Genomic DNA, 68740 nt, shown 5'->3' with positions numbered 1-68740 from the left:
GCTAAGTCGACTCCATACAAAGATGACCCCCTGATCCCTGGGTCTCCACTGCCCCACCCGGAAAAGAGGGGCCTCACCTGCAGTTACAGTCTATTGAAGACAACAGTGCTTGCCTCTGGGGTTAGGCTTCGAGCTCCCTGAAGACAAGCTGGCTCATGTCTGAGTATCTGCTGAACGTGGGATGAGTGAAGTGAGAATTGAAATGAGATCTAGAGTCCGCCTCCCGGTAGGGGAGGGGCCTTCTCTTGACACCTTCTCCACCCCAAGGAGCTTAATGCCTCAGTTCTGTCCTAGCCAGGTCCAGTGGCGTCTCCATATCCCGCCACCTCCGTTGCAGAGCCTGCTTCACTCCTTTCCAAGGATCCCGGCAGAAGGACCCCCTTCCCAGGATGTGCTGGGTTGGAAAGCAAGAGGCCATGTGCCTTCCACTGGTCTCAGGCATGGGCCATGGCCGCAGGCTGGCTAGAGGCAGCCCTCTGCTAAACTGTGTTGCCTCTGTGGGCCTGTAGTAGGTAAATAATGGGCCCCGAAGATATTAGGTCCTAATTCTTGGAACCTGTGAATGTTCCCGTACATGGAAAGTCTTTGCAGATGCGATTAAAGGAAGGATTTTGAGACGGGGAGATTATCCTGGATTATCAGAGTGGGCTCTAAATGTAATCACCAGTGTCCTTTTAAGAGAGAGGCAGAGGAGAAGAGGAGGGGGCAATGTGGCCACAGAAACAGAAATTGGAGTGTGCGGCCACGAGACAAGGAATGCTGGCGGCCACTGGAAGCTGGGAGAAGCCAGGGACGGAGTGTCTCCTAGAGTCTCCAGAGGGAGCAAGGCCCTGCCAACACCTTGACTTTCGTCCAGTGATTTTGGTTTTGCACTTCTGGTCTTCTCAACTATGAGAGAATAAATCTCTGTTGTTTTAAGTCACCAAATCTGTGGTCATTTGTTACGGCAGGCACGGGAACGTAATTAGGGCCCCTGGGAAATTCCTGGTCTTGTTGTTCAAGGCTCCCAGGACTGTGTGAGGCGCCTCCCTCTGTCCTGACCATCCTCACTGATGGGACCTGTCAGACTTGTGCGATCACACACAGCTCTGTCTGCCCGTCTCCGCTGCCCCTGGCCTTTCTGCCATCTTCTCCCTGAGCCACGCTCTGCCCTTTCAGACTCGTCTCTCTGCCCGGCCACCATTCATTTGTTAGTGTTCTCCCAGCGCCCCTCCTCTCTTTTCACTGCTCTGTTATTGCTCCTCCTTTCTTCCGTCATCGTTTCATAAACAGTGGCAGGGCAGAGGTGGCCAGCTTTGCCCCAGCTGGAACAGGCTCTGGGTGGCTGACGGCGCAGCCGCTGCTGTGGGGCCGCACGATGGCTTCCTCTGTTGCCAGGCACTTTTGCCTCGGTGGCCCTTTCCTTCATAAAAAAAAATTTTTTAATTATATTTTACAACCACGTGGGTAGAAAGATGACTAATCTAGGCTTGATTCATGAGTAAGTATTCATTATTATCATGCTTAATTTTTCTTCCAGTTTTAAAAGAAATGAAATGAAAACATTTCCGTGGGCCCCTGAAGCATCCTGCGTCCTGGGCGCTGAGCCCGCTCTGCTTAATGGAGAGGTTGGCTCTGTGCTGGAGATGCCGAGGAACAGCTCAGTGAGAGGAGCCCATACTGGCTCCCGCCCCAGCCCCTGCCTGCCAGAGGCCAACCTGAGTGCTCTGGGGCTCTGGAACCTTCTTCCACTCCAGCCCAGAGGAGCAGCAGCCGTGGCAAGTCCCGCATCAGCCGAAAAGCAAGGGGGGGCCCGCGATCTGCAGCCCTGGGTCTAGGCCGGGTGCACCGCTTGCTTTCTCTGTGGCCTGCTCTGTGAGCCACTTCACCTCTCGTTCGTAAAATGCAAATAATAACTGTCCTGTCTGTTACACAACTGGCTGTGTGACCTGGGACAAGCCAGCGAGGCTCCCTGGCCTCTGTTTCCTCGGGTGTGAGGTCAGCTGGGCAGCGGCGCTGCTTCAGCACGAAGGGCTTTTGCCGCCGGGGTCTTTGAGAGACGAAGGGAGACGGGTTTGTCCTGGACTCAAAGTCAAGTCAGGTAGCTTCTCCGTGCTTCCAGAGACCGGGCTTCCCCGTTCCCCCCCCCACGTAGTGGCGGAATGAGCCGTGTCCCTGTCTGCCTCCCCCAGGATTCCCGACACTTGCAGCAGGACTGATCCTAGTAGGTGCTCAATACACTTGTGTCAGATGCACACGCGGGTGAGGGTAACGCCTCCAGCCACCAAGGCCCCTCCGTCTCCTCCTCCCTGCCGTCCTCACCCGCCAGCCTGTTGGCGTCTGTCATTTAACCATCACAGGCAGAGTAGCCTTGGTGGGGGCGGGGGTGGGGGGGACTTTAATGTCAGACTTCCTGGCTGCAGGAACACGTTTGACAGCCACCAAGAGGCGGAAACCTCAGAGCATTTTGGTGGCCCCTCAGCCCCCCAGGGGCTGTTTCTCTGCCTCCTGGGAGTCTGACGGGACCTCCCTACTCCACCCCGCCCAGAGCCCTGGCGACAGCGCTCTGTATTTACAGAATCTTTTATCCAGGGAGCCTCCGTCACCAGGTGGCAAGTGCAGTTAGGCCTGTTTTATGGAAGAAGTCCAGTCGAGGAGGGAAAGACGCCGGGGCCTGCCGGGGCGCCAGGGACAGATGTGGATCCCCACCGAGATGGACTTTCCCAGGCAGGTTCCAGTGGGTGACTGTGCCCTAGTCCTCTCTGTTCCCCCATGCCTATTACAGTGCCTGGCTCCTCATAAATGCTCGATACACGTGCACCAAGTGCCCGCCTGACTGCAGCTCCCCAATCTTCAAACATCCCCCTCCCTCGTACAGCCTCGGAAAGCCAGCAGTCCGATACTCCCTGCGGCCTCACTTGCAGTCCAGCGGCACCCCGGGGCCCCTTCCACTCCCACACCTTCGCTCAGGCTGTGCCCCGGCCTAGAATGCCCTCACCCTGTTTCTCTACCTAATGAAATCCTAATCGTTCATGGATGCACTCAAAGGTCTCTTGTCTCATGAAGGCTTGCTTCCCTGCCTCCAAGTTCCCAAGGTGGAAGGAATGGCTCCCGCATCCCTGTCTCTGCCCACTTCTCAGGCGGTGTTCTGGAATGGGAATAACAGTCACAGCCCCCAGGGGTACCATGAGGGTTGGACGGGCTGGTGCCTGGTACACAGAGAGTGTGGGCTACAATGATCACTCATCACGCCCCCAGCACAGCGCCTGGGCGCATGGAGGAACAGCCCGCACGGGCTGTGGCCTGGAGGAAGGTCAGGGCGGCACTGGGGCCTTCGAGGGCGCTGGCCCATGTGTCAGAACTCATAGGCTGACATCGGGGGACTTGCCTGATATCTATGTGAGGTTGTCCCTCCTGGAAATGACACATCCACCAGCTGCTCCACCTCCTGTGGGGACATTGCTGGCCAGTGGTGCAGGCTTGACACCTGGGCTTTCCTGGTGAACAACTCGTGCCAGTCATTTAGCCTTTCTCAGCCTCCATGTCCTTATCTGTAAAATGGGCATGTCTGTTTCTCAGGAGCTGAGCACAGTGCCTGGCACAGGGCAAGTGCTCAGTCAATGCAAACCACTTTTTAATTTACAAGCGTGTATTTATTCACCCATTGCCTACTGTGTGCCTGCTCTGACAGTAAGACGTGGCCCTTCTGGAGGAGGCCATCAAGTGAGCAGATCATCACCACACAGCAAGGCCCCGGGAGGCACACAGGCCTCCAAGGGTCCCCCGTGACCAGGGCCTCAGTATGACTTCTGTGGGCCCCTTCTTCCAAAAACGGATTAAAAATTCTATTTTGTGATTGTGCTGCTATAAAGAAGAATATAATCCAGGCTGGATTATATCCACTTTCCCCCCTTCTGGTTGATAAAAATAATTAAAACATCTCCGTGGGCCCTGTAAGTGTGGTGGGCCCTGACATCGTGCCTGCTGCGTGTAAGGTCTGGCTGTGACTCCTCACCCAGACCTGGGGAGTCACAGAGGCTGCCAGAGATGGTGACCTGAAGGGCGGGAGGAGTGGCCTGCATGACGGGGTGGGGTGGGGCGTGGGGGTCATTGCCGCCCTTCCCTGTTCTCCAAGGCCTGGGGAGAAGGGTCTGCACGAGTCCTCAAGAGGTGGCCCGTCTTTGCCACAGTGTTATTGTTGGTGTGGCCGGCATGCCTCGCCCAGGCAGGACAGACCTCGGAGGGGCACTCAGCACCCAGCCATCAGCACTGCAGCCTGCCTGGGGAGGCATGTCCCATCACGAGGCACTCAGTGTGGACCCCAGAGAGGGTGCAGGGCTGGCGGGCCCTGGGTCATGGCTGAGGGCGTTTCAGTCTGGGGACCCCAGTTCATTCAGTCCACCTTCTGTGCCCAGCATGGCGCCCACCGCCCGTTTCCGGAGGCCTCTACTTCCCGGGAGCCAGAGCCCTCCAGGTGAAGGGGAACCTGGGTGTCTGGCTTCGGTGGCACATGGGTGGAGCAAGGCAGGGCTGCAGAGATTAAATGTGGTCACCTACCTGGCTCAGGCCTATGGGCTGGCCTCCACTGACACCTCCCAGGGCCCCCAGTCTGTGCCCCTGGGCATCATAACCGGCATGGCCTGCAGCCACCGGCCCGGGCTGTTGGGCCTGGCGGTCCGGAGCCGTGGGCTCAGGAATGTTGACTCCTTGATTCCGAAGGGTGGGAGGGGAGGGCGGGTCCAGGGAGGGATGGCCTGGGGCTGCCCCTTCACCCCACTCGTCCAAGACGGGACTTGCCTTTAGCAGCTGGGGTGTGTGTGTGTGCAAACGTGCACACTCCTGAGGGTGTGGAAAACACGGATGGTAGACCGGGGCTGCTACTTGGGAGTGACGTGACCTGCGGCAAGCCTCAGCCTGCCCACCCAGGGGCTGAATGAACTGCCTCTGGGGTCCCTTCCAGAGCCCACCCCAGGCTCAGCCCTCCCCACTGCCGTAGCTGCCCCTGTCTTTGCTCCAATCACCCTCCCCGAACCTTTCCAGCCCCCAGGACGTGCTTGGGAGTGAGTTACGTGACTCCATGCCCAGGACAGTGCCTGCGGCACATGGACAGCTCAGTCACGGGGTGGGGTGGGGGGTGTTGGCAGGGGTGGGGTGTTGGGAGGGGTGGGGGGTGTGGGGAGGTGTTGGGGTTGGGAGGGGTTGGGGGTGCGGGGTGTTGGGAGGGGTGGGGGGTGTTGGGAGGGGTTGGGGGGTGTTGGGAGGGGTGGGGGGTGTTGGGAGGTGTTGGGGTGTCGGGAAGGGTGGGTGCTGTTGGGAGGTGTTGGGGTTGGGAGGGGTGGGGGGTGTTGGGAGGAGTTGGTGGTGTTGGGGGTGTTGGGAGGAGTGTGGGGTGTTGGGAGGGGTGCAGGGTGTTGGGAGGTGTTGGGGATGTTGGGCGGGGTGGGGCCTGAGCTGATGCCTGTTTTGCTTATTGTCTGACGTGCTTCAGATGCTCCTGTTTTCGCCTGCATCTCCCCGTCCTATCCCCTCCTTCTCAGTCACTCCATTCTCCTGTGTTTAATTCGGAGCAGTTTTGCTCTAGGGGCCGAGGAGGCTGAAACTATTCATAATTCGGGCAATTTCTCCGCCTTCCTCTTCCGGCCTCTGTAGCACCCAGCGCCCACCCCAGATCCTCTGTCTCACGCCCCAGCCCACCCCCACCCCTAACCAGCAGCCGCCCTCCCAGGACAGGCTCCTTGCATCCTGCACCACCTTCTGCCCCCCTGCCCCCCGGGACCCGTCAGCACAGGGCCACCTCCCGCTTCCCGCCCAACAGTCCCTCTGCCCCGCTGAGGCCTCTCGTGCTGTTGTCCTCTCCAGCGAACCCCAGTTCCAGAACTGGACTCTGGGTGATTTTTGCAGCTTCCCCTAGCTGTCCCCCCTCCCCTCCAGACACCATAAAGTTTCCAGAAGGATCTTCCTTAAGCAGACGTTAAGCACCTGTGACTCCACTGGGAGGGACCCCCGGAGGCCTGAGCCTGGTTTCCTCCAGACGTGGCCCTCACGCCCTTTCCCTTTGCTAATCAAGCTCTGTATCCTTTTGCGAAAATAGCCATGACTACGACTCGGCCAGGCCCTGTGAGTCCTCCTAGAGAATCATGGAACTGGGGTGTTCTGGGGCGCCCCAGCACACTGACCCTTCCTCAAATACTCCGTGAAGGGGGCTTCCCTGGTGGCTCAGTGGTTAAGAAGCCGCCTGCCAATGCAGGGGACACAGGTTCGAGCCCTGGTCCAGGAAGATCCCACATGCCGCGGAGCAACTAAGCCCTTGCACCACAACTACTGAGCCTGCGCTCTAGAGCCCGTGAGCCACAACTGCTGAGCCCACACGCCACAACTACTGAAGCCCGCGTGCCTAGAGCTCGTGCTCCGCAACAAGAGAAGCCACCGCAATGAGAAACCCGCACCCCACGACAAAGAGTAGCCCTTGCTTGCTGCAACCAGAGAAAGCCTGCTGAAGACCCAGTGCAGCCAAAAATAAATAAATTAACTAATTAATCTAAAAACAATACATAAGAGCTATTTACTTAAAAAACCCAAACCCCCAGGGCTGCTCGCGCCGCCCCGCCTTTGCTCCTCCTGCTTCGTGAGCTGACCTGCCCGCTTGCCTAGCGGGCCGGTCTGCACCTGCAAGATCAGGACACAGGCCGCCTCCTCCGAGTTCCCCCCGCCCTCTGCCATGGCATTGGTGACCCTGTGCTGTGGGCACAAGTGTGCCCGGGCCTGTGCTGGCTGATACGAGGATCCCTAAGTAGTTAGGAGGTGGTTATTCCTTTCTCAAAAGCTTCTTCACTTGACCAGGGGAGGTGAAGGAGGACCCCTTCCCTTCTCGAGCTCTTTGTCACTAACAAGCCTCTTGTGTGCGTTATAAATGAAAGACTGATTTTTGCACGTAGCTTTTTGGGGGGCCCTCTTGTCTGTGAAGTGCAGTGAGCCTGAGGTTCGGGCTGGTGACAGTTGGCAGGACACCTGACTTGATTCATGTCTTGGTAACAATACTCCTGGCTGGATAGGGGCTGGGGATGCCCTCTCCTACCACGGTCTGCAGCAGCTGGCAAAGACACCGGGCTGGCCAGCAGGGAAAGAACTCGAAAAGGACAGGAAAACAACCGGGGCTTTGGCTGTTAGAAGCCAAACCTCCTTAGTCCTTGGGGTTCCAGGGCCCATCCTGGGGTGGTCGCTGCTGTCCTGACCATCAGGAGGGAGGCCACATCACCAAGGGCCACAAGGCTCTCTGATGGAGCTACCCTGGCCACAGGCCCAGTGGCCCCCTGCCCTGGAGGGACTAGGAGGGGACTGATTGTCCCTGTAGCCCACTCAGCCATGGCCTCAAACAGGGTCGGGGTGGGGCGGGCGAGGCCACTGATGCAACTTCGCAGTGAGCCAGGAAGCAGCTGTCAGTGCCCGTGTAGCAGGGGCCGTGGAGCCCTCGAAGCTGCCTCTCTGGGGACATAACGCTTCATGGGGTTATTGTGAGGGTTACATGAAATGATCTTTATTTCAAATGATTTTTTTAAAAACTCATTTGAAATATTACGACTGCACATTTTAGGATAAAGAAGGGGTGGCGCCGTGTATCCTCTGGGTCTCCCCAGGCCTGAAACTCAGTGTCTGTATCTGAACCTCACCTGTGGTGGTTCGTGGATGTCTTCAGAGCGACAGTGGGCAAAACAGCCCCAGGGCAGCCCTCCCCTGCTCCCTTGGCACTTGGAGAGACAGAGGAAAGTTTGTGGTCACCTCCAAACACACACCGAGACACACCCACAGACACACAGACACACACGAACACAAAAAAAACACATCGAGAGGGACTTCCCCAGTGGTCCAGCGGGTAAGACTCCGCACTCCCAATGCAGGGGGCCTGGGATCGATCCCTGGTCAGGGAACTGGGTCCCGCGTGCTGCGGTGAAGAGTTCGATGCCGCAGCTAAGACTCGGCGCAGCCAAATAAATAAATATAAAAAAACCCATAGAGACAACACAAGAGACACATTCAGAGACACATACGAGACACACAGACTCTGTTCAGAGACAGAGTGGGCAGGGGCAGGCCTCAGGGGGTGGCTCAGCGCGAGGAGGGCTCTCGATTCGCCTGTCTCCCCAGGCCGGGGACTCTGGAGAGGTGGGCCCACTCACCTGGGGACGTGAAGAAGGTTTTGCAGAGCTCTCTTGCTAGTGGTGACGTCTCAGATCTCCTTGATAATATTCACCCTTTGGCCCACGGCCACGGGGACCTCCAGAAATCCAGGATTCTGCCCCAGAAGAAAGGAAAGGGAAAGAAACACGCTTTTCTTTAGTGCCTGTTAATCAGGTGCTAGGCAACTTTCCTACCCCCTATTAGCTCACTAAAGTCTCTGAGAAGTGAGATGTAAGGTGACCATCACCTTTACCGGAAGCTGGGCTTGGAGAAATTAAGGGGCTTGTCCAAGGAAAGCATCTGGTGAATGATGAGGCCAGAGGGTCTGACACGCCACGGATGCCAGCCCCCAGGTGGTCCCCAGGCTCGGGGCAAAGCATCAGGGGAAGAATCTGTCCCTGGAGAGTCGGGGTGGGGGCAGGGAACCCCAGGGCCGGGATGAGCTTGAGGAGGTCTGCCGATCTGTCTGTGCTCCCAAGGCGCAGGCCCGGAGCTGCCAGGAACCTGGCCGGGGGAGGCGCACCAGCCAGGAGGAAAGCCGCCATTTCTGAACTGTGCTGCTCCACGTCAGAGAAGTAGAAGCTGGCAGGGGTCTCCTGCTCCTGGGTCAGCCTGACATTAGATGGAAAGGCCCCCTGCCCACTCCCTACCTGGCTCTCCACCCCAGAGCCCAGCGGTCAGAGGCCAGAGGCCTGCTGTCCTGGTGGAGGGGGCATGTCAGCGACCTGCCCGCAGCGGCAGGGACAGAATCCGGCACCTGCGGGAGAGCTGTGTGACTGTGGGTGTGGCTTTGCCTCCCTGGGTCTTGGTTTCCTCATCTGTCGAAAGTGGAATAGTGTCATCTACCTTGAGAGACCGTGGTGAGGATGAAATGAGAACCAGCAGGGAGCCTCGCACTTACCTGCCGGCTCCCTGGCTTCCTTCCCAAACTGGTCTACAGGCAGGCCTTTCTGAAGGTGAGCCAGATGGTCCAGGAAAATGGGCCTGGGGTCTCTGCAGAACACTGCACTTGTAGTCTGCTCTGGATTCCCTTCTCTGTGAAGTTCCCATGGCTGTGTGACCCTGGGCAGGATACTAAACCTCTCTGTGCTTCAGTGTACTCACCCTGCGTCACCAGGTAAATTACAGATGTGTGAGTGGCTGTGAGGAATGTCCCTGGGTTTGTTTTGTTTTCTTTTCTTTTCTTTTTTGGGAAGGAGTGTGGAGCATGGCAAGAGTCCCTCCTCAGGGTGACTGTAGGCTTGGGGTTGGGGGCCCTGCTTTGGATAGGACACTCCCAGACACAGAATGAAGTACCAAGGGTCTGCCTTCTTGCTTTCTGGGAGGGCTCCCTGGGGGCTGAGAGGGACTGGCCCAGCCTGTGTTTTTCTCTGGGGCCTGGGGTGACAGTATTTAAGCCCAGATGCTCTGGCCTGGGTTGGCCATTGGAGGGGGAGGGGCTCAGAACTGCCCCGCTTTAAGCAAACCCACTGAGCAGAAAATCCAAAGGGGCCTGAAAGGCAAATTTTAGAGCACTCCCTCAGTCTATGAAAGGATCTTTATTTTATAAAGAGCTTCGCAGTCAAATTCTATTAACTTGACCCCTTCCTTGGGTGGGTGGGGGTAGCACCGAAATGATCTCCCAGAAGAGGCGGCCCAGCATGGGGGGAGGTGCTCAGGCATTGGGATTTCGGGGGGTCCCGCTGGAAGCCCTTGGAACAACCCTCTGGGAAAAGGGGCAGCAGAGTGTGGAAGTGGGGGGGTGGGGGAGGAGGGATTGGTGACCTACCGAGGGAGTCACTGGGTCCCGGGTGTCTGCCCTGGGCCAGGGCCCGAGCACCGGTACCTCTGTTGTCATGGCAGCCCTGCGAGGTGGGGCTGTCGAGCAGGCAAAGTTACAGGAGGGACGTGGGGCTCGGAGTGTGAAGTGGAGGCACAGGGGCCTGGCTGGACCACAACTTCAGTAACAGTGGGGACCTGCCTGCTCTTAGGTGGCTGTCTCAGTACCCACACAGGCGCGGCACACAGCAGGTGCTCAGTGTTTGCCAGTGAAGAGCGGAAGGAAGTCAGGTCCGACTGATTCAAAGCCACCACGCCTTTTCCCACTTGGGCCCAATGAACCCGAGGAGGTGGCCTGTGGCCCCCTGGGCCTGGGAGGAGAGCAGGGTGTGGGCAGAGCCGGGCCGGCCCTCCCAGCGCCCTCCTGCGGTCCCGGCCGGGGCAGTCAGGGACGAGCCATGTTATGCCCACATGTGTCCACGAGAGGTCGCCCCGCACCGCCAGCAGCGGTGAGACCAGCCTCCCAGAGGACCCCTAGTGGTGGAGGAAGGAACTCACCTTGGAGGAAGCAGGATGCGGCCCGAGCAGAGTTGGAAAATTGTACCATGGAAGCGTTGGCCGGAGGGCACTGCAAAAGCGGTACAGAGGAGGAAATGAGCCCAGAGCGGGGTGGCTGGTCCTGGGGACCCAGAGCTAGTCCACGGCAGAGCCTAGAGCTCCCCTCCCAGGTCCTCATCTCCTGGATCTGAAGAGGGCCTGCTGCTGGGGCTGCTTTGTCTGGGTTTCCCTAGACTTGTGGACTGCAAGGTGGAGATGGGGTCGGGGAGGGCAGGGCTGGTGGATGGGGAGCATGGGGTGGGGCCACGGGGTTTACTTGGCTGTACCCAAGGCCACGACCCTCTTGGTAGCCCCTCTTCCAACAGGACGGGCCCAGCTGGTCATGCTGGGGGTACAACTCGGCCTCCTTGATGTGGGAGCATTACCAGGTGAGGTAGGTACCCCAGGGGGTCGGGCGGCTCTGTCAACTTGGCCTGGCCCTCACTGACCCTGGAACCCCACACCCAAGGGGCAGGGCTGGCGCTGGATGCCCAGGCAGCTGGGCCCTGCTGAGAAGCAGTGAGGCCAGGCCATGCTGGGCCTTGCGGGCTGGGTGAGGAGCTGGGTTTTATCCTGGGGCAGTGGGGAATCTATTGGGTGGGGCTTAAACCAGGGAGCAGCGTGGTCCTTCTAGTCATGATGGGTGAGTGAGATGTGGGTAAGGGAGCTGGGTTAGGAGGCCGTGGTCTCCTGGGCCTACAGTATAACTCACAGCCCAGCTCACACTGACTAGCAGGGCAGGTGACTGGCCCACTGGCTGTCTCCTGTCAGCCCTCCGAGCTGGGAGAAGAGGCCGGGAGACCTTTTCTCCTGGCTCTCTGGCATCATGATCCTTCAAGAAGCCCTCCTTGGTTCGCTGCTGCCGGTTGGATGACAGGTGTATGCCTCACCCAGCTTCGGTTTCAGCTCTGTCCACTCCCACCCACAGTGACTTTAGCTGCAATGCCCTGACCCCTCCTCACCTCCCTGGGACCTGCAGGAACCCCTTCCAGGCCCAGCTCAAATGCTATTTCCTCTGAGACGCCCTCCTGGCCAGTCTGGGCAGCAAGGCCTCTCCCTGGCACCCGCATCCTGTGGGAGCTCAGCGCTCACCGTGTTAGCAGGGTTCTCAGCCATGGCCCGGGGTTAGAGCCACTGCTGAATGTAGGGACTGGCCCAGCATGCACAGCATCCAGTGAGAGGGATGTCGGAGAGAGGACAGAGGGAGTCTGGGACAGAGGGGCCCGGAGGCGAGGGAGAAACCAGCTGAGCCCCACCCTCGAGTCCCTGAATGTCCGTTCGGCACTCTCGCTGTTGGTCAGCGAACTTCTCCTTGGGTGACATGGAAGAGCTTGTCCTTCTCCCGCAGCGTGACGTGGCTGTGTAGACGGGGTGGGCAGAGAGCTCACCCCGTTCGCCCTGGCCCTCCTGCAGGACTGTGGCCCCAGGCTCTGTTGGGCAGCCCCTCTCTCCACAGAGCCCTTGCCACCCTTGAAGTCCTGCGGCTCCTGAAGCCCCCACGGCTTTGGGCTAAGTGCCTCCAGGGGCTCCCGAACTGGGGGCAGGGGGGATCAGGCAAGGGATGCCCTGGCTGTGACAAGGCCACCTAAAGGGGCCCAAGAGGAGGGGGAAGCCAAGTGTAGCAGCAGGGCCACCGAGATGAGTCCCAGGATCTGGAAGTGGTACCATGGCCGCTATGCAAACAGCTGGAAGGCCAGGCAGCTAGGTCGCCCAGGTAGCCTCAAAGGGGGTGCGGATACTGCGAGGATAGAGTGAGGTGGCATCTGCTGGAGCCAGCCACGGAGGGAGGGCCATCTCCTGCAGGGGTGCCCAGAGATGGAGTCCAGGGAGGGCCCAAGGCTCTGGGGATGCAGTGGAGGCGGGGCAAGGGAGGGAGCCCTAGCCAGGTAGGCTGGGGTGGGGTTAGGAGCACTGATAAGAGAAGGGGCCGCAGGTCAAGGGGCCAAGGGGAAGGCAGGGCTGGGCTCCGGGCTCCTCAATAACAGAATGCTTACCCTGCCCCACTCCTGGCCCTGGACAAACCTCCAAAGAAGCTGGTCCATCTCCAGGGTGGCACTGCCCCTCCCAGGTCCACAGGGGCTCTAAGCTGGGGGTGGGGGAAATGCAAGGACCACCCAGCCCAAGGAAGGATTGAGCGACCCCTCCCCATGCCTCCTCGAGGCCCTCCATCCAGCCCTGCGTTCCCAGCACTCAGTGGGTCCCTGCACACTGTTGCTTCCCCCAATTCAGCACCCTCTCCATCCCGGTGCAGGCCTCCCCCTGAACCCCCAGCCTGCCCGCTGTGTGGCAGCTAGACCCTGCCACGCGGATGCTGTCACCTCCTTCATTGCCCCCACTTCCATCCTTACTGCAGCGAATAAGGCCCACGAAGGCCTGGCCCCTGCCTGACTCTCCGGAGGCGTCTCTCAACTGTCGCCCCAACCTGCTCATCTCCCCCGCCCCCGCCCCACCAAATGGCCTTGTTTTCTGAAAATGTCACGCTCTGTCTTCAGGGCTTGTGTACACATCCCGAGTTCTGCCTCAATTCCTTCCCCTCGCATTGAACTCAGGTCCATTTCAGTTCAATGTCCCTCCTCTGTCTCAGCGCCCCTCCTGGGTGCACCCATGCCCACAATGGCACTTTGCACGTGGAGCTGTCCTGCCAGCTCCATGTCTGCGGAACTGCAAGCTCCTCCGGGTCGGCAAGCGTGTCCCACTGTCCCATGTCCCTGACCCCAGCAGAAGCAGCACAAAGAATGTGCTGAAAGGTTTTGCAAATGATAAGGGCATTCACTTAACATTTATTGAGCACCAGCTGTGTACAAAGCCCTGTGCTAAGCCCTGTAGGGGGTTATATAATGCAAAGCCCCTCGGCTCCAGGCTCCCGAAAAAGCTCCAGACTAGACAGTGTTCAAGGGAGAGTTTCTGCACCTGCCAGGGCCATCGGGGGCTTCCGCAGGGGACTCTGCCTGGAACACGCGTCTGCTGGACACCCACCAGCTTATCTCTGCTCGGGCTGCACAGCGTTCTCCAGGAAGCCTCTTTAGAGCTCGTCTGCCCTAGACTGTGTCCCCAACGGCAAGGGACCACAGTGGGTGCCTATTTCCTCTGCACAGGGCCTGGCACCTCCGGAGCTCATTAAATCATTGCTGGGTGATGGCTGGGAAGAGCACCAGGACAGCAGGCAGAAGGCGGTCGTCACAGGCCAACTGGGGGTGCAGGGTCCGCGTTGAAGGCTCCCCTGCCAATGACGACACTCTGGCAGAGGCTTTAATGGCAGTGGCTCACCCCTGACCCCCTTTCAACTGCTGTTCCATAGGCCTGACCCTCCCAGTGACCTCTGGGATAGGAGGACAAGGACTTCACCCCACTTTACCCGTGAAGAGAATGGGGCTCAGGGAAAGGGACTCACTCAAGGCTACACAGCCAGCAAGCGGTGGAGCTGGTGTTGGAACTCGGGTCTGAGCACAACCTCTTGCTCTTAGCAAGCCCTTCTAGCCTTGGGAACCCACGCACGCTGCTTCTGAGTCTTCAGTTTCCTTATGAACCAGATCAAAGGGGAGTGACTTTCTGAGTCCCAAATAAACCCGAGGCCTCCTGTGAGGGGCCAGGAAATTTGGCCGAGGGCATCAGAAGTCAAGGGACGCCCCTGACCCAGCTGTCACTCATGTGACTGCCTCGTGTGCCCTGGTGCTCTGAGCTTCCCGGAGAAGACTTTTCCTCTCATTTATCACCCATCCACCCACCCATCCATCCATCCATCCATCCCTCCCTCCCTCCAACCATCTTTATTCACTTGCTCGCTAGTCACAATGCATCTTTGATACGTATCAGGCCCCGTGATAGAGAGATAAGCCATAGTCTCCACCATCAAGTCAATAAAACGTAGCAAGTGTAGATACCAGGACAGAAGATGAGGCACCGTGGGGACACCGTGGGGACAAAGTGACCCTCTAGATGGAGTGCCCAGGGACCACAGGGGGGGAAGAGTCCTAGAGGAGCTGACACCACTCTTACCACGCCTCTGAGGCTATTGGTATGTGGAGGAGAAACCTCTGCCCCAGGCCAGCCCCCGCTTCGGGCACATCCCAAGTTCTCTAGGAAGCCATTTCCCTACTGTTAGGGCAGGGGCTCCTCAGGGAGTTTCCCCGGCCATTCTGAGGCTGGAAGGACAGACACAGACGGAAGGTCTGGTCCCCGCTGTTTGGGTTCCTTGGCCACTGGATGTGTGTGTGTGTGGTCACCCCGCCCCTCACGCTCTGACCCTGCAGGGCACCGGTGCCGACAGGGCCTTGGAGGTAATTACCTACCTGCCCTGCTGAGCCCCACCTTCCACACTCCCAAGTCTCCCAGTAGAAGTGGGGGCCCGAGGGCAGCAGATGGCTCCCCAGACTGGCCCTGACCCCAATCCCCAATCGGCACTTCTAACCTTAAAGCAATTCCACCTCCATGGCCACCATCTCCTTGGCGCCCCACAGTAACCCTGGGAAGGAGGCAGGGCAGAAGCTGGGAACCCTATTTTGCAGGTGAGAAAACTGAGATCTGAGAAGCACAGTGGCTGTCCCAGCTGGCGGGCAGACTCCCGGAGAGGTTTAAGAGCTGGGCTGGGGTGTCCTGTAGGCCTACGGTGAATCTTGGCTGTGAGACCCCGAGCCTGACCTCTCTGGGATGCCTCATCTGTAAAAGGGGGATGCTGGGAGAATCTCCTCACAGGGGGGACGCACGACTTAAATGAGATCGAGTTTGCAGAATGCTTAGTGCAGGGCCTGGCACGCCTGGGGCACCCGACAGTCTGGCAATATTATGAATACAGATCCAGGTCTGCTGCCTCCGCAGCTTGCCCTCTTTCTACCCCACCCGCCCTCTCCCGCCCCATCTTTCTAAGGATTGAAGACAGCAGCTGGCAGTGGGAGGTGGTTGCTTTAAATATGAGATGAGGAGAACAAAAGGAAAATAGAACAGGGTGGTGGCTCACGGCTAAAATTGAACAATTCCCCTCCCAGACTCGGGGGAGGGGCCTGCAGGACACCCTCCGGTTTCTGCTCCCTGTTCCCGAAAGGAGCTAAGCCTTGCTTCACAAGCTCCGTCGGTCCTGCTGCGGGGAGGGGGAGGCGCTGGCCGGGGAGCCCACAAGCCAGGGGACACCCCTGCCTGCCCGTAGGCTCTGTTCTCCGGAGGAGCAGCAAGTAGGCTAGGCGGGATCCTGGAGCTTCTCTGCATCGCTTCCAAGAACATTAAATATTCACCAGAAGATCTCTCCACAGGCCCCCCGCGAGCTTCAAGGGCAGCCCGTCCCCTTGGCAGCGTGCGCGCCGCCTTGGATGCCACGGGCCCCATTACCAAGCCCTTGCTCTTCACCTTCTCCCACCGACTGCCTCGGTGCCCCTGGCCCCCTCCCACCCCCACCCCCACCCCCACCCCCGCGGGCCCCGGTGCGGTGACCAGCGTTTCATTCTCCCTGGCCGGTGCGCACTGCTCTCCCAGGCAGAGGGCTGGGGCCTGTGACTCGGCCTCCTGACGTGTCCAGAGAAGGCTGCGATCTCCCCTACGCCTACTCTGGCTGGGCCCGGCAGAGGGGACTGAGGTGTCGGTGGGCGAGTCACCGCTGCCCACGCACAGACGGCTCCGGAGGGGCCGGGGCTGGCGGTGGCTGCAGGGCTGTGGTCGCTGCCACCATTAAGTGAATGCCGGGGGCTGCGGCAGGCCGAGCAGAGGGCAGGTGGAGGCCTGCTGCCGGCGGAAGGAAGCAGCTGGGAGCCCGATGGACGGAGGTGTGGACTGGCCGTGGGGACCCCAGCTGTCCACTGGGCGGGAGGTAAACAGCAGGCCTGTGGACACAGCTTGTGCCCTGACAAGCAGGGCCGCTGAGGCCGGCAGGCCGGGGTCTAGGTCCCGGCTGAAGTCGCTTCCTAACTGGACCTGGGCGAGATACCTCGCCCGCCCAGCCTCAGTTTCTCCATTTGTAAATGGGGACGGTGATCTCCACCTCGGAGGTCTGTTGAGGATACAGGACATCGCGGTCGTAAGGGAGGGAGCCCAGTGCCTGCCAAGTGGGGGACACTCAACAGCTGGAAGCTTCCTTGTCCTCAACCCCAGAAACCCCTCACCGGGCTTCCCTGGTGATGCAGTGGTCGCGAGTCCCTCTGCCGATGCAGGGGACATGGGTTCGTGCCCTGGTCCGGGAAGATCCCACATGACGCGGAGCGCCTGGGCCCGTGAGCCGTGGCCGCTGAGCCTGCGCGTCCGGAGCCTGTGCTCCGCAGCGGGAGAGGCCACAGCAGTGAGAGGCCCGCGTATCGCAAAAAAAAAAAAACCCTCGTCTTCATCCCGTTCCTCCTCCCTCCGCCCTCTTGGGAGCTGCACCCCCAAATCCTCCACTGCCCTCCACATCCATCTCACCAGCTTCCTCAGGCCCCCGTTGTTCTGCACATGCCCCTGCCCCCTCACCCGAGGGTGCCTTCCCCAGGCGTTCCCCCGTCTCATCCCTCCCCTGGAAATGCCACGGCCTAGTTCAATGCCACCTCCTCTGTGACACCTCCCCCAGTGCTCTGGGCAGTGAGAGCTTCTCCCTTCCCCGAACCCCGCATTCCCCTGAACCCCACCCTCCCTCCCCACTAGCAGATTACTTAAAGGCATCCTGCTTTTCTGCTCCTGGGTCTGCCTCCCTCAATGGACTGCCAGCCACTGCCAAGGCCAGTGTGTTCCGACGCGTTCCGCATCGTCACGACCCTCTCCTGTTGCAGCCCCTGTCAGCAAATGCTTGTTGAATCACTGGCCACGAGCGGGGAGGGGCCTGGGAGGAAGGTCAGGGTGACCACGGCTGGCACAGGTCTCAGGGAGCAGAGGGAAGGAAAGCCACTGAGGTCAAGAGAAGCAGTGTCTGGGAAACAGCGGCGACGGCCCCGGGTCACCCGGCCCAATCTCGACAGTGGGCGCACGGCCCTCTGCGAGGACGGGCCCGCCGCAGCAGACAGAAGGGGCACCACTGTACTGAGTGCCTGCTGGGGCCGGCACTCAGTACCGTGCCGGCTTGTAAAATCTTGCTGAATTTCCACCCCGTCCTGGGGGAGCTGGGTGTCAGCACCCCATCTCCAGCCGGGAAGAGAGCAGCACGCCCAAGCACACACAGTGTGCACCACAGGGCCAGGTGCAGGCCTGAGACTCCCAGCAACCTCAGGAGCTGGTTCCTTTTATCCCCATTTTATAGACAAAGCCACTGAGGCACAGAGAGGTTAGCAAGAGCAGGGCTGGGCCGGAGCCGGGTCTGTGGACCTCAGAGCCCGCATTCCCCACTGCCACCCCGCCGCCTGGGATGCGGGCTGAGCCTGTCTTACTTTTTGGCACCCACGTGTGGCAGATTAAAGGAGAGAACAGCCGCAAAGCCGGCAGTTACTAAACCACAGCTATTCCAGGCCTCGGCACCCCCTCTCCTTGCACTCCCATCTGCACGCCTCGCCAATCTCCCGGCAGCACCCAGCGCGGCACAGGGCTCGGGCCAGCGCAGGTCTGAGGTCAAGGAGCTGCCCCCCGCGCCCCCCAAGTCCCAGAGGGCCAGGACCCGCTCCACAGTTAGATCCAGGTGGTCAGCCTTGGGGCAGTGACCCTGACTTCTCCTTTTCTTCCCCATCGCACTGAGCTCAGGACCCCACCACACACAGCAGCAACCCAGCAAGCACTTGTGAGGCTCTCGGGTGGGCCGACGATGCTCTCCTCCCAGCTCAGCCGCTCGGGTCTCTGGGCAGAGCTTAGCTGACTGACAGGATGCCGTCCAGCAGAGCTGCTGACAGATCCCATTACAACTGGACTCTCAGCCTCAGGAGGCTGTGACCGGGCCAGGGGCCAGGACTGCCAGGTCTGAATGTCCTAGGTGGGCCATCTCAGGAGGCCCCGTGAGTGCAGGGACAGTGGGCTGGGGAGAACAGGCTGCCCCAGCTCTGCCCAGACCCGGCATTTTGGGGTGTGAGACTCAGATTCCGGAGCCAGCCCCTGAGCTGAAGGGGCTTCTCGGGCCTGCAGGGCAGCCCCTCCTCCTCAAGCCATTTCCGCCTCTGTGCGTTTATCCCCACCGTTCCTTGGCCTGGAGCATCTCCTCCCTGGGGAAAATCCCACTCTCCCTTCAAGAACTGGCTTTCAGGGCTCCCCCCCCGCCCGGAGGCTCCCCCTCACTCTCTGGGCTGGGCATGAAACCTCCTTCCACCCAACCACGTCCTGTCCTCTCTTATTACACCACTTTTCACATCCCGCTGAAACAATCGGGTTCAAGTGTTCTGCGACAGACTGTGAGCTCACTGAGGGCAGGGTCTGCGGCTTCTCCATCTTTGCGTCCCCACTCCCGGGGCCTGGCACTCAGTGCTGCTGAATAAACATCTTTGAACTGAACTACATTATGTGAGACCGAAAACGTCTTTATAGTGGCTCAGTCTGGCCACCAAGGGTGTCTCAGTCAGCGTCCACGGGGCCCCATCCAACTGCGCTCAGTCCGCACCCGTGACGGAACGGGGAGGGGGCAGGGCCCAGGCGCGCGGGGCCGTGCCTGAGCACAGGGTTTCCGGCAGCCTTGTGGTCCGGCCAGAAGCTTCCCCCGAGTTCCTGGGACCCAGCACAGCCTGAGGATACTGGGCCTGCCTTCACTCCAACCTCGAGAGACTGTAGATCAAGATCAGTTTTTGGTTATTTTAATTGTAAAAACCAAGACATTCATATAAATTAGACCGCTGTGTAAAATAGGATTCGCCCTTCTACTAAAACCCTTCTCCCCACACTCAAAAAGAATATAGAAAAGCCAGCAGAGATAAGAAGTACAAATCAGCATGCGGTCCCTGATGAGAAGTGGCAGGCCAGGTTTCCCTGCTGAAACGGGCCTCACGGCGAGGGCACTCCTGGCCCAGGCGTCTCACCGGAGGTCAGTGACACTTCGAGAAACTGCGCAGTCGCAGCTCCCACACCCTCAGCCACTGGTTACCAACTGCATGGGTGAGGCGGGGTAACAGGTTCACGCAGCCTGGCGGCTGGGGAGCGGGGAGGGGACGGAGGGCGACAGGCTGCTTGGTCCTCACGTCAAAGCCCGGGGCTGTGGAGCTGTCGGCCCAACGAGATGCAGTGCCTTGTTCAGCCCGGGGTCAGGCTGGGAAAGGGGCTTCTGGGGTGGGGTGGGGGTCACCACTTCTCCGGAGGACAAGGAGAGACGCCAGCGACCCCTGAGGACAGACTCCCTCTCGAGGCCGTCTGCATACGGCCCGTAAAGACGAGGACAGCGGACACCTGCCTGCAGTGCTGCGGGTGGGAGCGAGGGGCTCCCGGGCTGTGAGGGGTGAGCAGCCAGCCGGAAAGGCGGGGCTCGCATGTCCCTGTGAGAGCAATTCCACCTCCCCCGCTCCTTCTACCCTGTCGCATCTCCCCACCCCTCCCCTGCCGCCCCCTCACGCCCTGGGACTCAGCGTGAGACGGCTGCGAGCCCGGGGCAGAGATGTCAACGAATTCACACACTGGGCGCGGCTCAGGAAACGGTACCCAGGACAACAGAAGAGAGCTCGCTTTCCTTTGGAAAGTCAGGAGCTGCCTGGGGCTGCTCCCCATCCCAGAGGAACAGCAGGAAAAGGCCTGCGGGGGACGGGGGCAGGGGTGGGGGACAGTGTCAGGAGCACTTCCAGACACACACAGCCAGGGTCCCCCCGAAGTACAGGTACAGGAGGTTCTTCACCTCATGTGTGATCTCAAAGCCGAAGCCTTCGCCGATCACCACGTGCCAGGAGGAGCCGAACTTCTTGTCCATCGTCTCTTTGATCATCTTGGCGGCGCTCTGGAACCAAGAGGATGCTCATCAGAGAGGGAGGTTTCGGGGAGAGAGTGGGCATGAGTCAGCGCCTCTCCGGAAAGCACAAGTCTTGGCAAGAAGAAAGGCCTGTTGCCTGATATCGCTGTTCTGCTTACGGAACCTTCGGACAGGGTTTCCGCACGGGGACCCTCCTGCCAGGGGCTGTCGTTACACAGGGACAGGAAACCAGACACTACCTCATCAGTCAGAAGACACTGGTGAGGCGGTAGAGCGGGCCTCGGGCCTGACACAGGGCCCCGGGCTGGAGCTCTGGCTCTGCCCTTAGTGCCCGCGTCCAGTGCCAGGGCCACAAGGCTGTTCTCAGCACTCAGTGAACAAGCGCCCGGAGAGCACGCCGCAGACTGCACGGACTACCATCGTCACCACGAGGTGTCAGGCTTCCCCTCAGGGAACAGAAAGGCTTTTCCCCGACGGGCCTGGTGGGCTCTGGGACAGAAGCTGGCCTGGCTCCCTCCTTCCCGCACTCACTCTTTCGAGAAGAGGCCTGGGGGTGGGGCGGAGGCCCGGCCTTTGCGGGGTGAGCCCCGTGCTTAGGCACCTGCTGAGCACTGGCAGCCCCCTCACCCCTGGCCATAGACTAGGCCACTGGGTGATAAGAAATGGCCTGTGCAAGGTTCAAGAGCTAGGAGGGGCTGGAGATGGGATGTGCACGTGGGCCTCCCTGGCCCAAAGCCTGGGTTCTCACTAGCCAGGGTCGGCCTCATCACTCAAGCTGCCATGACACCGACTTCTTTCTTGCTCACCACCAGATTGATGAGTGGCATCCCTGTGCCGACGCTGATTGTCGCTATCGCCAGCAGCTAGCGCGGTCCTGGCACAGGGACGCGTCTAACATCTTTCTTGCATGGATGAATGGATGCATGAATGAGCACCTGGGTGGGCCTCTGTTCTCCGCAGGGACGGAGCCAAGGGGAAAGGTGCCCTATTCAGCAGCCCGCCTGAGACGGGGAACGCGGGCAGGGGCGTCACGGAAAGCCCTCTGGCTCTTCTCCCTCTAGGGCTGGTCGTGAGCATCGGATCAGTACCGGAGACAGCACCGGTCTCTCCCCTCACCGGCCTTCCCCACGGTGTGAATGCTTCCAAGGAAGGCTCTAGCCTGGTCCCAGCAGGACTCTCTGGGGCTCGCTGTGGGGACTGGGGCCACAGGGGTCACCAAAGACACGAGGGGCCACCTGCACTGATGGCAATACCTCGTTGTTGTTGGAGAATTTCTCACAGGCCGTGACACACAGCTCCATGGTCTCCACTCGCATCTCCTCTGGCATGTCCGAGTGCTGGAGACAAGGCAGGGGACAAACAGAGAGAGCCTCAGCCTGTGACCTGCCTCCTGGGCTGGCCTCCGTCCCAAGCGTAAGGCACGGACACCGGGGAGCTGCCCCGGCACAGCCCCGGGCACAGCCCAGAGAGATGACCCATCTCCTGACGGAATCATGCTAAGCCTCGCGGGCTCTTAGGCCCCGGGCCCCTGTGCGACCAGCGTGTTACAGCGACAGGCATGGGCTGAAGGCTGGCCCAGGCGGGAGCCTGCCGGCCACGGGAACGGTTTACCAGTAGCCTCAGAGCACAGCTGACGCGCCCAGAAGCCTGAAGAGACGGTGCGGCCCCTCTGGGCGCTCCTTCTCGGGCCGCTTTGCTGATGTGTCTCCTCTTCTGGGCTTCGTCTCCACCCAGCTACCTGCTCTCTAGGGACCCCCCCCGCTCCACGGATTCATGCATCTTCTATGCGGGGAGGGCTCCCACATGTTCATCCTTGGCTTTAACTTCTTTTTTGGGCTCCGGATTCCTATGTCCAACTGCCTACTTGACCACCTCAGATGTCTGAAAGATAACTCTTGATTTTTCCCACAAACCTATTCCTCCGTCTTCCCTCTCTTGGTAATCAACACAGTTTTCTCTCCCAGGCTCAGGACGAAATAAACCCTAGCAGCCACCCTTGGCCTGCTCTCCCCCGTACCCAGCATGCAATGCGCCAGTGAATTCTCTTGCTCTACCTTCAAGATCTGTCCAGAATCCTACCATGTCTTGCCACCTCTATCTACTCTGTGACCTGGACCCGGCCACCCACATCTCTCTGGGCCTCTGCAATAGCACCCTGACTGGTCTCCCCACTTCCACCCTGATTCCCTAAAATCCATTCTCCTTCCAACAGCTAGAGTGATCTTTTAGAAATACTAAACGTAAAACGGATCACAGCACTCCCACTCCTCTGCTTAAAGCTCTTTACTGTTCCCTTTTGAACTCAGGATAGAATCCACGTTTCTCACCGTGGCCCCCAGGTCTCTGGGGCCTGGCCCTGCTGTCACGCTGACACTCACGTCCTGCCACCCCCTCAGCACCTGTTCCAGCCACACTGGCCTTCTTGCTGTTCCTCCCAAACGCTGGGCTTACTCAGGCTTTCTGTGCCTGCTGCCTCCCCTGCTTGGGGAGTGTTCTCCCCCAGACTTTCACAAGGCTTGCTCCCTAATTTTATTCAGGTCTCTGATCAGAGAAACCTTTCTAGAAGACATCCTCTATTCTCCAGCCCCTTATACCTGCTTTATTCTTCTTCATAGCACTCATTACCTGAAATTATGTTCTTTAAACCTTTCTTTCATGTGGGCCAGGCCTTTGTCTTGTTCACTCCTACATCCATAGTGCCTAGAACAGTGCCCGATATATAGCAGGTGGCCTAAATAAATAATTGTCGAGTGAATGAATGAATGAAAGGATGAATCACTGTTGACCCCTCGGTCTCTAGATCTGGCCAACAGAGCCCTTCTTAACTTCCTCCCACTGCTGTTCTGCAGGGGACAAGCTCCCCCTGCCTCTCTCTAAGGCTCTGTGGGGCCTGCTGGCTACCTGGCTCCCTCCTCCAGGGCTTACCCTGACCAGAGGAAAGGTCTGCAGTCGTTTATAATCAGCCTCATCTTTCTTCCCTTCTGTTTCTCCCATGATCCTTCCTCTGTGACCAGGAGGAGAGAGTGGGGCTTTCAGGAGGTGCTGGGACTGGTAATTAAGACACACCCAGGAGATTCAGGAAGCAGGCCCAGCCAGCTTGGTGGGAGCAGAAAATGTCTTTCCCCAAGGGGTGCTGCAGAAAACAGGAAAAACCAGGAGAAACGAGTTGGCTTAAAAACCACACATCGCAAATTAGAAATGTCTCAGTAACAATCTGACACCTCCCCATCTCAACTCCTCTGCATCCTTTCCAAATGGCCAGCAAGTCTGCAGACGGGAGGATGAGTCAACACGAGATGCTGGGACCCAGCTAAGAACACGTCGGTACGAGGCTGCAAGCCCACACTGTCATTACCAAGACAAATACTGACTGCGGGCCAGGCTGAGGGTGGAGCCTTGAGCTCGCAATTAAGGAACGTAGCTTCTCTGCATGCCCACTATGTACGCAGTCCTTGCTCCCCAGCAGACATGGTTAGGAAGTGAGATGTCAGGTCACGTTCAACAGCCCTGGGTTTATGGGCAAACAAGTGCCTCCTTCCGCAGGTCCCTGCTCTGTGGGAGGAAGGGGACCAGCAATGCTCTGTGCCCTCCCTGGCACACCTGGCAGCCCAGCTCTTCTCATCCACTCCCTCAGGCCACCCGTCTGGCCGGCCCAGGAGTTGGGAGGCTGAGGCATTAGTACCGGTGCTACCGCACACTAGCTACATGGCCTGGACCTCAGATTCCTCATCAGTAACATGAAGGTAGTCCAATCTATCTCATGGGGCTGTTATGAGAATCAAATGAGACAATGTACGCCAGGCACATGGTAGGCATTCAGTAAATTGTGCTTCCCTCCCTCTGGCTCCTGGGGGGAGCATACAAGGATATGACTGAAAAGTTATAAAGCTAATACACATGTATAGATTTTTTTTTTTTCTTTCCAAATCTAGTTATGGAAAAACAGATGGGGCTTTTTCTAAAGAGATGGGCCTGGATCCTAAAAGACTGGAAGCAGTGCTGCAAATTCTGGTGTTTCTCTTTATCCTATAATTCAAAGAACTTTTAATCTCAGAAGTACTACTAACACAAATAAATACACACTGCCATGTCGTTAAGCCCTTTGTGACCATCCTTATTGGCCAAATACAGCCAAATAATGTTATTCCAGCGCTTCTCACATTTCCAAATACATCTGCTTTCAGTGCACGACCACCGAACCCTGAAGATGCCTAGCGTAGTAACTAACGGGCAACTAACGGGCAGGTAACGACGAGCGACGTCTCTTGGCTTTCCTTTGGGCCAGACACTGTTCTAAGCGCTCCACGTGTGTTTACTCAGCCCCATGCCACCAACGACCCCACCAGTTAGGGCCTGCATGAATGGAGGGTCGCTCAGCTACTGAGCGGCAAAGCTGGGGTTTGATCTGGGCACGGTCACCCTAACCCCTCCTCACAAGGCCTCTGCATGGCAACGACACACAGCGGGCGCCCGCACGCCTGACCTCTAGGGCGTGACCACTAGCACGGCTCCTGTGAGCCCAGCGGTGAGAGGAAGGTTTGATCTTCCCTTTCGGTGTCTGCTGTTCCGATGCTAACTTGACCCTTGTTTGGCCAAGCCTTGAGCTTTCTGTGCACTTTTTCTGGGCTGTGCTCTCGAGCTTATCCCACTCTCTGATGCTGCAGAAGTCCTCAGCGCCACTCCATGTGCTCGGCTCCCTCGAGCGAGGCTGGAAGCCTGGCACCGACCCCACGCCCCACAGCATGGGTATGTTCTGATTTCCCAGCGGACAGACAGCCCCTGTTACCTCATCGTTCTGGGCATTTGTACCATTCAGATATTAGCAGTTTCTGTTTGTCTCTATATATAAGCCTGCAAATTACCAAGTACAATCTCATTGTGCTCTCTGCTGAAGTGTCTTACTTCACAAAAGCCAGTGAATCATTTCGTCCTTTCTCGTTAATGTTAGGGTCCCATTGCGCCCTGTCCCCCTAGCTGTCTTCGGTAAAGGCCACTTTATTGCCTCCTCTTCCACATCACCAAGGGGTGACAGAAGGTGCGGGGCCACACTGATGATAAAAGAATAAGGGCTTTAAGCTTCCATTGCCTCCTGAGGTTTTCAAGCGGGAACAACTGACAATGCTGAAGCAGCTGCTTAGGGCCCTTCCACCTGAATATTTCAACTCAATCCAATTCATCCTCTGGGCTAAAAAGCGCTAGTGTGGAGGGGAGCTCGGTGGCAACTGTGCATACGTGTGCCCTCGGGGAGGTCAGGGTCTGTGACCGCTGCTTGGACTCTGCTTCAACACATAGAATCCTGATGAAACAAGACTTCAGAGGTATTACCAAAGCCCCTTCTTCAGGAACAAAGTGGAAAAGCCACTGGGACAGTTTTTTTTTAGAGGGGACATCACCTTGTAGAGAAGAGAAAGTACAGGATCACGAGGCGGAATATTAAGGCTGGAATACTAGCTCTGTAACTGAAATCAATTCTGCCCTCTTCCTTGCTCTGCAGCCTTGGGCAAGTAATTTAACCTCCTGAGTCTTGGTTTCCTCCGTGAAATGGGATAATCCCACCTTCTCATTCTCAGAGAGCTGTCGAGAGCACCAAGCAGATGCACGTGAGCGTTCTGAAATCACGGAGCTCCCCGCGCTCAGCATCACGCTGCCCCTACAGCCACCATGTTAGCAGCCAGCACTTCGTCAATCTCATTCAACCGCATTTATTCAGGACCACGACTGCAAATACTTTTCCTACCCACTGCACGTACTCCTGGGGATCCAAAAGGAATGAGACTCACAGAATGAAAAGGAACAGTTATAGATTATGTGTTTCCAAATCCAGAGAGGTAGGAGAATTTTTTATGATGCTGTATCATTATAGTACAGCTACAGTCATTCAGCCACGATTTTAAAACCCTGCCGATAGAATGCTACCGAAAATAGCAGAACTAGAGGTTTTAATAACCTTATAAATCTTCCATGCAAATGAGTGTGTGCCTGACAGGATCAGGCCAGGAAGAAGTTGCGTCAGGTCTAAAAGAGAGCCCTTTAATAATGGAAGCGTGCCCCTGGCCAGGGCACTTGAATCTCCTGGGTACCAGAGCTTGACCGTCCCGGGGCCTGTCCTGGCGCACAGAGCCAGTGGCAGCCTTGCTCCCTCTCTGCCCTTTAGTCCCCTCCTTACCCAAGGGCCCCTCTGGAGCTTTACACAGCCTCGCCCATGTCTGCTGCGAGGCTTCTCCTAGGCAACAGGAGGCAGAGGCAGGGCTCTCCATCTTATCCTCCTGTCAAAGCCTGTGCCCCTTGTTCTTCTGTGGCAATGACCTCAGTCACTATTTATTATTTTGCTTTTGAAGTGTTTGGGAGGAATCCTTAAGAGGGTTAGGGGATGTGGGGAGGAGGAAGGAAAAATGAATGAATTCTGGGAAATAAGGTCAAAAGTGTCAGCCAGCACCCCGACCCCCCACCCCAAGCCACTCAGCGCCTGGAACACGCTTGGCTCGTGGACCACAGCTCGCCACCCCTTTACCACCTTCCAGCATCCGAGAGGTGGGAGGACACGCTTGGCGCACGGCATCGTGCTCCACAGGCAGGTCTGACTTCACACCTCGGTCTGTCTCGGGTAAGTGTTTACATCTCTAGGCCTTGGTTTTCTCATCTGGAAACTGGGCCTAAGAATAGACTCTGCCTCACAGTAAATGTCAGCTCTTGCTACTGGTGTGGAAGGAAGGGGAAGTGCAATGCCCTTGTTCATATCCCAGCCAACTAAACAGCTAAATGCTAGGCCAAACAAACCAACACTCACCGAGTCCCCCCCGGTGCTGTTAGTACTGAAGGAGGAGGGACTCACAAGGAAATCTGGTAAACACAGTTGGGCCGGGGGCTGTAGTGTGGTGACACTGCGCTTTCACACTTACTGCCTCATTTCAGCCCGTAACAACCTGTGAGGGCAGCACCCGCTCCCAGTTCTCAGACAAGACACTGGGGCTCAGAGAGGTTTGCGGGCTGGCCTGTGGGCACACAGCCAGCAATGACAGAGCCAGGAGCGGAGCCCATGTCTCTTCTTCTGAAGCTACCTTCTGTGCTTGCTTTCTTGTCACAAGCAAGTAGGAAACAAGACAGTAACACAAACAATGTCAATCCTCGGCAGCCACTGGTCCAGCCCCCTGTCCAGGCAGGCCTCCGACTTCCAGCCGTATCGGGGCTACACACACACTCGGCACCTTGGCTATCCTCCTGCCTTTCCCTGACACGTCCGCCCTCTGCCTTCTGGCAAACAAAGGGCAAAGCTCGTAAGGTGAGGAGAAAGGAACCTAAGGACTTGAGAGCGTTCGTCTAAGATGTCAGTGGTGACGTCAGGAAACAACACGGAAGATGTGGATTCCACAATCAGTTTAAAATGCACCTGGGACTTCCCTGGTGGCGCACTGGTTAAGAATCTGCCTGCCAGTGCAGGGGACACGGGTTGGATCCCTGGTCCGGGAAGACCCCACATGCCGAGGAGCAACTAAGCCTGCGCGCCACAACTACTGAAGCCCGTGCACCACAACTACTGAAGCCCGCGCGCCTAGAGCCCGTGCTCCGCAACAAGAGAAGCCACCGCAATGAGAAGCCCGTGCACCGCCAGAAAGAGTAGCCCCCGCTTGCCACAACTAGAGAAAACCCGCACACAACAACGAAGACCCAACGCAGCCAAAAATAAATAAATAAATAAATGAATAAATTTATTTTAAAAATGCATCATCTACTATAAAAGAAAGTTTTAAGAGTAAGAAAGAGACGATCGCAGGATAAAGAACAGTCCTGCTCAAGAAAAGAGTTACCCTTCATGCACACCAAGCCTTTTTTTTTTCACATCACCCTTCTTTTTTCTCATTTCACTGAGGTCCAGTGAAAACTTCTGATGTGTCTTAAACCAGGGGGAGGGAAGGAAAGAAAGAGGGAGAGAGGAAGAGAGAAAGATGAGGAGGTAGAGATCAAGACGTTTTCTTTATGTATAAGATGGTGCAATAAACAACACTGACTCGTGTGGTACACCCTCACGGACATACCCAAATCCAAACATTTTTGTCAGGATACAAAGTACAACAAAAAGCCATAACTATCACAGACATCAGCTCCACAGGAGAACAGATGCTTACTACAGACAGCAGACTCCACAGTCTCCCACCCCCCACTTTCCCACCTACCCCCTCCTTTCCCACTCAAGAGAACAGATTTGAACGTAAGGGACTGAGAATGACGTTATCACAGAAATGAGTTGGAGTTAGCCCTGATTTACTTTTTTTAAAAAATCAGTCACAATCGCTAACTATTGGTGACATCTCACAACCAGTCACGACTCAGCAGTGCTTCGTGAGTCCAGACAATCACCTGGGGCTGAACGACTTGCTCTGTTCTCCTGAACACCGAGAGCACCAAGTCCAATGTCTGACCATGGCAGAAGCCCAACAAATATCTAAACTGTAATTAAATTATATTTCATTTGCCCCCTGGGAAGGGAGAGGACCTATCAAATCCATTCAATAACACTTATTAAGCACTGACCCTGAACAAGACAACAGGACGGGTGTTCATTTACTCCCCCTAAGAACTCTGTCAGATGGGCACTATTATCCCTACTTCTCTGATGAACACTCAGGCTGAGAAAAGCAAAGTGACTTTCCACCCGGCTAATAAACGGAGGAGCTAGGATTCAATCAGCTATATATGACTTCAGGATTAAGCTTTTCCAACTACTCTGCTATAAACAAGAGACAGTCTCTGCTTTCAAGGAGGATACAATCCAATATGACAGACCCACACACATACACAAGGAATTAACTACGGTTCATGGCAGAGAGCAGTAAGCGCCACAAGCCGGGTGCAAAGATAGAGGAAATAGGAGAATTCTGGAGGCGGCAGAGGACAGCAAGAAAAGCTTGGTGGTAGGGGCAGCATCTGAGTCAGACCTTAAAAGGTGAGTGGGAATCCTGATGGGTGGGTGAGGTGAGCAAAGACCTTCCAGGCAGAGAGATGAACACACACAGTGATGTCAAAGCAGAAAGCTCAAAGCGTTTTCTGGGAAAGTCCAACAGTCCAATTTGGCCTGAGGACAGAACTTGGCAAGGGAGAAAAGAGAAAGTAGGCTGGGAAGAAAGACGGGGGTCAGGTTGTGGATATACAGCAGGGCCCTAAGACCCAGGCTTAAGAAGTATGGATACTGGGGTCAGGTTGTGGATATATAGCAGGGCCCCAAGACCCAGGCTTAAGAAGTATGGATATTTTTAGTGGAGAAAGAGAAGCTCTTTGGAAGTGTCTTGGGGGCTGGTGACATGGTTGTGTTTTGGGGCAATTATTCTGGTGGGCTGGGTTAACAGGAGGAGAGACTGGAGGTAGGAACACCAGTTAGGAAGCTACAGCAATGGCCCGGGTGACAGGCATTAAAAACTTGAACCAGGACGGTGGCTTTAGGCATAGAGAGAATGTGAGACCCTTGCAGAGGCCCAATCAAAGACTTGACACTGCCTAAGTGGGACGGGCGTGGCAGAGTGATGGAGGATGCCCCAGGAGGATGGTGACGCCACTGAGACAGACAGGGGAAGTCAGGTAGGACAGATGGATAGATAAAGACGCGGGCTGGTCTGATTTTTGAACTGCTGAGTTTAAGCTGTTGGTGAGATACACAAATGGAGGTGTCTCATCAGGAGCAGGGAATCATGGAATAATGGATTATCAGGGCAGGAGGGAAGCCACCAAGGCCAAGCACCACATCAATATATCAATCTCTACTCCAACCCCCACTCCCAAACTCTCCCTAACCACGGAAGCCCAGGAGAAAGATCAGAGCTAGCGATGTGGATTTGTAGGGGAAACGGAGAAATGACAGCTGACCATAAGGGAGCTGGTGACACTTCTCAGACGGGGAAAATGTGCGGAAATAAGAGACAAAGGAAGGAAGTTCATATTATCCTCAGAATCCCCAAAGGAGATGTGCTGCAGGTTCCTAATTCTATATATACTCAGACTGGACTCCAGAGAGATTAGGTAACTTGCTAGGGTCCTGTAACTGGGAATCCAAATTAGGTTTGCCAAGTCCTTTTCACTACACCCGAAACTTCCCAAAAGGACCACATCGTCAGGGAAGCCTACAGTTGGGTCAAAGAATCACATCTTAGAACGTCAGCGTCAAAGAGACCTTAGAGATCATTCAACCTAACTTCCCGTTTACAAATAGGGAAACTGAGGCCAAAAAGGGAAATGACCAGCCTCGAGTCCCAGCACGTCGTCAACTGCCCAAGTCAAGCGGTCTGGGGGGAGGCGATGGCGACCACCGGCCCACCCGCGGGAGGAGGGGGTTACCCTGCGAAAGATAGGGGCTCAAGGCGCGAGGAGGAGTTGGGTTAGGGAGGACGGGGGATCGTGAAGCTGGAGGGGACCTCGGGAGGGTAGGGAGGAGCGGCCTGCAGAGTCGCGACGGCGAAACTGTCTCGACAGAGCTCGCAGGTCCCCGAAGTGGTGGTGGAGGGAAATGGGGGTTGGGAGGACCTGGAACTGGGGACCAACAGGCAGGAGGCTGAGGTGGGGCCTCCGCGGTAGGCGAGGCCCCGCCCGCCCCGCAATGTCTCCCGGCCCCGCTTCGGGCCGGCCCTCCCCGCCCGGCTGCCCACCGCTCCCCCGGGCCTCACCTGCTCCCGCGGGGGCCGGAGCCAGGGCCTCAGCGAGTGCACCCCCGCCAGGGTTGTCAAGGAGGGAAACAAGAGTGTCTTAGCAACAGCAAGGAAGTCTTGCCCCCTCACCGGACGTTGACGGAAATTTTACTTCTTATTGGTCAATAAAAACGTCAATCAATGTTGAAGGGCCCACAACGTAGAGATTTGTGCGGAAAGGGGCGTGGCTTAGAGGTTGGGGAGGTGGGGCTTCATTTATAGTTGTCTTAAGTGAGCCTGAGGAGCCGGGTACCTTAAGAAGTTCTCATTTTAGAGAAACTTTGAAAAGCAGTATTGCCTGGAGAGTTCCTTTTAGTCATTCGAAATAACAAATGCAATTTGTCTGTGTCGTGACCCTAAGATGCCACTTTATTGGGATCTCAAAAGCCTAATATTAAGTAGCATTACAATGAGTATCGCACCTGATTCTCACCACAATGAGATGTGGTTACGAACACCATTCGAATAGTATTCGTAACCACATCCATCTGAACTAAGGTTCAGAGAGGTTAAGTAGCTTGTAAAAGGAAAAAATCAAGGTTAAGTTCCTGGAGAAGGAACCCAGGGGCTCTTGCACAGCAGCACACCCTCTTATAGTTGCCTAGTCCTAGCCCGTGGGAGACATTGTACCATCTGACCTAAAGATACCATTGTCCAGAGCCTGCCTCTTCTTTCCCTTAGGAGAAATTAATCTGAACATATGAGTACAACTAGGGAGAAGGGAAAGGGGGGAGGGGAGAAGAACCTGCAGATTCAATTATTTGATTGGTGGATCAAAGGGTCAGTGGGGTGTTCCATATTTTAACCATCTACCCTATCATGATGGGTACTTAGGGTGGAACCCCACTTCACATTCATTGGCATTTACTGGGAACTCAGCCCTGGCCAGGTGCTGATGATTCAGAGGGGAGTAAGATGAGGACCTTGGTCCCAGAGAAGGCACAGTCCAGTGTGGGGAAAGTCATGTCAACAAATAGATAGAGAGTAATTCATTCTACCTGTGCTCTGGTAGAGGTGTGGGCAAGGTGCCGGTTCTCTCCAAGGAGGGAGGAACTAACTCTCGGAACAGGTGGTGCTTGAGTTGGCTGAGTCTAAGATGACCAGCGGCTAGGAGGGTCCACACAGTTCACTGGGGAACTGCTGGTGGCTCCATGAGGCCTGGGTAGATGATGAATGTGGTGCAAGTGGGAAGGGGGATGGTGAAGACAGTGGAAGTGAAGACGCAGAGGGAAGTAGGGCTTTGAATGCCAGGTTCAGAGAAGTGAGGTGAGAGTGCGGGAGAGTAGCTGCTGGAGGGTTTTAAGTAGGGCAGAATCACGGGCAGATTTGGGTTATGGAAAGATCACTCGGATGGAGAAGATGGTAGAGTGGATTTGGAATGGGTAGGTGAAGGCAGGCCCAGCAGGTTCAGCTTTGAGACTTGGAAGCCTGAGGTGCGCCAGGCCTTTGCCGATTCCCAGCTTGCCTCCCTGGTGTGTTCTGAGGGTCCACGGGACATGTGACTCAGCCTCCAGATTTCCTCAATCCTCTTTGCCAAGTTTCTCCAAGAGATGGAAGGTGGCCTTTGAGGGGGATGAAGCTCTTGCTTCCGCCTCTGATCCAAACTTCTCCCAAAAGGGGTCCATATTTGCTGTCTTCTCTTTCTCACCTCCCATTCATTCTTCAGCCCACTGCAATCTGGCTTCCACTCCCACGACACCACCAAAATTCCCTCTTCCATGGTTACCAGTGACCTCCTGAAGAGTAGAATCCAATAGACCCTTTTAGTCTTTATCTTAGTGGACCCATCCCCCTGCTGGCATAAATCTGTCGACTACACCCATCTACGTGAAATTCTCCACCCCAAAGATAGTGCCTGCAGAACTCTTTACAATGCAGATTCCAAGGCGCCAAAGTATCAGAATAGTGAAGGGCAGTAATCTGTATTTTTCACAAGCACCCCTGGTGCGCACTCACCATTGAGAATTACTGCTCTATCCTAACACCTGGGGCACCTCATTCTCCTGGGTCTCCTCAAAACTCTCTTCCCTTCTGGCTCCTTCTTCCTTTGATCTCTGTGCCCACCTTGACCCTCCTCTTATCAATGGTCTCAAATTCCTTCCTACCCTAGGTCACCGCCTCATCAGGAAGAGTTTCCCTTGGTCATGCTGCGTAGAGTATTTACTGGAATTGAGGGTTGGGTGTGTATTTTGGAAAACCTCTCTGGTGATTCCAAACACTCTTCCAGGGAGTTATGCCACCCCACACACATCTTGTTGAGAATTGCCACCTTAAGGACTGTCCTTTGGGGATCTCATCCACTCCCACGGTTCCATTGTCAATGTCCTTGTAGATTCTGATGGCTCCTGTGTTTCTCTCTCCAGATTAGGCCTCTCACTGGAGCTACAGGCCTAAATATCCAAATGCCCCCTGGCCATCTCCACCAGAATGTCCCACAAACCCTTCAAACTCAGTGTCCCAAAGTGAATCCATCTTCCTCCAACTTGCTCTCTTGCATCCCTGTCTCAGTAAACGGCACCACCACCACCTGCAGTTGCCTACGTCAGAAATCAGGGAATCTTGTCCTTCCCGCTTCCCCTTACCATCACCCACCTCAAATCAGTCACAAGCCTGCTGGTTCTAACTCCTATGTCCTGATTACAGCCCCTTCTGGCCATCTTCATGGCACTCTTCATGTGCACAGCGCCATGATCCCACCTGTATTATTGCCAATAACTTCCTCATAGGACTACCTGACCGCAGTCTTGCCCTTCTCTAATTCACCCTCTATACCACAGTCAATGCGATACTTCTAAAACCCAAATTTCACCACTGCATTCCTCTCCTTAACAACTGCTTCCCTCCCTCCACAGTTCCCCAGCGCCCACCAAGTGACATCCAGATGCCATGACCTGGCCTTCAAGCCTGTGGCATGGCCCGTGGGCACCTCCATCTCCTTGCCTCTCCTTCCCCTGTGTTTATGTTCCAGCCACTCCAGCTCTCATGGCTCTCCACACACTCTACACTGTTCCTCACCTCCCTGCATTTGCTCACACATCCTCTCTGCCCACATTCTTCCTCTGCCCGTCCCTCCTTTTTTGGCTAAAGGAGCCCATACTCTTTTGGTCTTAGCTTGCACACGTTGGGATTCCACCACTTACAACCAGAAAAGTCCTTTGTACTCCCGTCTCATCTGGTGCATGTTCCCGCCACGGCTCTTCTCCACTGTTTTGTACTTGAGTTTAATTCTCCGTCTTCCCCTGTGAGCTCCTTGAGAGCAAGGACTTGGTCTTATTCACGTCTGCATCTCTGTGTTTCACACAGGATCCAGCAGAGAGTAGGGGCTTTGTAAATGTTTCATGAATAACCATATGAATAAATGAATGGGGGGGATAGGATCCTACCCTACTTCTTCAGACTCAGCTCTTGTCGGTCCCCAGGATTCAGCCTACATTCTAGCTACACCTCTTCATGCACTGCTCCTGCAGTTTAGAGTGGTTAATGGTGGACACCCTGGAATCAGTTAGCAACTGCATCAGCTGCAAGTAACAGATATTGGGAGGATAGTGACCTAAAATGACGTAAATTTATTATCTTACAGTTCTGGAGTCAGAAGTCTGAAATGGGTCTCAGCAGGCTAAAATCAAGGTATCCCCAGGCCTGCGTCCCTTCCTGAGGCTCTGAGGAAGGCTATTTCTTTCCCTTTTTCAGTTTCTAAACACTTCCTCTGCTTTCCTCTGACACTGACTCTTCAGCCTCTTTCATATCTAAGGACCCTTGTGATTACCTTGGGCCCAATCAGATAATCCTAGTTAATCTCTTTATCTCATGGTCATCTGATTAACAACATTAATTCCATCTGCAACCTTATTTCCCTTTACCATGTGACAACATATTCACAAGTCCTGGGGATCAGGAAGTAGACATCTTTAGTGGGGGGAGGAGGGCATTATTTTACTTACTATAGTCAGTATGGGTAAAATTTTCACATGTAATTGAAAAGAATGTCTATTCTGTAGTTGCTCTGTTAGGTCAACTTTGTTTATCATTTTGTTCAGATGTTCTGTACTCATGCTGAATTGTTTTTCTTCTGCTAGCCCTATACATTATTGAGATAGGTGTGTTCAAATATCCCACTACAATTACAGACTTGTCAACTTTTCCTTTGTTTCTACCAATTTCTACTTTATATAATTATGCTGTGTTAATACACACATACAAATTTATAATTGTTATATCTTCCTAAGAGACTGACTCTTTATCATCACGAAATGTGTCATTTATCTCTAGCAGTGATTCTTGTCTTAAAGTCTACTTTGAACTAAGTATAGCTACACCAACCTTCTTTGAGTTAGTGTTTGCATGGTATATATTTTTCTACCCTTTTAATTTCAACTTTCCTACAGACTTATTTTAAAGTCCAGTTCGACAATATTAATATTTTCATTGGAATATGTATCTTTTAATATTTAATGTAATTACCCACTGACATTGAATTTAGGTTTAAGTCAATCACCTCACTATTTTCTACTTATCCCTCCCTTTCTGGGTTCCTTTTTTCCCCCTTTCTTGGCCTTCTTTGGATTTTTATTATTCTTTTTCTTTCTCCTGTAGTAACTGGTTAGTTACATATTCTTTTACAGTCTTTAGTGACTACCCTAAGAAAATTCAATATCGATCCTAGACTTGTTCAACTCTAATGTAAAATTAATACTTTTACTACTTCCAGGACCCTGCAAGGACATTAGAATATTTTAATTGCCTTTACCTCTTCCCACTTTTTAATTCTGTTGCTGCCATGAATTTCAAAGTTCACAGACATAATTTTTTTCCAATCAATATTAAGTTAGATTTAGCCACATATTCACCCTTTCCTTTGTTCTTCACTGGAATTTCCATACTTCCTTTCAGGACCTTTTCGCCCTCTCCCTAAAGAATTTCCTTTAGTCTGTCCTTTAAGAGAAGCTCTGTTGGTAACAAAAAACTTTGGTAATAACTATTCTGTTTTTCCTTTGTCTGAAAACATCTTTACGTCCTCCTTATTTCTGAAGGGACTTCAATGGATATAGAGTTCTAGGGTGGCAGTTATGTCCTTTCAGCACTTTGAAGATGTCATTTTATTGTCTTCCTTTTTCCATTCCTTCTATTGAGAAGTTAGCGGTTGTTCTGGTCATCCATCCTTGGAAGGTAATGCATCTTTTCTCTCTGAGACCATTTAAGAATTTTTCTTTGTCTTTGATTTGCAGCTGTTTCACTATCAGAGTCCTAGTTATGGTTTTGTTTGCATTTCTCATTCTTGGAGTTCCCTGAGACTCTTGAATCTCTGGCTTAATGTCTTTCAATGGTTTTTGGAAAATTCTCATTGTCTATTCAAATATTATTTCTGCCCTATTTGCTCTCTCCATTTCTGGGGCTCCTTACATGTTAGATTTTTTCATTATGTCCCATATTAATCTTTTAAAAAATATATCTTTATTGGAGTATAATTGCTTTACAATGTTGTGTTAGTTTCTGATGTAAAACAAGTGACTCAGCTATATGTATACATATATCCCCATATCCCCTCCCTCTTGAGACTCCCTCCCACCCTCCCACTCCTCTAGGTTGTCACAAAGCAGCGAGCTGATCTCCCTGTGCTATGCGGCTGCTTCCCACTAGCCATCCATTTTACATTTGGTAGTGTATACATGTCAATGCTACTCTCTCACTTTGTCTCAGCTTCTCCTTCCCCGCCATGTCCTCAAGTCCATTCTCTACGTCTGCGTCTTTATTCCTGCCCTGCCACTAGGTTCATCAGTACCGTTTTTTTTAGATTCCATATATATGCATTAGCATAAGGTATTTGTTTTTCTCTTTCTGACTTACTTCACTCTGTATGACAGACTCTAGGTCCATCCACCTCATTAGAAATAACTCAATTTCATTCCTTTTTATGGCTATGTAATATTCCATTGTATATATGTGCCACATCTTCTTTATCTATTCACCTGTTGATGGACACTTAGGTTGTTTCCACGTCCTGGCTATTGTAAATAGTGCTGCAGTGAACATTGTGGTACATGTCTCTTTTCAAATTATGGTTTTCTCAGGGTACATGCCCAGTAGTGGGATTGCTGGGTCATATGGTAGTTCTATTTTTAGTTTTTTAAGGAACCTCCATACAGTTCTCCATAGTGGCTGTATCAATTTACATTCCCACCAACAGTGCAGGAGGGTTCCCTTTTCTTCACACCCTCTCCAGCATTTATTTTTTCTAGATTTTTTGATGATGGCCATTCTGATGATGAGAGGTGATACATCATTGAGGTTTTGATTTGCATTTCTCTAATGATTAGCGATGTTGAGCATCTTTTCATGTGTTTGTTGGCAATCTGTATGTCTTCTTTGGAAAAATATCTATTTAGGTCTTCCGCCCATTTTTGAATTGGGTTTTTTGTTTTTTGATATTGAGTTGCATGAGCTGCTTGTATATTTTGGAGATTAATCCTTTGTCAGTTGCTTCATTTGCAAATATTTTCTCCCATTCTGAGGGTTGTCTTTTTGTCTTGTTTATGGTTTCCTTTGCTGTGCAAAAGCTTTTAAGTTTCATGAGGTCCCATTTGTTTATTTTTGTTTTTATTTCCATTACTCTAAGAGGTGGGTCAAAAAGGATCTTGCTGTGTGTGATTTATGTCATAGAATGTTCTGCCTATGTTTTCCTCTAAGAGTTTTATAGTGTCTAGCCTTACATTTACTTTTTAAAAAAAGATTTAATTTTACTTATTTTTGGCTGTGTTGAGTCTTTGTTGCTGCACGCGGGCTTTCTGTATTTGCAGAGGGCAGGGGCTACTCTTCGTTGCGGTGAGCGGGCTTCTCCTTGCAGTGGCTTCTCTTTGTTGCAGAGCACGGGCTGTAGGCACGTGGGCTCAGTAGTTGTGGCACACGGGCTTAGTTGCTCCACGGCATGTGGGATCTTCCCAGACCAGGGATCGAACCCGTGTCCTCTGCACTGGCAGGCATATTCTTATCCACTGCGCCACCAGGGAAGTCCCTGGCCTTACATTTACGTCTTTAATCCATTCTGAGTTTATTTTTGTGTATGGTGTTAGGAAGGTTCTAATTTCATTCTTTTACATATAGCTGTCCAGTTTTCCCAGCACCACTTATTGAAGAGGCTGTCTTTTCTCCACTGTATATTCTTGCCTCTTTTATCAAAGATAAGGTGACCATATGTGCGTGGGTTTATCCATATTAATCTTATGCTTTTTTTCCTGTACTTTCGTTCTTTCCCCTCAGTCTTTCTTAAGGATCATTTCTTTTGAGGTCATAGGGTTCACAATTCCTTCTTCATCTGTGTCCAGACTGCTGTTAGACTTATTGAGTTCATAAGTTCAGTTAACGTATTTTTCAGTTCTAGAATTTTCATTTGATTATTTTTTTAGTTTACAGTTCTCTATTGAAATTCTATTTGTCATCTACATTCTTAGTTATATTAATCATAATTATTTTCAAGCCTGGGTCTTATAACTCCACTCTATGAATCTCCTTTAGAGATCTTTTAAAAATTAGACTTTTAATTTTGAGATAATTATCAATCCACATTAAGTTGCAAGAAATAATAGAGAGATTTTATGTGCCCTTTATCCAGTTACCCCCAATGGTAATATCCTGCGAAACTATAACGCAATATCACAACTAAGATACTGACATGGATACGATATTATTCCAATTTCCCCAGTTTTACTCGTACCTGTGTGTATATGTGTGCCTGTGCGTGTGCCTATGTGTGTGTTTATTTACTTCCATGCAATTTTACATGTGTAGGTCTATTGGCCCTTAACATTTTTTTTCTCTTGATTTTCACTCATTCAGTTTTGTCTCCAGATATGTCTGATAATTTCTTATTGAATGCCAAACGTTGTGTAACAAAATATGTGAGTTTGGGTGATGTTATTTTCCTCCAGAGAGACTTTACTTGCTGGAAAGGAAGAAACGCCCCTTGGAGATCTCTGCCCATGAATTTAAAATGAGAGTCAACACACCTCGGAGCCCTGTGCTTTTCCACATCAGCGTTCAGCTGTGCAGGTGCTGGCACGAGCAGGTAGACAGCGGGATTTAACCAAGGTTGGACAGTGCCAGCTGAGTGGGACAGAGGGAGAGAGGGTGATTGTAAGTAAATCAGTGCAAGAGAGGATAAACAAGGCATATCTGCCTGCAGCTTCATTTTGCCCAGTGGTAAGTAATTAAAAGCAATATTTTAAAACAAATCTGGATTCATGCTGGAGTAGAATGTGGAAAGAACAGGAGTTTTACTGATTACTCGATAGACTTGAAATATGGTTTTCCTATTCGAAGTGCTGCTTCCGGCTATACCCCTGCTCCTTATGAGGTGAATTCCTCTTGTTGGAAGTTTGGGAAACTTTGGAAAAGTCTGAGAAAGCTGTTCTGCTGGTGTGACCTCCCCCCCCACCCCGTTACCCGACTGGTCCCCTGGCATTTCGCAGGGACCATCTAAGTTCCAGCTAAGAGCAGTGACAGGGCTTCCCTGGTGGCGCAGTGGTTGAGAGTCCGCCTGCCGGTGCAGGGGACGTGGGTTCGTGCCCCGGTCCGGGAGGATCCCGCGTGCCGCGGAGCGGCTGGGCCCGTGGGCCATGGCCGCTGAGCCTGCGCGTCCGGAGCCTGTTGCTCCGCAGCGGGAGAGGCCACAGCGGTGAGAGGCCCGCGTGCCGCAAAAAAAAAAAAAAAAGAGCAGTGACAATATTGCTGGAGCAGGAGGGTGGAGGCTGTGCCCCTAAGATGGTGGGCACAGGGAGGGCTGGGGACCAGATCAAGACCTCTCAGGGATGGGGTGGGTGCCTGGAGGGGTGGGTGAGGGTAGTAGACCCTGTGGCCGAGAGTCAGTCTAGAGGCCACACGAGTCAGAGGAGTCCAGGTAGACTGTGGGGAGGGGACGGGTTGAAATACAACAGGGCCCTCCCTCTCCCCTACCCCATCTCCCCAGGACCCCAAGGGAGGCAACACTCTGGGGTCCAGGCAAGTAACTCAGGCAGATTGGGTCTCAGGGAACAAGTCAGGGACCTGGTTCCCATAACTGGGGCATGAGGTGGGGATGAGGCGTTAGGAATGAGGCCAAAGCCCAGTTATCAGAACTAGGGCACCTTCCATGTGGGACCTGTGTTCTTCACATCCTTCCTGCATAAATCCTGGGAAAAGTGGTGTGTCTACACCTGGGACCTGGCAGAGCCTGGTTGGGGGGCACAGGTGGGTTTGGGTGAGGCTTTGGGGCCCCAAGGTGGCACCTGTTCTGGCTTTGCCTACTGCCCCGCCCCAAGTAGCAGCCGCTTCATTCCCTTCCGGCACCCCCAGGGTAGCCCCACCCTTGCAAGAAGAGCCTCAGAGTAAACATCATGTTTATTTTGAACATTCAAATTTACAGAAACAAAAAAGTAACAAAACCTTGACATATCATACACACACACACACGCACACGCACGCACGCATGTTGCATCTCATGTCACTTTATGTACAAAATCAGGCAGGAGAAGGAGAGGGGGAGGCAGGTCGCCAGTAGGATGCACTAATTTCACAGTGTCTGACAGCTCGACATGCTCTCTCACTGCTCAGCCTGGGCCCACGTGAGCCCCTTCCCCACCCAGCGGGGTCGGGGGTGGTGCTGGGAGGAGGGGTTTAGAGTGGTAGGCAGCTTCGACAAAGAGGGTGAAGAGAGTGAGTGCATCTCTGGGAGAGGTGTCCCTTCCCCAGTTTGCTCAGAGCAAGGGTGCTGGGAAATGTAGAAAAGGAGGGACCCATTTCGGCGGGGGGGCGGGGACGGGGACGGGGCCACCGCATCATGGAGAGCACTGAATGCAGAGTCAGAAGGTTGGGTTCAGGTCTCCCAGTGTCCCGGCTGGGTGTCCGCAAATGCTGTTCATCTTCCCTGGGCCCTGGCATCCTCATCTGTAAAACAAGGGCTTTAGAGCCCTTCTTGCCCAAATCTGTGGTCCTAGGTCACGCACAATGGTGGCAAGGTGATCTGCCCCCTTGGGATGTTGATTAGGGGCACCATGTGCCACAAGGTGGGAAAACTGGCAGATAAGAGCTGTGAAGCACCTGGCACAGGGCTGGGCCCAAAGCAGGGGTCTGAGAAATATCAACTTTCTCCCCTTCGCAGCCTGGGATTCTCAGGAGACGCCCATCTTCCTCTCCCCTTTCAGCTCTCCTGGAAACTCCAGCTGGTGAGAGGAGGGCACCCTGCACAGGGACATGTTCCCTGAAGGGGCTGAGAACCCTCCCACGGCCTCACCCACGGGGACCCTGGCCCTGGGGTCAGCCCATCCTGCATCTCTGTTCCTCTCGGTGGGGTGAATGGGGTCAGGAGCAACGGATGACCAAATCCCGCTGCACAGACGGTGGTAGTGCCCGTCCCCTCAGGCTGAGGGGTGGGTCCTGGATGTCACCTGCCTTGGTTTGAAGTCTGGACTCCGTCACTTGCTGGCTGATTGACATGGGCAGGTTACTTAACCTCACTGGGTCCCAGTTTCTCTACTTGTGTGAGGGGGCTAAGAACAGTCCTAGCTTAGAACTGTTGTGAGAATAAATGAGGTGATCCCCGTGAGGTGCTCAGCATGACGCCTGACACTTACAAAGGGCCTAACAGACACGGCTCCAGCCTCGTTCTCAGCCAGGAGTAGCTGGAGGATGCAACCGAGCACCATTTCTCTTCCCCGTCTTTTTGGCTGTGCCTGGGAGCAGCTAAAGGTCAAATCTGGAGTCCAAACAGCAGGCGTTCGGCAAAGGTAAGGATGAATAGTAGATGAAGGAGAGGTGGGGACTTTGGGGCGTTCATCTTTCCGGAATGGAAACGGGGATCCAGGCCACTCACCAATGGCCCAGACTCAGAGCCTACAAGTGTCTCCAGTTTGTTCCTGTTCCCTCTGGAGGGATGACCAGGGTGACTCAGCACAGGTCACATGTCTCATGATCACCATTAGAAAGCATAAAGGACTTGGGATGATGCCTCGGGGTGGGCTCAAGGGATCAAACAAGTTCTTTCACCTCCTTCTCAAGACCCTTTCTTTGCCCCAAGGCCTCCACAAGAGCTGTTCCCTTGAAAACGATAACAGAAACCCAGTAAAACCCAGTGTCCCCGAAATCTAAGTTCCGAATTCCGCCGTCACCCCCGGCAACAGCGTATGTCCTTATGAGACGCTTGACCCCGCACTGAGGCTGATGTCATTGGCTGTTACCGGGACAACCCAGACCTCGGCAGGTTCTGGCTGAAGTGCACCATCATTCCTTCTAGGCGGAGTTGGGCTGGAGGGGCTGAAAGGTCTCTCTGTGCTCTTGAAATGGAAACGAGGATCTTCGGGCTGGAAGCGACAAGTTTTGGAAAAGCCTCCATGGCCCTGGGACCCACAGTCTGCAGTTCTTGCCTAGTGCCTCAGGCTAAGTGGACATGGGGAGTGGAGACAGGGACCCAAAAGGGGGGCAAAAAGCCACCAGTGCCCATCTGACTCAGGTAGCCAACAGCTGCCCAGACACCTGGTAGGTGACTGGCAAGGGGAGGGACACCTGTGTTCTCAGGTGTCCATTCCTGCCAGAGTGCCCCGGGATCACACCTCTCCTCCCCTACCTTCTGGGGGTGGGGGGTGGGAATGCCAAGATGTTTGTATGTTTCATAAAGGAAGGTGGGCCAGTGGGCATGCTGGAAAGCATTCTGACCTCTCAAATATCCATTCTCTCAGGTATAGGCTGGACTCAAAAGACTCTCATGGGCAGGAAATAGGGTGTGGGGGAAAGAGCACTGGGTTCTAGTCCTGGCTCTGCTCCATCGTGCTGTGTGATCCTGTGCAAGTCACTTGCCCTCTCTGAGCTCTGCTCCATCTGTACAAGCAAGAGGTCAGACTGGGTGGCTTTTCTCAGCTCTGATATTCTCCTACTCTCTTGGGGGAGCTGGTGGGGACTTAAGGGTAGGAACCAGGAAGCCACCAGCCCTTTGAGACACTCAGATAGGCAAGGGTGCCAGGCTGGGGGAAAACAGAAGAGCTGATCTTTACAATCTGTGTGTGAGGTTGGTCTGCTTTGACCCTTGCCCTCGCCCCTGACTCTCTGGAGCCAGCTTCTGACCCTGACCCAGCCTAGCCAGGTCCCATCGGCTGCCCAGTCCCAGGACCTGCCCCTGCTGTGCCCCTCAGTCCTTAGGCAGGTTCTCAGGCTTGTCCCACCCTATCCACCTGAAATCACAGACCGTCTCACTTTTGATCTGGAGAGCTCTCAGAAATGACGGAAGCAAGGGCCTTAGTTCATAAATGAGGAAGGTCAGCCCGGAGAGGGCAGGGACTTACAGAAGACCACACAGCAGGTCAGCGGCAGGGCTGACCAGGAACCAAGGGCTCCTCCTCCCTATGCAGCACTCTGCACACTATGCCACGCTTCTCCTTACCCTCTCAGCTCCGTCTTTCCATCCCCCAAAGGCTGCAGGGCCATGCAGAGCGGGTAGGTATTGTGGGTCCCCTGGGGCATGTGCCTCTGTCCCATGCTGTCCCCAGCCCAGGCTGAAGTGGCCCAGGCCCTGTCCTGGCTGCAGAAGGGGAGAGGTGACCGTGCCAGTGGGCACAGCTGTGGATGGGCGCAAGGGGTGACTATGGCCCTTTGGCCTCCCGGAGTCTTGGTCCCTAACCCTCCAGGCTGGAGCTGGGAAGGGGGTGTCCTGGAAATTGAGGTGGGGCTGGGCCAGGCATGGAACCCACATTCAAACCACTGCACACGAAGAAACAAGGAAAGAGGAGGAAGAGAGGGGTGTGGGTCGGGGTGGGGTGGGGGGAGAGGCTCCATCAGGATCCCACTGCCCTTGACCGGCAGCTGGTAGAAAGATAAAGGAGGGCTGAATCTGAGTTGCCCATGGTTCTGTCATTCCCTCTCAGCTGGGGGACAGCTCTCCAGCCTGTTATGGCCCTGAAGGGAAGGGGACAGGCCTGTTGCATGGAGGACAAGAGGGCAGATAACCAGTCCTGCCGCTGAGACAGGGGGCCCGTCCCCCATACACGACCTCATGGGAGGAGCTGTGAGATCAGTGGAATCAGTTGTGCTTGACAGACAGGGTGCAGTGGGAGGTGAGAGACGGCTCCACTCTAATGCCAGCAGCCGTGAGGGGGAAGAGCCGTGGGCACTGCTACGCACCCACTGCCAGGCCCTGGACTCCCCCCAGGCTTGACCTGTTGATTTGAGCTGCTTGCTCTCATCCGAGTGGGATTAGGGGAAAGCCATCGAGGGCAGGGCGTTCTGGAGGTGTGGGTGGACGCAGCGGAAACGGGAGGCGTGGCCAGGAGCGGGGCAAGAGAGGAGGCCAGTATGTGGGTAGGCTGAGGAAGCAATGTGACCCCGCCCCGGAAGGCCCCCGAATTGGCAGGCAAGGGAGGGGCCCTGGACGAGGCGGCCCCTCATGCCTTGGCCCTGGCCCGTCCCTTGCAGACATCGAAGGCGGCCTTCGTTGCACCCCCAAAGGCCTCCACCAGCTTGTCTTCCCAGGGGATGACGTTGCCCAGCAGCGGCCCCGTACAGTTGGCAATGCCCAGGACCTGGGCAGGTGTCAGGATGTGGTCCCAGAGGTTAAACTGGGCAATGTCACCCACGAAGGCCTGGGTGGCATCAAACCGGCCACCTAGGGTATCCTGGACCAAAAGAGCAGAGAGAAGGAAGAGAGACATGGAGTGAGGGAGCAGCAGAGACAGGCAGGCACTCAGAGAGTCAACCCCCTGTCCCGGCTGAAGTCCCACCCGCTCCAGGTTCTAGCCCCGCCCCAAGGTTCTAGCCCCTTGGGCGAGTCTCTGCTCTCCCTGGGTCTCACCCAGTCTGCCCAGAGTGGCTCGGCCAGACTGAGAGCTCACTGCTGTGCTTTCAGAGGCCCTAAGTGGGTGGGATATCTAGCTGCATCCCACCCTGAGCCTTACCTGCTCCTGGCCCAGGATAAGGATCCCGTGAGGCTTGACGGGGTGCCAGGCGGCTAGGTTCTCACCGGAGCCCTGCAGCTCTCCATCCTGGTAGGCAGACCACAGCCCGTCCCTTGTGGTCCAGGAGAGGCAGATGTGATGCCAGCCATTGTCCTTCAGGCTCAGGGGCAGCTGGGCCACCTGAAAAGAGGTTCCCGCAGCCCCAGGTCAGAGGTGCCACAAGGCCCGAGGCTGGAGCAGTGGGATGGGGAATGGGGAGACCAGTGTCCCTCCTTCCAGGGACTGACCCAAGGCTTGACCCTCCCCTTGCTCCCAGCTCAGTGTCTTTCCGACCACTCTTTCCCCTTTCCCCACAATATATCAGTACAATCAGGCAGCTTCACTCAGATCACAAGGGACTACTCAGTGCTGGTTTTCAGTTGTTTCTAGCTGGTTTATTCACTCTCTAACAGGCCTGCAAGGTCATGCAGGGTGGGAGCTGAATCTCACAAGCCCACCTTCCCCTGAATACCACACACAGTGCCTGCACACAGCTGGGCTCAGGAAGTACTGGGGGCGGTAGAACAAGCCTTAGACGCAGAGGCCGGGCACTGCCAACCAACCCCCTGTGGGATCCTGGGGAGGCTGCCCTTTCCTCCCTGGGCTTTAGTCTCCTCATCCGTAAAGTCAGGGGTTTGGGAAAAGGATAGCAAATATGCAGCCACCTCTGCCTCCTCCTCCACCCAAGGCAGACATGGCTAATCAATCATGAGCCTAGACTCACCCTAGGAACCTTCCTCATCACAGTGCTCTCAGAAGCCACTGATGATTGATAGAGTTGGCCTGTGATATGAAAGGTACTTGCTGCCTCTGGATTTGGGGCTCCCAAAGGGCTCTTTCATCTCCCAAGTTCTCTGAGATCACAATTTATTGCAGCATTCTCTGAGGCCTACTTGGTGCCAGGCCTTGTTCTGGACACTGGGGGTATGGATTTGGTCCTGATCATAAAAAAAGCTGAGTCTGCACAGGAGGGAAGGACTTCGGGGATAATATTACAAGACAGAGTAACAGGGGCCATCTGGGAGGTACAGAGGCTGTGAAGGCCCAGAGGGAGAGAGGGGTGTGGGAACAGAAGATGTGAAAGCTAAACACATCTGGAAGTACAATGGACTCTGGCAACTCTGCTGCAAGGCAAAGCAAGTGGCGGGGGGCACAGCAGAGGCAAAGGCTCAGAGGCTGGAATAAAATGAGTGCTGTGAGTAGCTTGTGAGGTTGGTGCTCAAAAGGCCCCAGAAGTTCAGGGAACTGGGCCCTGTCCAGGGTGCTGAATTCCTTTCACTAGAACTGAGTGCTAACCGTGGGCAGAGGCAAAAATGGCAGCCAGGGGGTGCATGAAGGGAACCAGGAGGCAGGATCTAGATGTCATCCAGCTACCCTGGTGGTCTTAGGACCTACTGGGCTACAAGGGAAGTTCACTGTCCCCTGGGCCCATCTCCCTCTGCCTCCTTCAGGACACCCATGAAAGGCACCTCCTGCTAAGCAGGGTTCTGCTGGGTGTCAGCCACTCCTAGCAGCTCTCTGTGGCCGTGGCCTGGTCACAAGTGGGTGCAATATATGTTGCCTGCATTTTCAGGGAGTCTCAAAAGACCACCATGCCTGCAAGACCCAAAGCAATGTGGCAGGCCGGGGAAGATATTTTGGGGGAATGGGGTGATAAGATGCTCCCCTTCCTTCCCCCTTGATCACCATGCTCCTGCCACATCACTCCCCCCAGTCCCCCTACCTTATCCTGCCCTGAAGCCAGGCTGGGGGAGGGGTGAGGGGGTGGGAGTCCTGGGCATGGGGCAGATGGGTGACCCAAGGGCAGAACAGTGGAGGGATTAAGAGGTGGTTTCTGGAGCCCAAGACCCCAATTCACATCATCACCCCTTCACTATGTGGCCAGGGTGCACTATTTGCCCTCACTGAGCCTCAGCTTTTCCATCTGCAAAATGGGGATAATAGGGTGTCTACCTCCTGGTGCAGTTGGGCCAAGGGTGATAACATGGGTAAAGTATTTACTAGCGCAGGGCACATTTATCGAAGTTTGTTAAATGCTAGGCTCTGCTCAAAGCCCTTTACATGTATTTAAGCCGTTTATTTCTCCCCACAGCCCTATGAGGTAGAGAGTGTTATTCTTGCTTTACAGATGAGGAAAGTGAGGCATGGAGAGGGTAAGTGACTAGTCTAAGGTCACGAAGTGGGTAAGTGGCAGAACGAGGCCTCACATCCAGCATGCAGCCCAGAGCCTGACCATGGCAGCATCCTACTCACCACGTAGGGGAGGCGCATGGGGCTGGTTGCAGGGGGGAGGGGGGCGAGGAATCCACTAGCACTCCCTCCCGCCCTTCCTCCCTCCCTCCCCAGAGAGGTCCTTTGTCCAGAAGAATGAGCAGGGCCCTGGGGGCAGGCACTTGCAGCCCTGCTCCCATAGCTGCATCGCTGGGGAAGCCTCTGAACCTCTGTGAGCCTCACATGCCCCTCTGTAAGTGGCGCGCCACCGCTGACAGCCTCTCTTGGACATGAGCTCCTCTTCGCAGCCCCAGGTCTGGCTTGTCTTGAAATCCCCAAACCCAGCCTGGCACACACCAGGCATTTCATGTGTGCTGATTCTGCTGAGCAGGAGAACTGAAAGGGCCCAGCTGTTTGGGGCCCAGCACAGTACCGGTGCTCCTGAAAGGGCCCCCCCGCCCCACCCCCCCACCCCTCCCACTCGGCCCCCCGCCCCCCGCTCACCTTGTCATTGATCAGCAGCTCCATGGGGTCATGGCCAGCCTCCAGCAGCACAATCTCGTTGGCCTGCCCAGGCACCGAGTAGGAGAAGGGGGTGCCCTGGCCAGTGCCGCCCGACCTGGACCGCAACCACATGCAGACGCTGAAGGCGTAGAGCTCGGGCAGCGCCTTCCGCACGCGGCCGTACATGTAGTTGTTGCGGATGGGGATGCTGAGTCTGAAGGCGTCTGCGGGACTGTAGGCTGAGGACCCTGAGGGGGTGAGCAAGGTGGACACGGGGGGGTCAGTGGACACTGATGGGGGGTGGGCAGGGCATACTCCAGAATGAGGGTTACTAGTCCCCTGGCAGCCCCAACTCATCTGTAAGCCTCTTAAGGGTGCTCCTCACAAAGTTTAAAAGACGAAAGGGCCCTGAGAGCTCATGAGTCCTAAATCCACATCTTTCAGATGAGGAAAATGAGGCCTGGGGAGAGGAGGTGAGCTCCCAAGGCGACAGAGCAAGCCAGCGACAGCCGTGGAATGAGGAGCCAGGTCCCCTGATGCTCACACCTGTACACTGCCCAATATGTCATGTTTTTCTGACCCCCCCGGCGGTGCCAGCCCCAGGTGTTAAACAAATGACAAAATTCTGACATTGAAGGTGCTATTGTGGTGGTGGTTAAATGCATGGACTTTGGAGTCAGACCTGGTTTAAGGTCTAGATCCGCTACTTACTGGCTGTGTGACCTTGGGCAAGTCACTTGACCTCTCTGAGCCTTATATTCCTCAGCTGTGAAATGGGGATAATAACACTACCACCCCTGTATGGTCTGTGAAGATTAAACCAGCTGATGAATCAAGTACTTAGCCCACTCCCAGAATACAATAAGGGCCAGAAAATGCTACCTGTTAACAATAATGATAACGCCCTCTCCCAATTATTCTCTCTTTCTTGTGTTTCACAGCCTCTTCCCCACCATCCCATCTAGCTTTAGCCTCTGGAGAGCATGAAAATGCTTTCTGAGTGAATCTGCCACCCTGAGGACCCATCTGAGGACCAAGGCCTCGCCTGCCACGCCCTCTGTGGGGCTCAGGACCCACCGCGCTCCAGTTCTGCTACACGGTCCTGCAGGGCGTCCAGCTCCTTCGCCACCTCCTGCCGCTGCTGCTGGCTGCTGTGACCGAGGGCCACGCGCTCCTTCTCCAGCGCCAGCACCTTGGCCAGCAGCTGCCCCTCCAGCTCGTCCATCTCGGAGTGCAGGGCGGTGGGCACCACGGGCGCAGGGGCTGGGGCCGCTGAGAAGTTCACCCGGGCTGGAAGCTCCTGCTGCTCACGGGGCACAGAAAGGGACCACGAGGTCACTTGGAGGGAGGAAGGAAAGAGACAAAGGGCCCAGAGATGCCCACCACCCCTGCTGAGTGACCCCAGGTGAGCCTCAGCTTCCCCATATGTAAAATGGGATGGCAATACCAGCTCCAGGCAACAAACGTGTACTGGTGTCTAGCAGGCTGCTTCCAGTGCTGATGCGTGACGGGGAGCTGAAAGCAGGCTGGCCTCTGCCCTCAGGACGGCTCAGCATATGGTGGGGTGGGGAGCTGGCAGTAGAGAGCTGTAATAGTCCCCTGGGGGGTCGAACGTGCAGTTGGGGTTGAGAGCCACTACTGAGTCCTTCATCGTGGGCAGGCTATATCCCAATGGGCCCTGAAGGGGTGGAATGTCTTTGTCTTCACTTAGTCACATGTCAAGCTTCTCTAAGGGGGTGCAAGGCTCTGTGCGAACACTGGGCAGACCCGGGGGGACACAAATCAGGGGCTTCTGGAATACTGCTCCAGCGCTGCGGCCGCTTCAGGTTAGCATGTGGTTAAGATCACAGACTCTGGAGGCATACAGCCCAGGGTTAAAATCCAGCTTGAGAACCAACCTGCTGTGTGGCCTGGGGCAAATGCCTCCATCTCTCTGAAACCCTGGTTCCTCTCATGCAACACGGGACAACGGTACCTATTCAGAAGGGTTGTGGGGATGATTACATGCGGTAAATGCCCATGAACAGAGCCCGTTTACTGCACTTACTGTCTAGGGCAGCGTGTTCCAGGGTGGTCTCTGACACCCCCGTCCTGCCCAGGATGAGGACAAAGTGTTTAGAGTCCCCCTTTTTCCTGTCTTAAGACCCCAGCGGGAAGAACTGGGGCAGAAGCCAGGGCACCTCTCCTTTCCCCTCCCCTGCTGGAGGAAGCCCCTTCTGGGGTGGAGGAATGCAGGTGAGGCCACGAGTCTTGACTCTGGTGCGGGGGGCAGCCTCTGGCAGACACATCACAGGAACGTGGGTAGGAAATTAATAATTCAGTGAGCTTCTAGGAGCCAAATTAGACCATCCCTGTCCCCTATCTCCCTTTTCTCCTCCTCCACGCTCCCTACTGACAGCCCAATGCTTCCTCACTGCCCAGGGGCCCTGGCGGTTCCCACTCCACCTGCCCTGGGCCCTGACCACAGGCTTAGCCCCAGACCTGAGCTCACTGAATTCTCATGACTCCTTCACCGAGCAAATATTCAGTGAGCACCTATTACGGGCTCGGCACTGCACCAGGTGCTGAAGAGACAGCCGAGGGCCGAACAGAAAACCAAGAGCACAGCCTAGCATTCCCTGAGTGCCACGTGCCTGCAGGGATGGCCCCACAGCTCAGGGCAAGTGCAGAAGACCCCTCCCAGCTTCAGTGGCCCAATCCTGGCCTTGTTGGTCATTTGCTGTGTGACATTGGGCAGTTCCCTTAGCCTCTCTGAGCTCCATGTGATGAGGGGATAAATGTGCCCCCTGCTTCAAAGTGCTGGGGGTGGGGAGGGCAGTGCAGGCAGAGTGGCACTGCCACTCCCAGCGCCTGAGAGAAGGGAGCGGCCACCACAGACAGTGACGTGACCTTGCGCTGAGGAGTTGGAGGGACTGACACTTGGTTCCTCCATTCCACCGCAACAGCGGCGGCAGGTGGGCTAACCTCTCTGGTGTCATTTGTCCTTCTCTATAAAGTGGGGACTTGGAGGGTTTGGCTCGCGGGGCTGTGATCAGGGGAGCCCAAGCCTGGCCCGGCATGGGCCACTTTATCCCTCACAGAGTCCCATGAGAGAGGACACAGCCACCCACCCATTAAGACGCCTGCTCTGGCCCACCAGGTGGGAAGGCCAGGTGAGGGGGGCGGGGCACGGATGGATAAGCTGCTCGGTACACCCGGCCCCACCCATGTTACACTAATCTTCACTTTCCACTATCCGGGGGGCTCCTTGTATGAATCCTGACTCTGGTGCTGACTAAACGCAAAGCCTCAGTCTCCCCTTCTGTAAAACAGGGACAACGGGCCCCACTCTGTCCATCCACAGGACAGATGTAAGGATGGAACAGTGGAAGTAACAGGTCCTCGTGGACTGTAAAAGCAGAATGCACACTGTGAGGCTTGTATACATCAGCTGATGGGGAGCTCGCTACCTCCAGAATCTTCCCTTGACCACAGACAGCTTATGGAGCGATAGGGCCAGCCACCCACTGCATCTGAGGCAGCTGGACTTTCGGGAAACCTTGGGCTGAGGCAATTAGCTCATGGATTGCCTTCCACATCAGCACTGGGAGGGCCGGGGCTGGGTCTCCTCGGCCCCAGCACCATTCCAGCCTCACTTTCCCTCCTTCCACTGGGCCTAGCTGGGCATGAGGGGCACACCTCTGAAGAACAGTGTACCAGGCCCGCCCTCGGCACGTTCCATGTATTTCCTCGTGAATCCTCACAGCCACTTGTTTTGGATGGTACTCTTAGTGTCCCCATTTCACAGATGGGGAAACCGAGGCAGAAGTCCTTTTGAATTTTCTACAGTGATGGGGCTGGGCAAAGCTGACCCTTCTGGAGCCAAAGCCTTCTCTCTCTAGCAAAGCGTCTTCCTCCCTTGGAACGAGAAAGACCTGCCAGGAAGGAACAGGACGTCAAGTGCTATTTACACAAATGCTGTTGCGAGGAGACACTGCGCAGGCCGAGGGAGGTGGGCACACAAGCTGTTCTTTTGTCAGAGCCGCCAGCTCTGCAGGAAGGCCAGGGAGGAGGTGGGCTCACTGGATCCTGTGTGGCCCCCTCCCCACCCCAACGTCTGAATCAGAAGAACATGACTCCCCCCACTTTCCCATCTGCTGCGGGCGCGGGCTGTGCCGCGTGGGCTCGGCCTGATGCCAAGTGGGCCCCCAGCACAAGACGATAGGGAGACGATGATGCCATCACCCCACGAGGGTCCTGATGGGGGCTCAGAACCCACTCCTGTCGTGCTGGGAGTCCAGGGTGGGGTCTGGAGCCAGAGCCCAGCATTCGGGTCCAGCTCAGGTAATGTGCCGGGCTCATTAGCGCTCAGTAACAAGAGGCCAACAGAGGCAGCTGTCCTCCTTGCCACGCACCGCGTGCCAGGCCCTGCACTCCAGAAGCACTGTGCAAACATTCCACAACCCCTCTCGCCAACCTGGGGAAGTAAGGAGGCCCACTTTACAGACGAGAGAGCAGAGGCTCAGAGAGGTGAAGTCATCTGCCTGAGGTCACACCGCTGCGAAGTCGCAGACCCAGGACCCCAGTCCAGCCCCTTCTGATTCCAGAACCTGTTCCATTCTTCACGCCTACCCTGACAGTTCGTTGGTCTGCCGAATGGGCACGGTGTCGGCTGCACTGCCTGCCTCAAGGGCCAGCAGAAGAGGTTTTAGTGCCGTGAGAAGGCTGGGAGGATATGGCAGGTGGTGTCAGACCGTGCCTCGGGGCAGCTTCACAGAGGGGCCTGGATGCGAGGGACCTGCCTACGCAGGGTGGCTCTGAGGCTAGAGGTCGTGGGGAAGACCCTACCACCTTGTCCCCAGTGGGGACAACTCCTTTCCTTGAGGGAGCAGAGGGAAGGTGCTGGATTTTGGGGTCAAGGTCCCACCCTCTGCACAGCTCACCCCCGCCCAGACAGCACAAGGCCCAGCTCCAGGGGCAGCAGGGCAGGGTGGCAAGAGAGCAGGCCCGGCGGCAGCGGTGTGGGTCAGGCCTCCTATCTCCCACATCTGCTCAGCCCCCAAGTCCTGTGTGAGTCGGCCCGGGCTCACACCCAGGCTCCACCAGCCCAGTGACCTTGTTATGTAAAGCTGGCATGCCTCGGTTTCCCCATCAGCAAAAAAAGGTACAAAAATAATATCTCATAGCATTGTAGTGAGAATTAAATAAGTTAATAGATATAACGCCCTTAGAGTTGGCACGTGACGTGCTATGCGTCAGTTATTATTATGGTTATTACTACTTACACATGTATGTTTAATACCTACTGAAACACCTCGTGAAGGAGCCTCCCCTCCACCCATAAATCTTTTTTTGAATCATTATATTGAGAAAAAAAGCAAGTTACAGAAGAACAGTTAGATGCCATTCGCACAAAGTTGCAAAAATTCCAAACTAGATCACGTATATACAAAAGCATGAAGGAATGCACGGAGAGATAAATACAAATTCGGGACAGTGGTGACCCTCTGGCACCTGAGGGAGACGCTGAGGGGCATCAGCTGTTTGCAACTCGTCTGGGTCTTGAGCCTGGGTGGGAACCTGGATGGTAGTCTCTATACCTTTGTATATCTCTGAGGTACTTCACAATAAATTTCTTTTAAAAAACGGGGGAAGGGCTTCCCTGGTGGCGCAGTGATTGGGAGTCCGCCTGTCGATGCAGGGGATATGGGTTCGTGCCCTGGTCTGGGAGGATCCCACATGCCGCGGAGTGGCTGGGCCCGTGAGCCATGGCCGCTGAGCCTGCGTGTCCGGAGCCTGTGCTCTGCAACGGGAGAGGCCACAACAGTGAGAGGCCCGTATACCACAAAAAAGTAAATAAATAAGTAAATAAATAAATAAAATAAAATATAGTGGGCTTAAAAAAAAAAAAAAAAAAAAAAAACGGGGGAAAATCCAAAAGCAGAGTCTCTGAGGGTGGAATGTAACCCTGAATCTTAACCATAGCCTCACTCGGCTCCTGCGTCCCCCACCCCAGCCCAGGCCACCATCGTGAGGCTCCGACGCTGGCCCTTCTCCACACAGGAGCCAGAGGCAGGCACCTAACTGCAAATCCAAGCAGGTTGCTTGAAATCCTGCAAGAGCTCCCTTCTCCCACCAGTAAATACCCCGCCCCTCTAATCTCAGCCCTGATGCACCCCCAGAGGCTACACTTCATTCCGACTGAAAGTCCCCAGCTCCCTCTCACCCTGGGGCCTCCGCACATGCTGTTCCTTCTGCCGAGAACACTCTTCCCACCCCCATCCCACCTCCTCTGGCCAATGCCTCCTCACCCTCCAGATGGCAGCTTCCCTGACGGCTCAGCTAAGATGCGCCAAAGGGAAAGGGAAAGAGGGTGTCTCTGGAGGAACTGTGAGTCCTCACTCACTCATTAATTCACTCATTCACGCATCCATCTGTCAACATGTGCTGTGGCAACACGATGCCATGGGTACCAGCATGACTCTCAGGTCAGACAGGCCCGTGTCATTCCTAGGCTCCCCACTTACTGGATCTGTGGCCCTGGGCAAGCTGCTCAACTCCTTTGACCCTCGGTTTCCTCAACTGTAAAATGGGGATAATTACAGTATCTACATCTCAGGATATACAAAATGAAAAAATATGTAAAGCCTGGCATATAAAAATGGCTGATAGAGAGTCAAAACCATTATTATTTCCTGCTATTATTGAGAGAACAGGAGAGCGTGGTGAGTAGTAACTGTGTGGATGTGGGCCCTGGAGCCAGACTGCTAAGGATTGAAATCCCAGATTTCAAGGTTCTTAACCTCTCCGAGCCTCGGTTCTTAACCAAGGTTCTTACCCCTCTGAGCCTCGGTTTCCTCATCTGTGAAATGGGGAGAGTAACGGTCCCATGGTTCTCATGGGACTAAGTTGTAAGGCCCTTAGAACAGGCTGGCACAGAGGGCACGCTCAGCCCTGATGCCTCTTACTAACTGCAAGGTGCTGTGGTTCCCTAGGCAAATGAGGCCAGCGCCGGCCACAGCAGCGCTCTCAGCTGGGGGGAGGCTGTCTGGGAGCTGTGACAGCGACAGCACCGGCAAGAAGCTCTCTGTGGGGCGGCGGGGGCATGGTGAGTCGGAGAAGGCCTCTCAGAGGGGCTGTCCTGCTCCCGCCTTCCTCCCCAGGAGCCGGCCCAGCGGGCTGCTCTGTCTCCATCTAACCCTGGCAGGGAAGGGGCAGGAGAGCAGGTGGCAGAGGCCGGACTGATCTTTGTTCTGGTCCCCACTGCCAATTTGCAGCTGGAATGGGAAGAAGACAAATGGACCGCTGTGCACCAAGGGTGCCAGGTCAGGCCAGTCGGTGTGTGGGAGGGGAGGAGGCCGGAGGAAGGGGAGATGGCTCACAGCGGGTGTGCCCATACACCCTCCTGGGCTCTGAGGCCCCAGAGCAAGTGACTAGGCATCCCAACCCCAGGCCCCTTCTCTTCTCCCTTCAAGTACTCCCTGTCAAGCTGCCACAAAATTCTCTCTCAGGCCCTGCCTGCCCACACACCTTCTGGGCCCTGGCCAAGAATCTGCAGCAGAGGCTGAGGACCCCACCCTCAGCCCATTTTCATAGAAAATCCCGGCTGTCATCTTGGCTCAGTTCTGCTGTGCTGTGTGGCCTTGGGCAAGTCACTCAGCCTCTCTGAGCCTCAGCTTCCCCTGGAGTCAAACGAGGGGTGTGGGGGGCACCTAAGAGCTTCCGCTTCGGGTTGGCTGCCTCGATCTCTGTCCCGAGTTCAGGAGGGATCACGTGCCCAACTGTCTTGGGAAATCCAAAGGCATTGTTACTGGGGGGGGGGTGGGGGACACCAGCCACTGATCTCGGTCCACCTCCCACAGGCAAGGTCTTCACAAAATGGCCAAAAAACATGTGAAAAGGTGCTCAACATCATGAGTCATCAGAGACATACAAATTAAAACCACAATGAGTTCACTACACACCCACCACGACGGGGAGTGTCTTTAAAATGACCGTAGCAAGGTTGACAAGCTTCACAGCAGGTGGGTGTGCAAACACTCACTGCCACTTTGGAAAAGCGTTTGGCAGAAACTCCCAATGCTAAATATATGCCTCTCCTGGGACCCAAGCATCCCACTCCTGGGGATACATCCAGGAGAAATGAGGACTTTTAGCCAACTAGAGATATCACAAGTACATTCACGGCAGCTTTATCCATAATAACCCCAAACCAGAAACAACCCAAATGTCCATCCACAGAGGAATAGGGTATCTCCACACATTGAAACACTACACAGCACTGAAAAATAACGAACCACAGACACACACACCACGACTGAAGGTCAGACAATGTTGAAAGAGAACACCAGACACAAAGGGGTGCAGCTTCTCTGAGTCGATCTGAGTGACGTTCAAACACAGAGAAAACTGACCTACAGTGACCGAAACTGGAACAGTGGTACCTCTGGGGAAGTATGGACTTTGGGGTCACAAAGGAGCCTTCTGGGGTGCCAGAAATGTCCTGACTCTTATGTGGGTGGTGCTTTCATGGATGCAGCCATACATAAATTTTCACTGAGCTGTACACTTAAGATTTGTGTCTTTTTAAAGTAAGATATGTGAGCTCTTACATATATTGAATGTAAGATATACCTTAAAAAAAAAAAAAAAAAGGCCCACAGGTAAGTCCCTGTCTTCCGCCCAAGCAGCTCGTGCCAGGCTTGGAATGGCAGGAAGGGTCTCCTTTCCCAGGCGAGGGCCTGCCAGCGATGAGAGGCCTCCAGGGCACAGGATGACAGAGAAAGAGGGGTTCTCTGGGTGTCCTGCCCACGCTTCCATCTGACAGATGGGGAAACAGGAGCAGAGAGAAGAAGGAATTTTCTGAGGTCACGATGAGCAGGTGGCAGAGCTGGGTTTTTTAAAACCAAGGTTTCTTGCTAGAATGCAGGTTCCACACTGGCAGGAGGAGGGGTTAAGGGCTTCTCAGTATGGATGCCCCACCTAGAGACGGGGGGAGGCCAGCCACAGGGAGAGGGGCCGTCGGGGTCTGCAGGTGGCCTAGAGGGCACTAGGTTCCACGTCCTCCAACAAAAGGCCGATGGGCAGAAGCTCTCTCACTGCACTCTGCTGGCCCCTTTTGTGGCCAAAGAGGCAGGGTCAAGGGAACCAGCCCCTGCAGAGCAGAAGCTTCCAGGGTGGGCAGGAATGTAAGAGGAAAGCAAAAGCAACCAACAGACTTTTTTTTTTTTTTTTTTTTTTTTTTGCGGTACGCGGGCCTCTCACTGCTGTGGCCTCTCCCGCTGCAGAGCACAGGCTCCGGACGCACAGACTCAGCGGCCATGGCTCACGGGCCCAGCCGCTCCGCGGCATGTGGGATCCTCCCAGACCGGGGCACGAACCCGCGTCCCCTGCATCGGCCGGCGGACTCCCAACCACTGCGCCACCAGGGAAGCCCACCAACAGACTTTTAAAAAGGCACCAAAAGATTCTATAAGCCGCTTTATCTGCAGACTCCGCTGAGGAACTGGCGGTCTGAGAGTGTGTGGCTGGGGAGTCGGGGGCCACATAAACGTGGAATCTGCATACTCCCCACTACAATTCCTAATCAGGAAACATCGGCCCAAGAACTCAGAATTTAGAGCCCAAAGGGCCCAGACCAAACCCAGCCCCTCCTAACCATTTTACAGATTAAAAACATGAGGCCCCGAGAGAGAAAGTGATTAGCCTAAGGTCACAAGCAAGAAGAACTCAACTTTACGCCACCCAGCCTTCCTATTTCAGTGAATATGTAGGGCTGCAAGGTGCTTAGGGAGCATCTGCCCACTGACCATTTTATGAAGGGGAAACGGAAGCCGCGGGTGGGGAGGGCGGGAGGTGACTTGTCTGGCTCTGGTTCCTCCAGACTCTACGAGCCTCCATTTCTTCATCTGAAAGATGGGAATGCATACAGCCTGCTTCATAGGTCTGAAGACTGAATAAGCTAACATGTACATAGTAAGTGCCTAATAAACGTCACTTGTTGTCATTATTTATTGTTTTCAGCCTCCTGATTATCTTGCCAGCCAGCACGACAAGACTTTGAGGACTGGCCCTCATCACTCTCGTTCTATACGCTCTGAGGCAGAAGTGGTCCAGGGCACTCTCCAACAAGAGGCACTTCCCTCACCTGTGTTTCTCACTCTCCTGAAGATAGGTGAGGTCTGACCCCTCCAGATGGATCTAGAGCTAATGATGAAAAACAAGAGCTCTGGAGCCAAACACTAACAGGGTCAGATCCAGGTTCCAATGCTGTGTGAACTTGGGCCGGTTTCTTAACCTCTCTGAACCTTGGTTTCTTCATCTGTGAAAGGGGGATAGAATAGTACCTTCCTCATGGAGATTTTATCAGGATTAAATGAGATAGCGAACAGCACCTGACACATGGTAAGTGCTCAGGAAGCATGAGCTATAATTGTTATTAAGTCCAGGAGCCTCTGCGACCATCATCAGGGTGTTCCTTTTCATGGCTTCCACCCCAAGATGAGGGGAGGCAACTAGCTTGCCAGGCAGGATTAAGAATGTGACTTATGTCCAAAAATTGCTGCTTAAATCTATCTTGAAATTTCATTTTACACATAAATTAGTGCAAAAACAGAACACTGTAACATGCATACATGGCTGGCTGCCCCATAAATGGTCCTTTTGAAAAGTGGTTTTTGGCCACAGCCATAAAAGTCAATAGCATCTGACCCAGTAATACCACTCCTGGGAATTCAGCCTAAACAAATACTTCAACAGACTTAAAAAGAAAAAAACAAACAACTATCTGCATGAAATCGATCCTGCAATGAGCATCTAGAAGCAAAAATAATCGGAAACAACCTACATCTCCAGCAACAGGAGACGGTCAAAGGATTGATGGATGGTGGAGCCTGAGATGGATGTGAGGATATTATGGGCATCATTAAAATGGTAATTACCAGCAACCCGGCAACTCAGGAACAATGTCTACACTTGGATAAAGGACCAAAAGGGGGGCTGCAAAAACGAATAAAATGGTGGAATTAAATATAATTCCCCCTGAAATCTTCTGACATTTTTTCAATTAACAACAAAAATAACAACAAAGATAAAAACATAGAAGACAAACAATTTCTCCTAAGCCCTCAAATGTGACTCCAACTTGAGGCCTGTGGAGAGAGGGTGGGCGAGGGGGACCTTTCCTCCCCTTTGGTAGTCAGCCCAGTGGGGTGGGGAAGGGAGGGATGCAGAGAGGTGGGCAGGGGTGTGCTGAGATGTGCAGGGGTGGGGGTAGGAAGGAGACAGAGGGTGAGCAGGGAAGGCCTCTAGGAGGAGGTGTACTCAGAGCAGACTTAAATGATGAGTATGGATATGTTGGGGGTAATCTAGGCAGAAGAAGAAGAAACTGGGAGATGGGCCAGATACAAAATGGCAGCCTGGGGGCAGGCTGAGTGCACCACAGGGGAGCCCCACGGGGTGGGCTTAAGGAAGATCCCTGGGGCTGCCTGGAGGAGGAGGGATGGAGGGGCGTGTCTGGGCAGGTGGGAGACCAGCATGGAGGCTGCTGCAAGGAGCTGCGGAGAGATGAGGCCGAGGCCGACTGAAGTGGGGGGAGGGGAGGAGCCAAGCAGGGCTTCTCAGAGCGCACCTGAGTCCAGGTTGGGACATGATGAAGGTAGGGGGTTGGTGGGACATCCAGAGGGAGGTGCTCAGGAAGCAGCTGGATCTATTGGTCTGAAGCTTGGAGAGAAACCTGGGCTGGAGACGAAGTTGGCTTGGGGCATCACGGTGGAATGGTGTTGGAAAGCCTCAGCGTGTGGCTGAGTTCACCCAGGGAAAGTGAGAGGAAGGCCAGGAGGGGCACACATGTTACAGGAGGAGGACCCAAGAGGGGACAGAGAAGCAGAGAGGGTGGAGGGGCAGGTGACAGGTACCTAGAAGCCAACCGCATGGAGATTCGTAGGCGGGGATGATCAATGGGGTCAGATGTTGGAGAGGGGTCCAGCAAGATAAGGACTGAAACATTCCCATTCAATCTATCAACTGTGGTGACGTCACCACGAGCACTTTCAGTGTACCAAAGTGGGAGAGAGACTAGTGGTGAGAAAGTACACCCTGAAAACCTGGGGGCATCCTTCTGAGGCTTTTGGATGAGAAGGCAAGGGAAAAACTAGTCAGTGGCTAAAAGGTGCGTGCGGTCCAGCTGAGACCAGTAGTCTGACCCCGAGTCTGTCGGGCTCCAGACCCTGACCCCTGCCAAACACCCCAAAGAGACTGGCTCTGGGGGCTGCCAGGCTCAGAAGGACAGGCAGCCCCTCCACGTCCACTGCACTCAGAAAGCAGGAGTGCGTATAGGGAAGCAGGACTCCCCCACCTAGGAGGCTGACCTGGTGCCAAATCCCAGCCACCAGGATACCCCCAACCTCAGCGGGCTAACCGGAAGGGAGCCCACCCTGCCAAATGCACAGGTGCAGGTCCAGGGCAAGCCCAGCCCTGCCAGCCCCAGACGTGGGAGGAACCACGGGCGCCATCTGGGTGTGGGGGCAGGGACTAGGGCAGGCAAGGGGAAGTTTATTGAAGACCAGATCTTTTTTTTTTTTTTTAACATTAATAAAATCTATTTCTAAAGGGAGGATTTGTTCCCATTTTAAATTTTGGCTATTTAAAAAATTGGTAATATTAGAGCTTAATGTTAAAAATAGCAATCCAAAAAGATTAACTCACTTAATCCTCCTAACACTCCAATGAGGTAGGTGCTAATACTGTCCCCATTTTACAGGTGAGGAAAACTGAGACTTCCCTTCACTGTTGACTTTCCGTGTTTCCCTGATTATTTTCCTGCTCTCAGCTCTCATCCTAGAAATCCCCAGAGCTGGAGTGGGAAAAAGGATGTTGCCAGCAGGTAAGACTCTGGGCTTTCCTCTGTCTCTGTCACTCACCTTAGGAGGTCTCTGAGCCCCAGGTTTGGGGTTGGCTGTGATAGCTGCCTGGCTGTGCTCTGACACCCTGCAGGGTGGGTGCTGACACCAACATGGACTTTCTGGAGGGCCACTGGGCCATGGGCATGGCCAGCCTTCCATACCAGCAGCATCTCCTGTGCTGCTCGGCCAGGGATGTAACTGAGAAAGCCATGGAGAGGGAGAAGTCCCTGTCTTTCCTTCCTTCCAGCCATTCTCCTCCCTTTGACAGCTGCGCTCAGTTTCGAAGGAGGTAATAAAGGGGGCAGCTGGTGCTGTGGCCTCTTTCTCCCCCCTCCTTCCACGGATCCAGTTTTGTTGCTAACCCCCTTCCCTGCAGTCTGAAGTCGTGGATGGCTGGGGGTGGTCAGTGTCTCCAGATGTCTGTCCTACCTAGTGTGTCCAGCTTCCCCTCCAGGTGGCCCCAAATAAGTTCTCACAGGGAGGTAGGGGTCTGGCAGCTTCAAAGGAGAAATGGCTGGCCCAGGATCACAGGACAGCCAAGAGCGGATTCCCCCTGTTGGACCCCTTCTGTCTGATCCTGAGCCTGGGCCAGGAACATCTGAAAAAGGTGAGTGTAGGGGGAGAGACCCAGGTGGGACCCTATTCTTCACTCAGCCCCCACCCTACAGCTGCCGGCTTCCAGGCATTTTGTCTGGGCTACCACCATCTGAGCTCCTGCTATCAAGTCCGTGGTCCGAGCCCAGGTGGGGGGCTTAGCGGTGGAGGCGGTGAGGGGCACCCACATTTGGCTTATGAGACACTGTTCCCTGCTCTTCCGCAGGAGAGGAGGACCCTGAGACCCTTGGACAGCGTTCCTATCTTCTGACCATAGGGACTGAGTGTGTGGCTGGTGCAGCTTTGGGGGTGTCTGAAAGAAGGAAATAAAACGGACATTTAACGAGGTCCTAGTTCGTGCGTAGCATTTTCACGTACCTACATTTTCATCAATCCACACTACAGGTGGACACCGTTATACCCATTTTACAGACTCGGAAACTGAGGCTTACAGAGGAAAAAGGATATGGAGCGAGCCTTTCCCGTGTGCCTCCTGTGCCTTAGTCACAGTGTCAGTCTCCGGCCTGTGTGCGCTACCGGACTCCTCCCTTCTCCCCCTGGGAGGCAAGACCAACCATCCCCTTTGCACAGACGGAAACCCGAGGCTCCGAGACTCGCGGGGGCTCCCCAGGGTCCCTCAGCCGGCGGTGGCGGCGGGACCCCGGGACGCTCTCGACTCCCTCGAGCGGCCCCTCCCACTCCCCGGCCAGGTCCCGACGGCGCGTGGCGCGGCGCTCACCTCGATGCGGTCGATGCGGTCCCGGAGGGCGCGCACGGCGTCCTCCAGCTCGAGGATGAGCGCGGGCGAGTCCCAGGGCCCGTCGGCCATGGTGTCGCGCCGGGGACCGGCGTCCTGGAGGCCGCGCGGCAGGCCGCTCTCGCAGCGGCCCAGCTTGCCGGTGAGCTCGCGGATGGTGTCCTGGTCGGCGCGGATGCGCGCTTCCTGCTGCAGCGCCGTCTGGCGTAGCTGCTCGGCCGTGCTCTGCAGCAGCAGCAGCTCCTCGCGCTCGCTCGGCGCCGCGTCCCCCTGCTCGGCCCCCGACGGGCAGGCAGCCGCCAGAGGCGTGCACAGGAAGCGGCTGAAGAGGGGCACGGGCGGCAGCGGGTGCGCGCTGGCCGCCGGAGCCCCGGGCAGCGCTGGGGGCCCGGCCGAGCCGCCCGCGCCGTGCAGCGCGCTAAGGCTGCGCTGCGGACCCTGGGACGCGGCGGCGCCCGAGGCTGCCGAGGCGTTGTCGGCGCCACCGGGCAGCGCCCGCGCCGGGCTGGCCGCCAGGGGCACGCTGGCGATGATGCAGATGACGGCACCGAGGAACGCCAGCATGCCCGCGGCCAGCAGCACGGCCAGGAACTTCAGCGTGAGGCGGGCGGCGGGGGCACCCGAGGCCCCCGGCAGGCGCGGCGGCGGGGTCGGGGCGCGGGGCCCGGGCAAGTGGGGCCGAGCGGGGCCGGAGCGGGAGCGGGAGGAGCCGGAGCCAAAGCTGTTGCCGCGGCCGCTGCTGCCGCCGCTCTGAGCCCGGGAAGCGCGAGGAGGAGAAGGCGACGGGCGGCGGGGAGGGGAGCTGGCGCGGCGGCCCCGCCCCTCCGGCTCCTCCGGGCCGGCCCAGCCCCGCACCAGTTCCGTGCCGGGCGCCGAGTGGGGGCGCTGCCCGGGATGCGGCGAGAGCCTTATCCGCTGCCGTCACCACGCAGAGGGCGGCGACCCGGTGGCCGGGCGGCGGGACTCCCGGGCGACCCCCACCCCACCCCACCTGTGCTCTGGCCCCCTCCCGGAACCCATGATGCCGCCCGCTACCTTGCGGGGAGCTCTTCTCCGCGTCGGGCTCTGTGCTGAGGGAGCCAGGAGCTTGCTTACAATTAAGCCCCACCGTGGACACACTCACGGTACAAATGAGGAAACTGAGGCCCACAGGGGTCAGGTCGCTGTCCAAGATCACGCGGCTGCTTTGCGCTGGAGCAGCATTTGAGCTCAGGAGCATCTGACTGGACCCAGACTATGGAATGGAGCTGGGGTGGGCGTGGGGAGAACAAAGAAAGAGGCCAGTGCTGGGGGCAGGGGACTGGAGATTTTGATCCAACCTCTCGTTATACTATGGCCACCTGCCTGTCATTTCCCACCCCCAACTCCCTGAAGGAGCAGAGGTCACTCCCCTTCAAAAAAAAGAAAAGGGCTTCCCTGGTGGCGCAGTGGTTGAGAGTCCGCCTGCCGATGCAGGGGACACGGGTTCGTGCCCCGGTCCGGGAAGATCCCACATGCCGCGGAGCGGCTGGGCCCGTGAGCCATGGCCGCTGAGCCTGCGCGTCCAGAGCCTGTGCTCTGCACCGGGAGAGGCCACAACAGTGAGAGGCCCGCGTACCGCAAAAAAAAGAAAGAAAAGAAAAATCTTCCTGTGATTTCAGAGAGCAGCACAAGTTCCCTCCTCTGAATCTTTGGGAGCACAGAACATCGAGGGTCCCAGAGAAGACCTCTCTCCCCACTGCAGACTACATTAGCATGGCAAGACCCTGGTGGGCATGTGGATCAGGCACTGGCAGGAACAAGCAGGCGTGGGAGAGGGCTCTGGTGCGGGGGTGATGCAGGAGGCTTCTACTTTCTCCTGTCAAAAAAGTCTATATATATTTTGTTGCAAATTAAAAATTAAAAATGTTAAAAAAAATTCTACCATCCTTCACAGTCCAGCTCCATCTCCAATTTTCCACAAGGCATCTCCTGACCAGCATGGGTTCCCAGAGCTGGAAGGGTGTTCGGAAGGCTGGGATAGAGAAGAGGGGCTATGGCTCGTGCGCGAGCACTGGCCGAGGCCACACCCAGGCCTGTCAACCTTCCAAGCCTGCATTCTTGACTTGAAGGGAAGGCTCACTCTGCGGCTCTGGACCACCATGGCTGCCGTGTGGTCTCTGCAGAGTGGCGGGGAGAGACCAGAACATTCCTCAGGAGGCAACAGCCCTGGGAGACCCTGTTTGGCTGTGGGGATCGTGCCCAGTGGTCCCTGGGCACATGTTCCACACACCCCACCCCACCCCCAGCCTCAGGATAATGCCTGCCCTGCTTACCCGATCTCTGGGAGTCAAAGGTTACCTGAGTTGTAAAGTAGGAGCAAATCAAATGACAGCTCTGTACACGATGAACCCCCAGAGCCGTATGTGCGTGCATGCGAGTGAATACTCATTGGAGCAGTGACCTGGAAACCTGCCAAGCAGCACAGCTCGGAGGAAGCGCCTCCCCGGTGGAGAGGTGGGCCGGGATCTCTGAAGGTGAAGGCAGGCAGTAGGGGGGGCGGTGAGGTCCTTCAGGTGCGTGAGGCATCGGGACTCCTGGTGCATCTACGTGTGTTCTGTGAAGACAGAAGCACACACATTACATCCTGGAAGGACAGAGGAGGCCAGGACAGGGGGCTGCTGCCAAGAGCAGCAAAGCCTCTGTGGCTTGGGTACCAAATGGTGCCACCTTTACGTGAGCTGCTCCATGAGAGATGGACAGCAGTTGGATAAGTGGGTCCAGAGGCTGGAGTTGAATTTTTTTTTTTTTGGCTACGCTGGGTCTTAGTTGCCGCATGCAGGATCTTTAGTTGCGGCATGTGGGATCTTTAGTTGTGGCATACATGCAGGATGTAGTTCCCTGACCAGGGATCGAACCCGGGCCCCCTGCATTGGGAGCACGGAGTCTTACCCACTGGACCACCAGGGAAGTCCCGAGAATGACTTTTTAAATCTATGATATGAACACGTCACGCTCCTACTTACAAACCTATTAGTGGCTCCCTATCCCCATCCCTCTGTGGAATAAAGTCCAAATTCCTTAAGAGGCAGTAGTACCTGGTGGTCAAGGGCATGGATTCTGGATCCAGAAGGCCTAGTTCAAACCCTGCCTCTAGCTGTTACCGGTTGCATGACCTAGTTTCCAAAGAGGGTAAAGTCTCAGGTCTTTGATAGTTCCTGACACCCTCTCTGTGCCTCAGTTTCTGCAATCTGTAAAATGGGGGAATAAGAGTACGTGGAAACCCTTAATAAACGTTGGGCCTTATTATGTTAGCTTCTCTTGGTTTATGAGACGGTTGGTAATCTGGACATGGCTCACCCTTCCAGCCTCATCTCCTACCTTCACTGGCTGGAGCAGGACCAAACTGTGCATAATTCCCCCCAAACACCAGAATGTCTCCTATCTCTGCCTTTGTTCACGCTGTCCCCTGCCTGGAAGGTCACCCCCTCCTTCTTCCGTGATTCATCTCCATCCCCAGCATCCAGCATGGGGCCACCCCCAGGGCAGCTGCTTGGTGAATGTTTGTGGAACTGTTTCCTCCACGGGCAACCCTGGCTTCTGCTGGAGGTGGAGGGGGGAGATTAGGACAGGGGCTAACCCATCTCTCTGGGGCTCTGGGAGGGACCCCCCTTGATCCTAACACAGAATTCCTCAAGAGGTGGTCAGAACAGGATTCGCAGGGGAACTTCCATAAGACTGCAATAGTTCGCACATTTTCCCTCTAAAGCTCACGTCTCTGAGGTTTTTATTTCTTTACTTTCATTCCATCCTTAGGGAAAGGGAATTCTGCCCTAAATGAACAAATAGAGTCATTCATTCAAAATATATGTTTGGAGACCAACTTTGGACCGGGCATAGCGCCAGGCACTGGGGAGAGCTGGAAACAAGAGAAGCTCTCAAGTTTTATATTATAGTGGGGAGGCGAGCGGTAAATAAATGAATAATTAAATAAACAAGTTAATTTATAATAGTAATGAGAACGATAGGGAAATTTTAAAAGTGACGTGATAGAAAGTTATAGGAAGTGTGTGTGGGGTGGGGAGTTAGGAGATGGGCATTACTTATAAGGTTGTCAGAAAAGGCGTGCATTTGAGCTGAGACCTGAATGACCTGAGAAGCCAGCCATGTAGAAACTTGGGGAAGGACTGAGTGTTCTAGACAAAGGCAACAGCTAGTGCAAAGGTCCTGAGGCAGAAATGAGTTTGATATATACCAGGAACAGAAAGAAGGCCAATGGAGCTGGAGCAGAGTGAACTCCCGGGGAGAAAGGAAGCTGGAGAGGAAAGCAGGGTGAGGTCATGTGGGCCCTTACAGGCCAGGGGAAGGGAATGGGTTTGATTCGAAGCCCAACTGGAGGGCTTTAAGCAGGGAAGTAACACCATATGGTTTGTGTTCGTAAAAGGTCAATGGTAGTTGTGTGGGGGCTGGGTCATAAAGGGATAGGAGAGGAAACATGGAGACCAGGTAGGGACCATGCAACCATCCAGATGAGAGGAATGAGGGGTTTAGAGGTCATGATGATGGAGAGAATTGGGTGGATTGTGGATTGATTTCAGAGGAAGAGTGTTAGTTGGGTCCTTCGGGAAGCACACTGAGATGGCATTAGACATGCAAGTGATTGACTGGGGGCTAAAACCTGGGAAAAACAAAGAGGAGAAAGACGAATTGGGAAGGTTGAACCTCAGACCTCCATGCAGATCTGACAAAGCCTTGGTCAACTTAACTGGGTGCTCCAGGGCCAACAGTGCCCATCAGGGAAGTTTTGCACTGGGCACAAATGCCCAGTCCCTAGTACCCTTTTCATGCCCAGTCATTAATTGGGCACTGCCCCAGAAGAGGGTGGCTTCAGCTCAAAAGCTGGGGTGATGTCCACACAAAAACCTGCATGCGGTTGTTTACAGAAGCTTTGTTCATAATTGCCAAGACTTGGAAGCAACCAGGATGCCCTTTGATATATCCAGACAATGGAATATTATCCAGCAATGAAAAGCCATGAAAAAACAAGGAGGTGCCCTAAATGCATATTACTAAGTGAAAGAAGCCAGTCTGAAAAGGCTACATACTGTATGATTCCAACGGTGTGACATTCTGGAAAAGGGAAAACAATGGAGACGGTGAAAAGATCAGTGGTTGCCAGGGAGTATGGGGGAGGGAAGGATGAATAGGCAGAGCGCAGAGGATTTTTAGGGCCGTGAAACTCTCCGTGATACCATGATGGCGGCCGCATGTCAATATCCATTTATCCAAACGCGTAGAAAGTACAGCACCAGGAGGGAACGCTAATGCAGACTGTGGACATGGGGTGACAACGACGTGGCAGCGTAGGTTCACGGATCGTAACAAATGTACCACTGTGGTGCAGGATGTTGCTAACGGGGGAGGCTGTCTATATATAAGGGCAGGGGGTGTATGGGAAACCTCTATACCTTCTGCTCAATATGCTGTGAACCGAAAACTGCTCTAACCAACCAACCAACCAACCAACCAACCAACCCAAGCTGTGATGCATCCCGAAGGTGCCCTCCAAGGCTGCCACAGCTCCCCCCTTCCCCCGTGAAGATCTGCTTCTCCACACACGACCAGGGGGCAGCCCCTCTGAGGTACCCTGGGTCTCTCTTCCTTAGGGGATATTTAGAAGTGGGGGGCGGTAGGATGAACCACAGCCCCCATCACAGTTGGTCTCGGGACCCCAAAAGGAATTCACTGTCTCCCTCCTCCACCACCGAGTCTAAATTCCTCCTGCCTTCTGTTATTAGCTCTGCTGAGTAAAGGGGGGAAGAATACTCTTTCCTTCCCTAGCCTAGTAAAGTCCATGCACACCAGATCTGCAAGCAGGGGAGGGAGGAAGTAGAATCGTATGGGGGCAATTTCGGACCATAATAAAGTCATTGCTAGAAGAATGGGGGACTGGGTGCTAGTTAGGTAGTTTCCGCCACAGGCACAACGCAGAGCCAGACTTTGATCTCAGGGCTTAGGGTGACCGACTCACCCAGTTTCAGCACTGCAGGTCCTGTGTCCCAGGAAATCTCTCAGTCCTGGGCAGATCCGGCCAGTTAGTCATCCTAACTATCCCCAGATCGCACTCCCTCAGTGCTGGTACCACGTGACTCTCTCTCTCCCTGCCTTCCTGAGCCCCCGGGCTTCCCTCTACTACAGGATCTCCCCCTTTACCTGTCTCCTGAAGGAGTGTGAGCTCCTCAAAGGCAGGGACCAGCGGTCATCCTCATCTCTGGGTCTCCGGGTCTGGCCCTTGTGGATACTCCAACTCCCAGTGAATGAAGACAACGCCTCTTGGGCTGTGCTCCTGGGCCAAAGAACTTCCTTTCGCCAGGGGGTGGGGCGGTGGGGGCTGAGGACAAAGGGAACTTCCTGTGCCCATCCTGGACATCCCCATCCCAAGGGTCCAGTCTCCGCCCAGGGATGGGCTGTCCCTGGACTAGAGCCACCTCAGTTTCCTCATCTAAAAAGTGGGGCCATGGTACCTACCTCATAGGATTGTTATGAGAATTAGAAGACCACATGAGATGTCATATATGAAACCTCCCAGGGACTCAGGGGCAGGGACCAGTTCTTACCATGCTGCTTTGTATTCCCAGGGCACTCAGTATGCCTGGCACTCAGTAGATGCCCCGTACATGCTACCCCCTTCCTTATTTGTTCCTAGCCTGTAGCAGGTGCTCAGTAAACGTTCATTTCCTTTTTTACTTCTTTACCTTGATTCCCCAGGTACGTACAGTGCCTCCCACCATAGTTGCTCTGCCCTTTCTTCGTTCCCCTCCCACCCCCTTTCCGAGCAGAGTTGGGGAATGATCCAGACTAAGGCTCATATATGTGTTCCATTAACACATCCCAGACTGGGGCCTTCCAGGGGGAAGCAGGGCTCCGGTAGGGCCCAGCAACGTTTCTGTTTTAGCAGC

At 54.9% G+C, this 68740-nt stretch overlaps 2 protein-coding genes across 4 annotated transcripts; both read right to left on the bottom strand.

The window, feature by feature from the left end:
* Positions 1 to 8170: 8170 nt before the first annotated feature.
* Positions 8171 to 30989, bottom strand: DNAL4 (dynein axonemal light chain 4). Of its 3 annotated transcripts, XM_079938214.1 has the most exons (6): positions 30910 to 30989; positions 23186 to 23393; positions 21514 to 21597; positions 20189 to 20287; positions 10471 to 10540; positions 8171 to 8269 (listed from the first exon to the last, which is right to left on the bottom strand). In XM_079938214.1, the coding sequence occupies exons 2-6, from the start codon at positions 23252 to 23254 to the stop codon at positions 8190 to 8192; spliced, it is 402 nt and encodes a 133-aa protein (XP_079794340.1). In that variant the 5' UTR covers positions 23255 to 23393; positions 30910 to 30989; the 3' UTR covers positions 8171 to 8189. The 3 variants fall into 3 exon arrangements, with proteins under 3 accessions (XP_079794340.1, XP_079794342.1, XP_079794341.1); XM_079938216.1 differs by lacking the exons at positions 8171 to 8269; positions 10471 to 10540 and adding an exon at positions 19187 to 19566; XM_079938215.1 differs by lacking the exons at positions 8171 to 8269; positions 10471 to 10540 and having other exon boundaries at positions 19187 to 20287.
* A 9697-nt stretch (positions 30990 to 40686) lies between these two features.
* On the bottom strand, positions 40687 to 62699 carry NPTXR (neuronal pentraxin receptor). Its single transcript, XM_079937940.1, has 5 exons — positions 61806 to 62699; positions 48669 to 48894; positions 47592 to 47839; positions 44838 to 45017; positions 40687 to 44558 (listed from the first exon to the last, which is right to left on the bottom strand). The coding sequence occupies exons 1-5, from the start codon at positions 62385 to 62387 to the stop codon at positions 44328 to 44330; spliced, it is 1467 nt and encodes a 488-aa protein (XP_079794066.1). The 5' UTR covers positions 62388 to 62699; the 3' UTR covers positions 40687 to 44327.
* Positions 62700 to 68740: the final 6041 nt, after the last annotated feature.

Source organism: Stenella coeruleoalba, assembly GCF_951394435.1.
Source record: "Stenella coeruleoalba genome assembly, chromosome: 11".
Classification (NCBI taxonomy): Eukaryota; Metazoa; Chordata; class Mammalia; order Artiodactyla; family Delphinidae; genus Stenella; species Stenella coeruleoalba.
Note: the sequence above shows the minus strand (reverse complement) of the source record. Positions and strands in the feature narration are given on the sequence as shown.

What these genes read in the sequence shown, in the direction of transcription:
- DNAL4 (XM_079938214.1), bottom strand. Translation starts at nt 23,254, where the DNA reads ATGGGAGAAACAGAAGGGAAGAAAGATGAGGCTGATTATAAACGACTG. An exon ending in AGACCTTTCCTCTGGTCAGG is followed by an intron (nt 21,598 to 23,185) that starts GTAAGCCCTGGA and finishes CCTTGTCTCCAG; the next exon opens with CACTCGGACATGCCAGAGGA. An exon ending in CGCATCCTGCTTCCTCCAAG is followed by an intron (nt 8,270 to 10,470) that starts GTGAGTTCCTTC and finishes CTTCTGGGGCAG; the next exon opens with AATCCTGGATTTCTGGAGGT.
- NPTXR (XM_079937940.1), bottom strand. Translation starts at nt 62,387, where the DNA reads ATGCTGGCGTTCCTCGGTGCCGTCATCTGCATCATCGCCAGCGTGCCC. An exon ending in ACCGCATCGACCGCATCGAG is followed by an intron (nt 48,895 to 61,805) that starts GTGAGCGCCGCG and finishes CCCCGTGAGCAG; the next exon opens with CAGGAGCTTCCAGCCCGGGT. An exon ending in TGTAGCAGAACTGGAGCGCG is followed by an intron (nt 47,840 to 48,668) that starts GTGGGTCCTGAG and finishes TCACCCCCTCAG; the next exon opens with GGTCCTCAGCCTACAGTCCC.